Raw genomic sequence first — 72,089 nt, 5'->3', positions numbered from 1 at the left:
TACTGATTAATCTGATTAATTTTAGTCTTAGTCATCTCTGTTGAATGCAATGTACATTACTTGGTACACATGACAATATATAAATGTTACAATGTATTTCACCTGTGATGTTGCGCATGATGTTCTCAATAAGAGAGTTTAGGTCTTTTTAATGAAAAATACCTCCTAAAGAGGAGCATCTGTGATATAGTGCATGTTGGGGTAATGGAGAATGTATGTTTGGGAAGAAAGGCCGACACAACTTTTTTATATTTTCTTGATCTCTAATATCATTGAAGTATCAGCTAAGCACTTGAGCAGTGTGACTCAAAATTCCTAGTGCTCCAAAGCACGTGAGAGATTTGCCACATACTTCTGAGTTCTCAGATATTCCCAGTGGCACTAACCATGTCTTCTGTGATGCTGCTCACCTGGAAACCCACCAATCTCAGCAGGATTTGGGGATGCAACATTATTCAATGAAAGCCATAGCACCTTGCAGTACCAGGTTCAAAGTGTAAACATTTGTGATGGTGCTTATACATGTCAAAGTCATATAAGAGCTTAAGCCACTTTTCAAATCTAATTAAAACTTTTTGGGGGAGGGAGAACTGCCACTATAGCTATTTGTTAAAATGGTGCAGATGTTACACAGGGCTTGTACAAACCTGTGCCTGTGAAGAAATGAAAAGGTTTTAAGATCACAGAGGAGTTTTTGAAGTTAAAAATTAGCCTTGATTACATACATAATAAACTGTCACTTCTTTACACTTCTGTAAAATAAAACGCTGTCAAAAAGAAATGAAGTGTCCTGAAGAAATGCCAGAACATAACTTCACACTTGCATAAAACATGCTTCCAAAGCTGCTAAAAGTTGATTATTAAAGTATCTCTTATATAAAAAGAGCTATTTGTTGTCATTTTGATTGACAATAAATGCTTACGTAAGACACAAAATTACTTGCAGTGCTGTAGGCAAGATGAAATTTTACAACCTATTTTTGTTACTTATGACCACCAAATATACTAAAGCTAATTTTCATGAACATCTAGGAGGGTTAAAATGTATTAAGATAAGTGCATAACAGCATTCATTCAAGTATTCTGCTTTTTAAAGTGTAACTAAGTATTTAATTAGTGGAATGTGCTTTATTCTGATCCTATTTATTTATTTTCCTGGTTGTCCTGGAACAAAGTCAAAGACAGCTCAAAACTTCTTAGCATTGTGAAGAAAAATTTAATTTTGCTGCCTGAAAAGTCAGGAGAAAGGTCACTTGTGTCTCGGGAAAGGGCAAAGGAGGGAAGGGAAAGGAGGAAGAATTTCAGAGAGCCAGGGGAAGAGCTTCAGAGAGCCAGGGTTTCCGTGTCAGGCATTGGCAGTGGTGAACAGGGAACCACACTGCCATTAGTGAACTGTTTCTTTGCCACTTCAGAGCTGCTGTCTCCTATGCTCCAATGCCTGGTTTCAAACTCCCTAACACAGGCAGGGCGCATGCGGTGGCTTTGGCCATCCCCGGCAGCATGTGGCTTTAGGCACATTTGCTGGTATCTTCAGCTGAGCCTGTAGAAGGTCTGCACTGGTGAAGGATGCTGAGGTCTATGAATGGCTGTAAAAGACTGCTGTTGACTTGTAAGGCCTTTGAATCATAAGAGAGAGCTGGTAAAAACAGGGAACAACCAGCATTCCCCTCTGCGTGTTCATGCAAGAGGCATATATGCTAGAAAGAGGATGCTGATCTCTGCGACAGAGGTTATAACTATTTAACTAGATTGAATCCTGTTTGCTGGATAAGTACTGAGCCAGCTGCTGCTTGCTGCAAGAAGCAGACCCGAATGGCGTCATCCCACACCAGCCTGGCTGGGGTTTGCACAGCTCAGTGGAGTAAAAACCAGGACTGGGAAAAAACTCCCCCTGAGGAGAGAATTCCTTACAGACACTCCATTTTAAATGGGTAACTCCTAATATATCTGATTTTTTTTCTGTTTAAAAAAAAAAAAAAAAGAAGATAGCTTTTTCCAACTTATTTATTATTTTGCACTGTAATAAACCACGTGCCAGAAGGCGTCATCTGGTATATATGGTGCATATGCAATCTGATCAGCACAGAAGCTACAAGGGAAAAAATCAAATTCCATTTGAAGAAAAACTACAGAGGATCCAGCTTGTAAACTGTGAATGACTCTAGTGCAGTCTGAATTTTCAGAAGTTTATAATTTGCCAGAATCTGAGAGAATGCAAAGGCCAATCCACTATCATATATACTATATCTGTGCTCCAATAAACTTTCTTGTAGGTGAGCATCATTTGTTCAGCAAATACAAACTATTTGTATAACCTAATTATCAGCAATGGCTACAATGTTTTATCTGAATTTTTTCAAATATAATCAACCCAAAATCTGGTAAAGTTATGAACAATGACAACAGGATCCTGCAGAGTTTGTGTTCTACAATCTCAGTTCTAAGCAATCATAGAAGTCTTACCTACCATAGCTACTTACATGACTGGAAAGTAAGTAAAGAAGTATTTGATAATCTGATACTTTGGAACTTTATACTAACAGATGTTTTAGGAAAAAAAAAAAAAAAAGACATGGCTGGCTGTATTGTTTTCTTAAATGTGTGCTAGCTGGTTCTTTCCCACTTTTTATGAGAGGACATAAAAGCCAGACCTGTCTCTTTTTTTATCTCCACAAACCAAGAAACTGACACAATCTGTCAAGATCAAGACCCTGTAAAGCCGCATACATCAGTCTGACTGACTGCTGAGATTGACCTTCCTCTACTAAGGTGTTACCAAAGCAACAGAGTGGATGTAGGATGTACGATCAAAACACCATGCTAGTGGGAAAATTTAACATTGTTATGGTTTGTGATGTGGAAACAACTTTTTTTTTTTGGTCATTTCTGTCAATGGCATACAGACAAAATTCTCAATAATTTAGGACTGGATCCACAGAGAATATTATCCTTATTACAGTTCTAGACAACAGTTTGTGGAAACAAGACTTTCTAGTGCAATTAAGCTACTCTGGAGAAAAGACAAGGGCACAAGGGCCGAAGTAATTAAATCTCTTTGAGCTCCACAAGGCTGAAACTGAGTGGAGAAACGTTTGGTCCTGAATACAACCTGGAAGAGACTTAGAACTGTTGTGTGTTAGACAAAGTTGTCAGGGCCTGCAAAAGCATCATTTAAGGATGCCAAATCACAGTCCTGCTCTAACCATGCTTCTTTTCCACTCCTAGAAAGTTGGAGCAAAGGTAGTATGGTGCCAAGACATCCATGGAGTGAGAGATACTCGCCCTCTAAGGAAAATCGTAAGGGAAGCACACCCTATGGATGGGCTGGGGCGAAGCAGCCAGAGGAACAAGACTGCTGGCTCTCAATGACAGCTGTAGTTTGGAATCCACTGTATAAAAGATTTAGCATGTTTTATTTTTACCTTATTTGTGTCACTGTTACCCTAAAGTTTTTAATATATTCCCATAGCAGGTGCCCATGTATTTTTAGTTGTCCAAATGTGTGTGTGTGTGTGTGTTGTATTTTCCATCCCCCTAGGTAAGGAGAATATACTTCCTTATGAAATAGATAACTGAATTTGGATCTGAAACTATTTTTAACAAAGCTGCAGTTCATGGTGGCAATTACTACACATGCATACTGGAGCCAAATGCCAAATACTCCTGCTCAATTTCTCTAACAGCTGAAAGAAATAATTTTTTTTAACTATTCTGAAAACAGCTGAATGGCTTTCCTTCATACTTCTGGGTTAAGGTAGATATGTAAGTTTGCAGCCCAAGATAACCAAGAAAAGCCACTGCAAATAAAGACTTTAGATATAAAGAGGTATCGAAACTGTAACCGTAGCATCCCTTGTGAGTAAATAAATTACCCGGTCACAACAGTAATAATACTGCATATTTATATATCAGGTTCCATACAGAGATTTCAAAATGCTTCAGTGATATATTAATCATCACAACCTTCCCGATGAACTGTTGTCGTTATCCTCATTTCAGAGATCAAAACACTGTAACACATCATGATTTAAATGACTTGCTTAGCTTCACTCAAGAAATCCATAGCAGAGCCATGAAACATGTCCAGATATGAGGACTTCACATTTCAAACTGTCAGTCTGAAGTCTTACACTTTAAATGCAATGTGCTTTTGTATTTGATCTTTTTCCAGAACTTCAAACTTAATTTAAACTCTCAGTTTAAAGTCTTACCATTTGTATGCTATGTGGCCCACAAGAAAATGTTGTTAGCATAGTTGGAGACTTTATCTGAACATAAGACAAACATACCTTTCCCACAAATGTCTTTAGCTAGATCATCAACACCTTGTTATTGTATCACTTACCATAGTATGCATGGATCTCAGAAATGGTGTTAAAGTTAAGAGAGAGTGAAGTATGTGGCTTTACATTCTTTAGACAGCTATATTAGTTTGTACTCCCAATCTGAGCGAGACCACTTCCACACCTCTTGTTGAACGGGCCAGAGGTTATGTGAGGCATACGCTATGAGAAAGAATGTGCTTCAGTGAGATCCAAAGCCATTATTTTAATGGTTGTAATTCTGTGCTCTAGTATGATGGGTACAAATTACGTCTTCCACTTCCCTTCCAAATGTGGAAGATAAAAACTGTAGCAAGACAGCTCTTTCAATCCTGAAATATTTCTGTTGAAAAATACCCGACTAGTCTAATTGTCATGGTTGCTAGACACATGGAGGAATCACAGTGTGTTACTTTTTTTCTTTCCTGAATAACAGTGCATTTCTGTTTGCCTAGAAGTAGGCATATGTAAAAGAAGTATTCTTGAGTTATCAGGCACTGTGATGTTGTGCTTCATTTAGTGATTTTCAGAACAACTTTGAGTATCTAGTCCTGGAAGCTCATTGTCTGAATTCTGTTATCAGAGTAACTGCTTCCATAAGGAAAGGGAAAACCTTCAAGACATTCTGAAATGCTGAGGACTGAAATGCAGGAGAATAAAACATTGGGAAAACAGACAAACAAGTGGAACTCTGGTAGAACTTCCACCTTTTTATAACGGCAATGGTAAAAACAAACTTGCCCATAAATACAAAAGATATCTTGCTGCCCACATTGTGGCAGCAGAAAAATAAAATGGAATAGTCAGAGTATATTATATTGAATGTAAGTTAATGATCCCTCTCCAACAGCACTTACAAGACATCTTGTGCTGGCAAGGTTTGCAGCAGGAACCAGTAACAGAAAATAAACTCAGCAAGTTGAGTAACTGATAACATTTACATGTGTTTGATTCGCTCTCAACTTTTATGTAAAAAAACAATTCTGAAAATCGTGTCAGAAGCTGCTAGATAGATTTGCACATCATTCAGTAGACAGACAAAACCATTTCCTAATTTTTCCTACATGCAGGCACTGACCTGATAACCAATGAACAAATCTTCACAGGTGACTATAGGCAATCTGCTTACTATATTCCATTAAAAATATCCCAACTGCAAAAACAGTTTCATGTATGAGTACCAGAGTCAAAGGATGAATATTTAATTCCACTGCAACTCAAAATGAAGGGCTCCAAATTTGTTGATGGACATGGCACACTAATAGGCAGTTGTAATTGTGCCACCATCCACAGAGGAAGATTTTAGGTGAGACCAGTCCAGACCTAAAGAAGTTGGGGAACAATATCCTGTTCCATAGAACTTCCTTACCATGGTTCTGAAGAACTGCTGCTGGGGATTACATAGTAATGTGAACAGAGTTGAGAAAATGAGTGTCAGAGAATTTCTTTAGTTTACATGTATTTCTCCCTAGTCTGGCCTCTGCAGATTGGAGTTTCTTCCAAAAGACAAGCTTTCACAAAGTCAACAGATAGAAAAAATGAAGGGTTACCTAGTAGTACTTCTAAGTAAAAGACAGGTCTAGTTCTGCATATTATTTGTACCAAATGTGAGGTTTCTCTGAGACGTGCTCTTTGGAATTCTTACTCTCCAGGAAGGTGACAAATGGTCCTGAGGAGAAATGACTTCAACACCAACACTGAGCAAGATCCCAAACTGCCTTTGTGATCACTGCACTGTGCAGTGCAGTGGATGCGTGGACGGCTGATGCTGTCAGATGATTACTCACTGGCAGTGACTGACACATCAAGCCTTCGGGAACACAAGTTTTCTGTTAGAAGTTTATAACATAGAAATGTTATATGCTTGTCTGCTACAGCAACCTCTTCAAGTGTACCACAGGCTTAGGAAGAGCCCCGAGAGGTCCCTTGGGGAGGTCTTTTGGCACTGTGTCTTGAGAGCATCTCCCAAGCTGCGCGCATCACTGTTCATAGGCTCAGCACAACAGCCCTGCCAGTTTCTGGGACTCTCCTTGGTTGCACTGGTAACATTAGACAATCACTGAACTTCTTTCTTCCCCCTAAACATGAGCAAGGGGAAACCCCAACATCCTGCAACTGAAAGAAAATAGCAAACTAATTCCGATATGTTCATGCACACCAAAAGACCCCTTGTCTGCCTGACCCACAGTTCTTCTTATCACCCTTTATGCGATGAATCTATGGGCCCTCTGTAGGCCTACTATTTTGAATGAAATTTGTCTACAAGGGCATAACGCTTTACTGTTATGTACAAAAAATACAACTATGGCCGTACAGAACAGCAAACAGTAATGTTGCATGCCCTTTCTGGCTGGCAGTTATTGGCAGAACAAAACTATTTGCAATCTTTTCCACAGCTGCAAAGTAGCCTTTGTGTATTCATTTCTCCAGGATGTAATGCTATTCAAAATGCAGAATTCATGTTTTTATTTAAATAATTGTATCTTCTGGACCATTAATTTGACTGTTGAAATACTCTATCCGTTACCTAAGCAATAAGATGTGGCAGGCATATGCACCTTTTCAGGGTCTGATTTTCAGATTGTTTCCATTTATTCTGCATGTGTACTGCTGTAGAAAGCATGCATGACATTTAAATGATTTCAAATGGCATTAAATTATTTGGCCATAACCTGCAGAATTGTGTGCAAGCCAGAAAGGTTGTGATTTATTGAGAGAAAACCAAGGTCACAAATGTTTCTTGAAGACTGGAACACTTCAGTTTGAGACTGAAATTCCCTGCTTTGCTGTTATCTCAGAACTGTAACATCTGAGAATTCAAAGTGCCTGACATAGTGTACAACACAATGTGGCATACAAATATCCCGTGTGAAAAATCCTGCTAACATCAGCCTCTTTACTGCCATCCAGAGGCACTATAGAACCAATATTAAAAATAGTTACTCGTAATCACCACCCTAGAGACAGAAAAAGCTTGAAGAATAAAACTGGGCAAGGACTGTCAGATGATCAGAAAGCAAACAGAAGTTATGGAAGGTGTTGCACATATAGAATTTGCATTCTGACAGAAAATGGCTAAAAAAGCAATGATAAGTTTCAAATATGATTAAAGGTTATGTGATATTAAAATTTTACCAGCATGAACTTAGGATTTATATTAGCTCACATGACTGAAGAAAAAAAGAGGGATTATAAAAGGTATTTCAATTCAGGCCATACCACATGAATCATCGTATTCCTTTAAGTGTTGTCATCAGTAATATCTGCATACTACCCTACTATATAATGTGTGTTGTTCAGTGTCCCTTCCAAAAGCTTAGCTCAGGGAGAAAAATCCACTGGCTTTAATTCCTGCCAAAACAAAATAAAGTTTTATAAAATAGTAAGAAAGTGAAAATACAGTTATGCCTTGGACACGTACTGGAAGCCCATGCATTTGCAAGGGACTAGGCTACCACAGCTTGATAAATTTCCGCATCAGCTGAGAAACAAGGATGCACTGTTGGTGCTTTCTTGGACCATGGCAGATAAAAAAAAGTTATTCGATCATCTCTTTCACACTGTATTTTTAACCACCTGTTTTGAAAACAAGCACATTTTCAAAACTTTCCTTGATCCTCCACACTACTGTCTTTTCTCACTTACAATGAAAGTTTCATTTGATCATGCTATCCAAGCAGCCAAAAGAACAGCAATGATAGCTTATAATATCTTTGTGGTTCTCTTTGTGAAACTAAACTCAGCATTTGCTATTTTTCACCTGTACAGTACACTTCTGGCCCCTGCTTGTGCAGCCCAGTCAGCTGCAAACTTGCTTTTTAAATCTTTTCACTCTAGAAGACTGACCAGGAATTTTCCCATCCTTCCAGAAGCAGCCCCCACAAAGATCTAATTGAGACTGAAAAGCCTTACACAGGCTTTTTGTACTGATCAATCCAGCAGTTATTGATTTCACTAACCTTTCCACAGAATTTCATAAACTTTGCTTCTCCTTCCTAACCTGCAATATAATATGGCATTAAAGTAGCTTTCTCTGAAGAAGTGGTTCAAATGCACTAAACTGACAATAAAAACAGCCAACGATATCATAAACATAGTTTGGGAGTTAAGTTAAAGCTAAAACATTGCACAGATATTCAAGTAAATAACTTCTGCTATTACCAAGAATGTCAGCATTTTTATTTGGCACTTCTAAGTTACGGGTTAATCATTCGGACAAAAAACATATCTTAAAGTTGAACTTAGGCTCCATTTTGGTATTGATACTTGCCATATCTCAATCCTAGAAGTGCAAAATACAAATCCAACAACTTAGAGTCATCTAAACCTCAATTTAAGCGCTCCAGCTCAAAAGGGGAGTTGTCCACCTTGTGAGCATGAACTGGAGGCATGAGGGTGCCCAGGGAGGGGCAGATGTGGGGGCCTTCACCTATGTCACAGGTTTAGGAGAGCATGCCCATTTCAAGGCAGCACTGAGGAAGAACTGGGGACCAGACTGACACCCTGTGCCAGAGGAGGCTGAAAACCTTGTAAGCAAGACAAATCTGGAAAGGACATGACTGAACATCACGACAGGGAAGCCCACAATGACAGAGCTGTTGCATAGTGCCAGGCTCAGTTTTGGCTATTGAGATGAATCTCAACTAAACCTGAACTGCTAGCAGCACCTAGGACTATAAATTTAGAACTTTTCTGTTCTGTCTAAAGATGTCTCTCCTGTGAGTGCTGTGCAGATATCCCTTATGTTGTGTAAGGGGCTATTTAAATTGCTGAAGTTACATACACAATTATCTGCTTGTGGAATTGTAGTCTATGACAGTATCCCTCTTTTAAATATGTTGGTGTAAAGCATGAGTCAGTTATAAAATAGTTTGCAAGTAAATGGGTGAAGAAAATAATGTGTACAAAATATGTAAGAACCTCTTCAGCGCTTTAAGTTGTTCTCACAGGTTTAAGAAAAGATTATGGGCAAATTGAGAATTCCTAATTTAAATGGTTGACATATGATGTTCAATACATATAATAATGTTTTATTTTAAACTACTGATGGTAAAAGTGTGAGGGAAAGAGTATTTTTGTTTTACCTATTTGCCTTTTCCATATTCCTTGTAGTAACAACATATAGGTATAGGAAATGCATATAGCTATGATAATGATATGGTATAAACCTGTGAAAAGGAACTAATATTACTGAAAACCTCTTTCAGCACACTCTGTTGGGCCTTAATAGTGGCAGCAAAGACTCTCAAACAAGGGTAATCTTTCTTGTCTGATTACTACAATGCTTAGTTATAAGGAGATGAGTTAAGGAGTCTTTTGTAGTGTTAGCCTTCATAATATCTATCTCTCCAGGGTTGAGTAAAACCTTTCAGATTTTCCAAAGAAAGTTTTGATGCCTTAATTGCTATCTTTTTTTTTTTTTTTTTCTCCACTGGGCTAATTAACATTGGTTTGCAAAAATCTCCTGCAAGACATTGTAAAACATCACTTGTTAAAGAGACCGTGGGGCTTGGCTTGCTCTTGACAAATGTGAAGTGACATTCTGCCGGTGTCTTTTGTAAGATCATATAAAAGAGCTGGTTCATCTACCAGAAAAAGAAAAAAATCCCACCAGGAACCAGTGAAAAAGACAATACTCGTCATACAGAGTCACAGGGCTAAGTAAATGGTTCACACGTCTTGCTCGCATAAGATGAAAGGGATTGAATCTGAATTCATTTTACATTTGATCACAGACAAGGAATTCTCCAGATCAAAGTGTACCATAATAATGGACACTAACTAAATGCAACTAGATCCAAAAACATCTGTCAGGGGTTTGATGTCTAAAAATGGAAATCCTTTATATTCATGTATTATTACATAACCACATGAGAACAGAAAGACTCTTGAAGTCTTATTTTGGTTTTGTGTATTGTGGTTGAGAAAAATCAACCAAGATAACCCCCCAAATAAATCTAACACATTGAGAGAAAAGAGTGAAATATAATTATGAGTTTTCAACCTCTGTTCTCTTTGTGTATGATCAGACACTATTTTAAAAAAGGCTAACTGCAGAAGTGCTGGTGACCTGAATAAAATATACCAGCAGCCTAGGAAATGAGTTTGATGGTTGTAATCCAATTTTCAGTGGACAAGGGTGCACATCACAAAAGCCTTCTTTACAATTAGCACTAATTGGCAACTTTTTTGGCAGTCTTTTTACAGAGGCCAAAAATTGAATGGACATGGAGATTAAACTGTCCTTTCTCTCCTAGAAGTAGTCTAAGCAACAGCTGAGATTTATTGGTATGGCAATGTGGAAAAAAAAAAAAGCATCATTTCTGACTGCTTGTACCTGTTCTGGGGATGAGCAGACTTCATTCTTCAGGCTGATCAAAGCAACATTTATATGCTAATTAAGTTACAGCAGAGGAATGAAACCATTTTTTTAACTCTTTAGCTGAAAGTGCTTAAAAGGTAATAAATATTTGAAGGCATAGTGAAAAAAGTGCAGAAACTTAAGCTCTGCAGCAGTGAACAAAAATGGGTTTGTTCCTTGTAATGAGAAAGGCACGTGTGTGCAGAAAGCAGTGTTGCTTCCTTCCCTTTTTCCTCGGGGACCACTCATTCACTGATATAATGTTTTAGTGTAGTAGAGACGCATCTTTTTGAGCAGTCTGGATGCTCAGAAAGACCACTGCCCTTTCCAAACTGTATTTACACTACTGAATTTCAGAGTTCAATCACATAGCTGGAGCCACATTGTTACACGGAGGAGAAGGCATGTTTTGCTGCAGGTAACCTTGCTCTTGAAAAGCTTTTGGAAGCTGTCAGGCTTTAGAGCAGCTCTTGGCTCTACAGTAGCTGAGACTTGTACTGGCATAGAAGTGACCCTCATATTTCTGGGTGAGTGAAGCTACAGTGCAGCAGAGACTTTGATCCATTACACTGTAATGCAGTTTGCAAAGAAAATCAGGGGACAGAGCAGAGTCCCATTTCTGATAGGTTACAAAATCTATCCACTCTTGGCTGTAGCTCTCTTTATTGTTGCCATTTCCAAGAAATTGTCTTTCTTATCCCCAGGCCTCACGGATCTGTGTAGTATCAAAGAAATGCATGCAGCTCAGCTTCTGTTGACATCAGTTTCTGTTCTGCTAGCATTATTTTGATTTCTTCTACAGTCTGGTGTCCATTTATTGCTGACCTAAAGGAACTTAGATTGCTGTTATGTTTGTGTAGTTTACTAATTTCTGCAAACAGCACTTAGTACTTCCTGAGAGATGTTTATTTTCATGGAGACTTCTGAACTTCACAACTTTTGTGTCATTCAGTTTTGCCAGCTCAATCTTTCATCCCTCTGACAGATTAAAATTCTCTTCTGTTCTTGTCTGAAATTACTAAGCTCTAACAGCATATTCAGAGAAGGCCCCAAACACTCCATGCTTCTTCTGCAAGAGTTTATTGTCTTCAGAAGACACTGAACAGGTAAGCCATGAGGATATCACTAGAATTTATGTTTCTTGTCAACTGGCAATGTTACCATTGCATTTCTGTGGAAGAAACAACCCTTCTGGAATGGATTTAAAAGCATGGGAGGTGATGGCTTGGCAGAAGTGATAGGTTGTCTCTTGCAAGTTGGATGCACAGCTCTTCTTTAGGCGTTCACTCTTTTCAGTGATTTGATATTCACTTACATATTGCAAAGAAATAGATGAAAGTATCATTCTAGGCTAGAATCAATGAATATCAAGCTAGCAAATGCTGTTAATAGCAAGAGGCTACATGCTATTAATGTTTGCCTAACAGTATTGTAAGTTTGGTTATGAACCTAAGCCTGCATGAGGGATAAGATAACAGGGGGCTGTAACTTGAAAGACAGCAGCTCTGACTGAGCAGGTTACAGATCTTTCATGTGAAGCAAGTTGTAACAACGTTTGATTTTAACTTTTAACTTTTAACTTTTCTACACACTCAGGTTTATTTTAATTATTCTTTTCCAAGGGCTTGCTATTTTAATGGGAGATAGTCAAGAAAGGATTTTTCTGTATTTTTTATTTGTATTTCTACCAGTATTTCCAAAGAAAACTGAAAAAAGGTTATGCAGCTGACTACAATGAAATGGCAAAATATGCTACATGAAGTAACAAAAATTCCATGCTTTTCGTTGTAGTCTGTTTTCAAATACCAATCCAATTCTGCTGAAGCTGTTCACATTCAGTACTCCCTTGTTTCATGTATACCATAGGTAATGAAAATCAGTGCCAATCAGTTCTTCACCCTAAGCAGGTATGCTAAAGTAAAACAGAGCCAGACTATTAGAAAAAAATAGCATTGCAGATAAAGATGCCTGGAACTGTTTCCAAGCTTTAAACTCCAAGTATGACTGAAATGCCAGTTTCTGGAGATGGTTGGTTGTATTTCTTTGACTGAGTGAGCTATTTTTTATATGCACGCTATTTCAATTTAACAAAAGTTGTTAACTAAATTCTTCATTGTTCTATGAATGAGTATTATATACACTAGTACTCCAGGCAAGTATAAAAAAAATACTTTAGTGAACAAGCTTTGCATGCTAACAACAGTCTCCAGACTTCTGGAGGTTTGGGTCATTCTATTTGACTGTTTGCAGTGTGGTTTTAGTGTCTTCTGATGTGGTGACGCAGGTCGAGGCGGACTGAAAAAACACTGTGTCTGCGTGGCTGGGTTTGGACAAAATGGTCTTTATTGTTTATACAAAATATTTATATATCTTAGACATTACATGTGTCAGACTCTGATAGGTTTTTGTGTTCTTCTTCTTGCTTGCTATTTGCTGTTGCTGTAGGTGCCCGTATGCTGCGGTTCTAAATTCCGGTTCTTCACATCCTGTTTACATACCTGACAATTTGTGGCTGTCTTAAAGGTACACGGCTAAGTCTTTGAAGTCAACTAACTTGTGTGCCGACCTCAACATTCTGAACAGTAAATTGCCCCCATTTATTATTAAAAAATGACATGAGCTGTTATCTAGAACAGGTTATTTTCTTAAATCAAAATAAGTAGGTTGAGTAAATTGGTGGATCAGTTAAAAAAAGAAAGAAAAAAAAATTCCTATCCCTTTTATTTATTGATTTTAATTTGTATCACACAAAGACCTACTCTGACCTGTGTAGCAGTAAATTCTCCTTATATAATGCTTCCATAAGAGAACATGAGGATGAAAATTTCTGGCTCCATGAATTCACCAGGGATTTTGTCATTTCAGCAAGGCCAGGTTTTGACCTAAAATGTCTACTGGTACACATACAATCCTGTTTTGTCATGGAAGTTACACTGGGGGATGATGTGGCTTTGCATATGTTGTGCTCTGGTGCAACTGGTCGCCACAGTCAACAAGTTCTCCCCTCCTAGAAGGGCAATCAGGTCTAACTGTGTGGGGATGGGTGATGGAACCAAAGAAGCCACTCTGACAAGATCACAAACCAAAACACATCTCCTTTTGCCTAGTTCTGTGCCCAACAGTGTCTGACGAAAGGAAACAAACTGAAGCAATTGCTGTTCTCAGCCTGTGTCTTCAAAACCCAAAGGCAGAAATGTCCTGGTGATTTCAAACGGATTAGACTGGATTTTGACAAAAAATTAACCAGAAGGACCCATACTGAAAGCATCACTGTGGAACATACATGTGACAAACAGCTACCTTCCAGGTCAACAGTTGGAGGGAGATTTGGTTTGGCTGGAAATCTCCTGGGCCTACTTCCTGGTGACCTTCAGGAGGCGCTTTATTGGGACCAGCTTGTGGCAGAAGGGCTGAAGAACGATGCTGAGTCTTCCAGCATTTCCTACTATCCTGAGCATCTTCTGACTTTGCTCTGAGAAATTCCTTATCCAGTCCTTCTGTCTCTCCTTCATCTCCTTCATTTCATCCTCAGCTGCTGCTTCTGTCTCTCACAGGCTGTTCCCAAACTTTTGTACTCCAGCACACAAGACTCTAGAATCTTCCTTCTACCATTCAAGTTCAGAAAATCCCCACTTCCAATTAAATCTCTGTGAATTTTCTATAAATGGGTGAGTTTCATAAAAGTGGATCTTTTGCCTTCACATTGGTCTAATTCAGCAGATAGCATTTTAAAACCAGCAGCTTGTTGAACAAGATGCCAGAAAAATCAATCTTGCAATTAGCAGTGAGCATCCTTGGAAACTTTGGTGGTTACTGCCAGCAAAACACAATGCTAGTTCAATAACTTGCTAAAGCATGCCCTTTTCAAAGACATATGAATAGTGAATATTTCAAATACTGAAACTATATCACATAGGGAAATAATTAGGAAGTGTGTTATTACTGTCACATCTCTCACTAATATTCAATTTACATTCTCTGCATTAGCAAGCAAGCAGTTAACCTTTCAAAGGAGCGATACTAACAATAATAATAATAGAATTCAAATAAATCAAGGAAATGACACATGAAGTACTGAACTGGATTTTAATTCAGGGCTCCAAGCTGCCTAAATAGCTCCTACGCTTGTTAAATTCATTCAGGTTTTGCTCTCAATATGTTTCACATTACTGTCTAGGCTTTCTCTGAAAGTAAAAAATGAGAACTAATTCATAGTGAAGTCAAAGAGATACCACACCATATAAACATCAGAATCTACTTTTTTTTTGGCTGACCTTCTGTAGAGTCTGATGGCAAGTCAGATCATTATACAAGGGAATTTCAATTTCCAGAAATTGTTTAGGCTGGTTCTTTATTCTAGGGTCTTTGAAGGGGTTTGATAGATACTTAGATAGGCACTGACATCTCCTATTTATCTGTTACAGTGCACTTCACGGAGCAACCAATTCTATCATTTTGTTGTCCTTTTCCTAACTTTCATAATGCAATACATATAGAGAACAATAAAGTTCTCCATGTTTAACATTTGATCAAGGTGAACTAAAATTTTTCTAAGAGAAACTATGTGATTTTATGAAATTTTTTACAATACGATCTTTGCATGAGTCTTTCAGCTCCAATATTTAACTTATTTATTGAAATCTCAGCAGATTTACTGTGATATCTAGAAATCCTCACTCCATGGATCTCTTTACTGTTGTGCATTGATAGAATAAATTTTCTTCTGAAAACAAAGGGGTTTTTCTTGGTGTTTCATCCTGCCAGTGAATTTAAATAACAAACAAATGTGACTTAGTGAAAATTCAAAAGTCAATGTATTATTCTTTTCATTAGTACTGCTGCAGTGACAGGTATTATGTATCTTAACAGTTACTATAAAACCCAATATAAAATTTTGCTCTTTTTACTCTAAAGGGCTACACATCACGTAATAAAACCAGTCAAATGACTCATTACACTAGTATGCTCACAGCTTCTCTTCTAAGGACAAAGCTGTTTACAACAGACACACTGCGGTGCCAAACATGCTCAAGAAGCAACTTCTGACAAACAAAGAATACAAACTCTTGACTAACAATATTTGGGGTTTGCTGATTTAGAAAGAAACCTGGTCTTGGCATTTTTTACTTTGTTTTTCTAACTCTGAACTTTTTATTTTACTTCTGAAAGCTAAGGATTTTCATGTTTCATTTAATTAATTTGGAAAACATCACTGGTTTCATTTCTCTTTTAAAAATTTCTGTTGTGTGTCTTGAAAATATCTGTAAAGTATGTGGAGCAATACAAGAACATTTCAATTCCTACACTGGTACCTTTCACTTTTAACAAGCCTCCAACCTTCATGTTCTGAACCTGAAGCTGAGTTCAAACTCTAACATTAAAATTGTCTTTAGATCTGTGATGCTGAGACCCTTCAACTGCCTTTCACCTGTACTACAGGCAGTTATCGATGCTCTGAGGATGGCTGTTAAATCTTCCCCTTGGCAGTTTTCTTCTTTGCAAATTCAGTGCTCAAGAATCTGTTCTCAACTCCATCTAATGTAAATTAAAAGGATGTAAACTCCTGTTGTTGGGCTAAAGCCTCAGTATTTAGTGTTTTCCTGGCATAAAACCAGTAGCCTTTGTAATACCTAGCAGATCAAGGGCTGAATCTACATCTTTACCCTATGTCATTGCACCTTAGCTGTTTCAAAGGGTAACTCTGAAATTCAGCATTTATAACAACCTCTGATCCTACTGCTCAGTATCTTCTTACAGCAACAGTGCAAGATCTGATCCTGCAACTATATTCTATGAGGAATAGTCCTGTTTACCCAATAACTTCATGTTTTGCTTGACATTTTGCTTGACATTGACAGTGAGCAGTAACTAGATACACAGTCAACTTTAAAACCGTTTGTAAGAATTCTTATGCTGTAGTAAAAGCTAGTTTACAGCAAAGGAAAAAAGTAATTTTTAGAAGGCCACCAATATTATGGTACCCCATTCTTCCCAAAAGCAAACGTGCCTCTGGCAATGGCTTACATACAGCTTTTGGGGCCTGTCCTGGTTTTGTCTGGGATGGAGTGAACTTTCTTCTTAGTAGCTGGTGTAGTGCTGTGTTTTGGCTATGATGTGAGAACAATGTTGATAACCGCACTGATGTTTTTAGTTGTTGCTGGGTAATGTTTACACCAGGTTGAGGATTTTTTGGTTTCTTGGGCCTTGCCAACCAGAGTGCGGGAACCAACAGGGGTACAGGAAATTGGGAGGGGACACAGCCAGGACAGGTGACCCAAACTAGCCAAAGAAGTATTCCAGACCATATGATGGTATGCTGAATATATAAGGTGGGGGAAGAAGAAGGAAGGGGGGGGACATTTGGCGTTATGGCATTTGGCTTCCCAAGTAACCATTACACGTGATGGAGCCTGGCTTTCCTGGAGATGGCCGAACACCTGCCTGCCCATGGGAAGTAGTGAATTAATTTAGTGAATTAATTCCTTGCTTTGCTTTGCTTGCGTGTGCAGCTTTTGCTTTCCCTATTAAATTGTTCTTATCTCAACCCTTGAGTTTTACATTCCTTTCTGATTCTCCTCCCCATCACTCTGGGTGAGGCGGGGGAGTGAGCAAGCAGCTGCATGGTGCTTGGTTGCGGACCGGGGTTAAACCATGACAGGCCTGTAGATTCCTCCCACAGGACGGTGACCAGACTGTTAACACTGGCTGTGTCCTGCCTGAGAGGCAAGAGGAAGGGCTGCACTGGCTGCTGCCACCCCTGGGGTCGGTGGGGTGCGCAGCACCCAGGAATCCCACACCCCACGGGGCCATGTTCCCCAGCAGGTCAGAGCCACAGGCAGGCAGAGGTCAGCATCGCTCCCCTCAGGGGCCTGCCCTGCGTACACGGTGCGGGCCTCTTCTCCAGCTACAGCCTGTTGATTGAAAAGGAATTTATTCCTTCCTGAAGCTTATTTTTCTCACTCCACCTAAGACAGGGCTGCAGGATCAGGTCTACAGCTGCCATGTCCAGATCTCCCAGCCCCAGTGTGACCCGCAGGCCTTCATCTCCCTTGTCCCTCTCCCTCCGAGCTCCAGAGGGGCTGCGCCACACTCACAGCCGCCTCCCAGCCTTGCCTCCCTGGCACAAGGTTTGTGGCCTAGCTGTCCCACAGGGCCTGAGAAACCCGCTTTAGAGCCCAAACATGCTGGCTTTTGGTGTTAGTCAGGAATCAAACCCTCCCCCAGCCCCACTACCCGGTGGATCTGAAGCAGGTTGTAAACTTTTGGCACGGTGCATCAGGACAGTGAAATTAATTTCATCTGCTGTAATGTCAGCAGGTCTGTGCAGTAGGTTGCTTTCTGCAGAATAATGGGCAGAATATCTCAACTGGCCTCTGTTAGTAGCTGAAAATATAAGTTGTGCTGCTCTGCTGGTGCCTCAGGCTAAGGTCAGTTCAGGTCCTGCACTCATAGTTCTTACTGGTCTCCTTAAGACTCCATCATATTTTAACAGATTACCCTTTTTTTTTTTTTTCTGGCATTATCTGTAATTATCAAATACATTGTACTGTTTTTTTTCTGCCTTACTGGCCTGGACCTCCCTGCCTAAAGGGTGTCTAGGTTAACCACAGGCCTGGGAGCCCTGGAGTGACTTGACATGAGGGAATGAAGTAGCCTGCAGTTTTAGGCTTCGTTTCCTAAAGCAGGAGAAAAATAAAAGATGCTCACTTCCCTTTGGAAAATGCTTCCACATTCCTTCAATGCTTTTTTTTCTTATGGCATTCTGCTGGTTCAGTATTCTGCAGGTGGTACCCTGATGTTTTTCAGCTCTTTGTGAATAGCAATCTGCATTTCTTTCATCGGCTTGGAAGCTACTCTCCAGACCTCTCTAGGGAGAGAAAAGAAAATCCACTTTCATAATTGTATTTGAACCACAAAAACGAGGCACTGCTAGGTGTGAGGAGAAGATGGGTCACATCATCCTTTGAATTTCTGTTCTGATAACTAAGGACAATAAAGATCCATAAGGTTTTCCTTCTTGGGTAAGATTCCCTTCTACTTTGAAAATAAGTGTTTCAGGTCCCACTTCTTCAGGCACATCTTCAGTCACACTTTAGACCCCCATCTATTGCCCAGTCACCTCATATTATAGGAAGGAACACTGGGGCACATTTTGGCTTTGTCTTGATGTCTCTTTACACAACAGACTCTTCTAGCCCTTTCTTAAATGTTTTTAATCCCAGCAGCTACATTTTGTCTTGGCTTCTTCCCTTCTATTGCCTGTGTTATCAACTTCACTCTGGCCTAGCAGCTGCCAACATAAGAGACCATGTTTTCCTTAGTCTGCAGGCCAGATTCTGACCTTATTCATCATGCTGTAAAGGACAATATTAATTTAGTGAAGGTTAAAGTCCACCCTCTAATCTTCTTAGGCTGTCCTTCCAGAGCTTATGTTCAGCTGTTCTGACTCCAGTCCTCCAAAGTGAGACTTCCCACAGCTCCAGAGCTGAAGACTACCAGCACATTGCAGGCATGGGCTCTCAAAAAAAATAGCTATTTAAAGGAAAAAGACGGAAGCATTTACTACTGAAAATTAACCATATTTCAGCTGTGACAGAAGTTAAAAGTTAATATTTTGTAAAAGTTTGTACAGCAGGAAGTTCTGTCTATCCCCAGCGTAAACAAGATTCAGAAAAAATTAGGAAGAAGTAAGCCTGCTCAGAGTTTACCTACCCAGATCTTTTCTTTATGGGACATTTGTAGTGGTACAATTGGGTTCTATGACACAAACATCTCAAAAATAGATCTGATGTACTAATTTCCATTGCAGGAATATTTGCCAGGGTCAAACGCACATGACACTTAAGATTTTGCTGAGTCAAGCTGATTCAATCACTGGGAGAGCTCAGAATATTTTTTTAACATTGTATTATAGTTTTTATTATAGCATTATATTTTAATTTAGGCTTTTCTTCTTAGAATATTACTTTGAACACCTTCAGCCTGTATTCAAGTTTGTAGTCTCTCTTTATGTGGCTGTTTCATCCAGAAAGAGTGAAACTGAGGAGAAAAGCTGAATACAACCACCCAGCTGGTCATCAATAGATTACATGCCTATAGCAAACTGAATTTACTCAGGTACAATGAGAATTACAGTGAAGAAATGCACACAGTAAGGACTAGCAATTCTTTCATTAGTTAAAATCACTTTTCCAAAATCCTCTTTCAGAGTAACAAGGCTGCAAACAAATTTATTTTTAAACTTGAGAAAAAATAAATTCCTAACAGCTATTGAGAGGAAAATAGATGTTTCCAGTTATATATGAAATTACTTCTGATACAAAATATCTTGTTCTCCAGATGATAATAGAAGAAATGAGAATCTATCCATCCCACAGCTGGATTTGTCTACCAACCTCATTTAAAGTACAGATATATTCCTTGTCTTTCAGAAAATAATTTAAACATTCTTCTGCCCTGAACTTTTTAAGTGCATCTATTACTAAATATAAGAACTGGGTGTTACCAGTTTCATAATCCTTTCCTTTATTACTTTGTTGTGTTTTTTTGAAATAGACATAGTGTAAGATGAAAGAACCCTCACCTGAAGATTTCAGAGTTAATGGATGGGATTTGTCACTTTGCTGCAAATAGTTGAGTCATCCTCCATGCAGGGTCTGGAGAGCAGATCTTCTCTTACAATAATAGAATCTGACATATTCTGAATAAAACTCTTAGTAGTCACATTGGAGGTATTAAAGGTGCTTGCAGTTGCAAATTATTACAACTCACTAGTAAGGGAAATCTTCAGCCCCACTTGGACACTCTACTTTGGATAAATGGAAGAAAAATGCCTGCTGTGATTGTTGATTTTTTTTCTTCCTTTCTTTTCAAAATTTTGCCTTGTTGTCCAATAAAGTTGCTCTGGGGCCTGGCCTTCAAACCTATGGTGTTCTTTACAGCTCCAGCTGCAGTTTTGTGGCTATGTTTCAGCATTGTACGGGATAAAAAGAGTCCTCTGATTCAAGCATGTGGAAAGGACATACACAATGTAAACCCACAACATATCTACTGCGCACCAAAGGGGGTTGCCACATGATAGCAGCAGTCTGCCAAATCCTCTGAACTTTTGGCATCTAATAATAGGGACGGTGCAATAAAAGAAAATCAAGGAAGGAAATTATTAGGGAGCTGGGAAAAGGGTAGGACTTATGTCACTTTTTGCAGGGCAAACTCTTTATCCCACTTCATTAATGCAATGATGATTGGATTGATAAAGGCTTAGCTCAGGGTACATCTGTTGGACAATAGCTGCTCTTTATTATCTCTGTTCTGTGTAACAAAAAGTATAAAGAGAAGTTTACACTCTTCCTACACTCCAACCTCTCACCCCAGTCCCAGAGTCTGGAATTTTCTTTCCCACTGTTTTGTTTCAATTAGAAAGAATATGCTCAAGTATCGCCTTTGTTCCCACTTCAGAGAGATGGTCTCTAGGACCTGCAGTAACCTCCAGCAAGAAAGACAAATTGAGCATAGTAACCCTCAGGGCACTATTGATCCCAAAAGAAAAACACAGAAAATGCACACATGAAAATCTTTTATGAGTAGTTTTTTTAAAAAATATGAAGAAAAAATTAGCTTCTATCTTAAAATATGAGTGTACTTAACTAGCTGAGTGATACTTGATTTATATTGTGTGTATATATATATGCATACATAATATATATGTATATATATGTATAATGTATATTATATTGCTTTGCTAACAAAATTAATAAAAATGGTCAGACTTGGGCTTATTTTTTATATTTTTACGAGTTTTTTCAAGAAAATATGCCTCTTAGGATGATGAAAGTAATACCACAAAGAAAAGTTTGTATACTTACTCTGAACAAACCTCACATCTTAATGAGACTAATCCCAAAATAACACAGCACAGAAAATTATTACCACTGGCACAGACTCAACTTACTTTGCTAAATTCTGCTCTCAGTCTACATGGCTGCATATCTTATGAATTCCAGGGGAGTCATCTGACTTTTCTGACTTTTTTTATTTTGAAAATTGTTACATGGAAAGCTAATGATGCCAATGGAATCAGCTCAGATTTATTTAAGTGATGGCAGTGTGTTGTTATAAATAAAAGCTTTCATCATATTGCATGAAACCATGATCTCTATGCACCTCAGTTCACGTGGCTTAATCTCCTTTATTAATTTGCATTTTTATTTTCCATGTCTTCCCTCTGAGAAGTCTCCCAAATATTTACACAGTAATTTTCATGTCCCACTCTCCCTTTAGCTCATTCCCTTAGTTCATTTCCTTTCTATATCACTCCATTCCTGAATATTGCTGTTAATTTTTTCCCCGTCCTCTCTTTCTTCTAGTTCAACCTCTTGGGTTTGTTTTTTGCTTTTTTAAAAGCTTTTGTCACCATACCAGGTGAAAGCCTTTTTCCAAAAGCTCTTCTTTTGTCAAAATGACTGTTGCTACATCAGTTGCAATATCAAGAGTAAGAATTATCATTCCATGGCATTTTATTTTGCAATAGTGAAGTTTTAGGAGAGAAAGGACATCATCTGTTAGTTGAGAGGAAGGCATATTATTTACCAAACCACACTAAGCAACCACCCAGCATGTTCTCACACACTAGTTTTACCAGGACTGGTCTGGACCAGTTCAACTCAGTTCTATAATGGAGGCAAACAGCAGACATGTGAACTTCAGTAATTTCATTCTCTTCATTGTTTAGAAATAATTTGATTTAGCTTTATGCCAGTTATTGCAGTTAGATGAGAGAAAGTCAGATGGAATTCATTTATTTGATTTAACTGTTTATGAATAGTGTCAAAGAAATCTCATTAACTGTAGTATTCTTCTGGTTCTCTGCAAGTGAAAATCTAGATAGCAACTGGCAGTTGTGAACTATTTAGAAACCACCAAAGAGGAAAGAAAATAAAACTATTTTGACAAGAATTTGTGAAAAAATAAATTAATTCCAATGCTGGAGATTGGAAACAAGACTTACACAGTTTAATGGGAAGAATAATTAACTAAAAACTGTACAAAACCACCAGAAAGATTCAATTTATGTGTCATCTTATGGCACAGAAACAAGACCTTAGAAAAGCAAAGTAATTATTTGTAAATATTTTGCCATGAACAAAGCACTGTCAAAGGGAAGACAATGATAGAATAACTTTGTTTACCAAGCAGAGGTGATAGTGCATTTTCAGAAAGCTATACATGGATTTACGTGTGGCAAGAAGTAAGGTCATTCCAGCCAGGTAATTCCCACCTTTTCAGCAATTGCGTACTGGAAATTAAGAATCTAATTTCAGCAACCACTCCCCAGTAATGTAATCGGTGTTAGGTCAAGCTTCTGACCTCAGCAAATCAATTGGATGAAGATCTTACTGATGAACTTTTAAGGGTTCCAAAGGTTCACTACATAGAATTCTTCTCAGCCATCAAGGACGTTTTCTGCAGCATTATGATCTTTTCTGGGACCCTTTACACAATCCTACAAGTACCTTTGAGGTGCATCCTATTTCAGAACATTATTTCCATTAAAGTCTGTGGCCATGGCTTATTATATTTTTTGCAAAGCAAGAGCTTTACCTGAACCTGTGACTCCCTCCACCCTCTATCCATGGCTGGCACCACAAATTCACATGATAAAACATTGGTTTTTTCCCAGAAAACTCCAATTTGAAAAGGCAAACAAAGAATAGAGAGTTACTTGCATAATTTTTACAGATGAAAAACTGAGAGACTTTTAAGCCAGAATCTCTTCACCAAAAGGTTTATTTTCCAAAGTCCAGTGCTAAGTAGGACCGTGTCACCTTGGAGTTCCTCCATGGCTAATGGAGATAAATAAGCACTGTCACAAGGCAATTCATCTGGCCTATTCTAATTGTCTCTGTTAGGAGAAAATGAATCTGTACCTATAAAGAGAACCCCGTTCAGATCAGCAGTCTGTCAGTGACTCACTCAGATGTAAAAGTCTGTCTTTTGATGCCTGTTAGGGCCAATTACTCTTGTCACCGGTCACTTGACAGGCTGTACAGCAAGTCTAAATCAGAGCCACAAACTGAAAACAGATTTCTGTTGTGTCAAGCTAAAGCCTCAGCTGTAAGAGCAATCTCTAAATGGCACTTTATAAAAAAAATTATATTTTCTGGACTAGAGAAAGAAAAAATGAATATCTAAATAGGCAAGGATGAGGAATTGCTTCCTGATTTATACCTTTCCATTTCAGAAAGCTCTTTGCCTTTTGTCAGGCTGGCATGCATGTTGCTTCTTTTGTGCCAAGCAAGAATTTTCAGAGAGTTCAGAACATAAACGAAAGGTCACAGAAGTATAGTTTGCTTACACTAAATCTTCAAAGCAAAGAGGCTGCTAATCACCAAGGATGAAGTCTAGCACAGCAGAAAAGCTTGAAACAGCTTCTTCAGAGAATGTTTTAACAATCAGTCCCTTTTTGGGGAAGGGGGGAAAGTAAGCACACAATTGCAACCTTTATCTAATAATCACTACCAGCGGCTGGAGTACCACCTTTTCCTCAGAGACATGATATATCAACATTTAAAGGCAATATCAGCAGGAAAGAACATTAACATTATTCAAAACCAAGTCTGTTCTTTGATTTCCAGCATTTATCATTTGTTGAAATAATAAATTGTGAATTTTTTTCTGTCTTTAGATAATGCAGTTCTTTGTCATTTTTTTCAATGGTTCATATCTGGAAGATTTACAAAAAAAGAGGTAAACATGGAAATAGTTCCAAAGGCTTTAAGGCCAGCCAACCTCCCCCTTCCCATCCTTTGCTAAGCAGGCTGCAGGAGATACAACAAAGCTTCTGTCCATGAATGTGGTAACTGTTACCCCCTGCACTCTACACGCTAAGAGAGCTAGATCCAAAAATTAACTTGGGCACTGAACTATGTTAAAACTTCTCAGTCGCTAACTTCACCATCAGAAGCTTTCAGCATCTGCTCCCCAGAGTGGAGTCCAGGGCAGTGAGTTAGTCCCTTGGCCCTCTCAGAGGCAGCGCAGAGGAACATCAAAACTCCCAACGTGGTGCCCCAGTCCCACCATTGCCTGGCTCTTTGGCCCTTGGCCCTGGCTGCACGATGGACACTCCTAAGCTAGCACCCTGGTGTTTCTGATGCAGACATTCTATGTGTTCCTGAGATAGGGGTGGGGGGGTTAGTCCTTTTTAAAGGAAAAAAAAATAAAAGCCATAAAGGGGATGTCCGTGGCCGCCTTCTGTGTTGTATCCTGATGCAGAATCTTTAACATTATGGGTTACACCCTTTCAAGAAGGGCATGGGAAAATTTGATTTCATTTCTGCTGAACTACAGGAAAAAATATTAGGCATTTAATATTTTTTAATTTATTGTGTATTGGTTTACTGCATTAATTTTTTATTTTAATGTTGATTACTAAATTTCATTGCAATAAAGTAAAACATATAACTTAAAACACAGTAAAAGTAAATTATGATGTTTTATTACTGGCAACAGCTCACTTCCTCTGGAAGAGATGACTAAGAAGCAGTTGTAAATACCGACTGGAAATTTCTTTATACTGGTTAGAAAGCAACTAATTATTTTTTGTAACAACAACAGCAGCTGAATGCCTTTGTAAAGAGGCAGGAAAAGGGAGTAGAACTCCTTTATTCTTAGATATTTAGATGTGCAGCAAATAATAACAGCTAATTTTCGTTTTCCTGATGAAAGTCAGCAATCAATGACAATTAGCTCTGCTCAGGCTAGACTGAAATGAAAGAGGGTCAGAGAAGAATAACAAGGATCTTCAAAGTTGTTGAACAACTTTCCTATGGGAAACAACTAAACAGACAAAAACTTTCAGACTGGACATGACCAAGAATTGGTATGGAAGCAAACTACAAAACCTTAAGTGGCCTGGATAAGGTGAATAAAGAATGACTGTTTACTCCTTTCTCTAGTACAAAATTGTGGGGCCTCAAATGAGGGAGGAAGGCTCACAGCAAACAAGTAGGTCATTCTTCATACTGCTTATAGCTGTGTGAAGCTGTATGACTTGGTGCCACCAGATGTTGCTGATAAAAGTCTCCAACTGCTCCAGGGAAAGTGAACAAATTAAATACATCTTGATTGAGACAAATGAAGAAAAAAGTATCTTTCACAAGGGATGTCCCTGAGCCACAAGTTGTTGGGGGTCAGGAAAATATTCTGGAGAGTTATTACTGCCGTCTTTGCTTGTTTCTGATCTCCTTGGGCATCTGCTACTGTTAGAGGTAGGCTATTGGGCTAGATGAGTCTGTGGTCTAACTTGGCATGGGTCCTGTTTTTTTTTTTTTGTATGAAAGCTATAAACTCTTCTTGGTGATAAGAACAGAATCCAGAACTGCTTTATTGCCCTATGAATGTCCTAGATGCTAAGTGTGGAGCCTTGGTCACTTCTCCTGTATACTGAGTTACGGCCCTGACCTCCTGAGTAAGCAAAGGTCATAGGTGAGTGATATCTAATGCCACATATGGAAAAGAAGGCAGATTGTTAAAAATTTCTTGTTCATGTTAGATCTTTAAGTGTCTTGCTAAATAGAATTAAAGATAAATGCAACGTTTCTAGATAAAATTATTCCTAAACTGGAAAGAACTTTTAGTGACAGTGAGTCAATGATGTCATCCGCTAGAAAGACACTCCAGGAACTGATTTAATAGAATCAACACATTTTCTAAGGCTTAATACTCCAAAGCAACAATGTGATAAAAAGTGGTTTTGTAAGAACTATATTACTGCTGAAAATATAGCTCCCATAAGATAATTTAATATAATTTCACCATAAGTATTAACTGTTGTTTCAGTCACTAACATAATCGGTCACACTAGGGAAAATATAGACATACTAGTTTTGTTTCATCAAAATGACCAAAAACATTCTTGCACTGATTTTGGCATCTTGACTATGCTAGCCATTTAAGAAATTTTTCGTAATGCTTCTGATACAATTGTGAAATGTTTTTATCAATAAATCTGTATGAGCAGTTTCTGGAATTTTTATTTCTCTTCTGATATTATCTTCTTTCCATATTACTTCAGTAAAAATGAAAATCCAGTGAAAAGTTTTAAAGAGCATTAAATCCTTGACATTTTAGAGAGAGCTGCAGAAAAAAAAATCTATTGTATTGGAAGACTGTTCACATATAAAAGAAAACTGACTCCAGTGAACTCACTCAAAGTCATTCTTCCTAGGAAATAAAGAGGCTTTGTTGGGTTTTATTCCCCCTGAAATAGGAACTGCCACCAGTTTTCAGTTACTGTAGTGGCATTGGTACCTGGGCAGTGTCTGATGCCTTTGCTGCCAGTTGGGTATTTCTCATCTAAACCAGATGGCAGCACATCTTGTGCAACACTCCTGCTGTAGCTTGAAGAACTGGAATAAGACAGAGAACATTCTCAAGTGGTAGGCCTGGAAAAGAAAAGCAATCATAGCCATGATGCAGGCAAATACCCGCAGTGGGAGTTAAGGGCACACTTTGGCATACAAGGCTGATCATCTTCCCAGGAGTTTGCTCTTATCTTCTAAGTTACAGAAAAAGGATTTTCAAATTAGAGATGCTGATTATGGGGACAATCCCATAGCCTCTCAAAAGACATTACACCTATAATCTGAATACCCTATGCTATAGGAATATATAAATATTCTGAAAATTTATTACATTCTTTCATACATTCTGGTGAGGAAGGCAATTTTGTGCTTTTGCATTAGATAATAAAGCTACCTTTCAAAGGCATAAAACTGTCTTCTTTCAGCATTCTTAATCCATTAGCCTTTACAGACCAAGGATACGAGGACAATAAAAGGATATGATAATGGGACAAAAATAGTGTAGTGTTATTGTAAGTAAACAGATAGAGAAGGATCGTTATATTTAATCAGGTTTCTGAAGTTTGTGACAGAGGAAATTCACACAAAGGGAGGATTTTGGAGAGGAAAAAATGGTCGGTCTCTACAGTGACTTCAAGATTTCTGACATTAGACAAAATCAAGGCCTAAGGTAAGAACAATTCTCTCAATTAGAGAGAACGGGCTAGCAGAACTCTCTGCCCCAGTGTAGACATCAGTCTTCGAAACATTCAAACCCAAGATTTTATGGCCTAGCAAAATGGAGTGCCAATTTACCCACTCCTTGTACATCAAGCTGGGCTCCACCTAAACCAATCTGATATATCAAGTGAAAGGAAGCAATGCTTTGCTCTGCTCCAGCATCAGAATGTAGGAAATGCAGTGCAAGAGGCTGAACTCAGAATTAATGACAAGGGTCAAAGGAGATGGGGTTGTAATGGTGGAGTCCATATAGCATATGAGCTACCAAAATGGGTAGTTTTCATAAGGTCTTAAAGATAAAAAAATAAGTTAATCTTTGACAACATGAGGGTAAACCGACTGAAACTGTCTCCAGCTGCCAGCAGAATTTGAATGCATTTTCCTAGTTTCTGATCTAGAAATCCCTTTTCTACACAGCTGCCTGTAATCTTTCCTCGTGATCTCTACCATCTGATAGTTTTAAACTGTCTGAGATTTCCATGGTTCTCTCTAAAAGAGTTCTGGTTTTATTCTATTTTCCATTCTATTTCTGCTGGAGTAGTTTGTATGTGCAAATCTTCCAGCAGTTTTTACAGGCAGTTCTTTTGCATCTGTAATTAAATCCAAAACTGTCACAAGAAATCGCTCCACAAGCAGGTCACTTTCCATATGTACATTGCAGCTCTGTGGATAGCTGTTTGAAGTACGTAGTTGCTTTATCTTCCAATCTAGGTATCTCATTCCATGTCCTCAGCAGCAGTGTAATACTTCTATATGGCTTTATAATTTCTGCAATATCACTCCTCTCCTATGTACTCCTACAATATGTTTTTCCTGGAATTTCTGGTTTCAGTATCTTTTCTAGGAACCTTTGTACTGAAAATTGCACAAGCTCAGATCTAAATGCAGACTTTCAGAACTAAATCCTAGAATTCAAATTCAGACATAAGACGACATACTCATCTTTTCTGTGCCCAAGTTCTGAGACTGCTGGGTTCATACTCATTTTCTTGATGGATACTAGGATGCAAGAACTTTTTATTGTTCCTCTAAGTATTGCTCTGATAATGGATCCAGTGGGCTGAAACCAAAGCCACAGGGTGACTTTAGCTACCAAACAAGACTTTTTATCTGCTACCTACTGCAACATTGGCAGGAAGACAGTGTCAAAAGAGCATTCTATTGTAGCATGTCTTTGGTTTGGGCTTAGCCCAGGCTCAAAGTGTGCTGATGCTTTGGCAGGGTGCCCCAGCAGCTTGGTATTAGCTGACTGCCAGGTACTGGAAGCTCACTGCTTTACTTAAAAATAATAATTACTTCAATAATGCAGCACCATTGTCATTGCTATAAAAGCAAAAAGGTTTTTGAGCTAGTAAAAAATCTTAATATGCTACTCCTATTATCTTGTTTTAAGTTTACATGGGAATAAAGCTTGCAAACATTTAACCCACGCCTACTCCCTCCACATAATAGTGGGTTCACATTAAGTAAATGCCAAAGAAAACTGACTTCTAACATCTTTCTGATGAGATGATGATTTATTTTTTATTCCTAAGTTTACTTCCTAAGTTTTCTTTTGCATTATTTTGTCTCTTTTTAATCCTCTCGGATGACAAAATAGTCTGTTCCCATCATTGCAGTTAACCAAGTCATCAAGCCAGTGACCTGTCCTTATTCTGATAGTTCCCATTCTCTTGCTTTTTTTTCCCACACTAACCATAAGATAATAAATTTTGTTTGTAATTAAATAATCCCTCAGTGAAATATATAAGCAATCTGCTTAGCAGGTATCCCCTCTTCCAGAGGAGTATCTTGTCATTAAACTACAGATCTGCGCTCACTCTTGCCAGCATCTATTACTACAGTGAATCATGATTCCTTTATTAGCAGAGTGGCACTGCTTGACAAAGAGATATAGAGGACAAATCCACCCCAGGACAACAAGAGATAGGAGACCTGGGATTGAATGCTCTCAAATCAAGGAGGATAAATATGCCAGGTCATTCGTTTGTCTTCTGCAATTGCATTTTTAAAGGAAGAAACAGCCGATGCATAAGTTTGGAAGAAACCATATAGGCACTTGACAGCAGAAGTTACATAGAGTATAGACAATAAATTCCAGCCCAGCATGCATCACTTTATAGCCCCAAATCAGGTACTGAAGTACCAAAGGACATGGATCTTCAAAACACCTCTAGCTTTTGCTTTTCATGGACCTCATTTTGAGATGCTTGGTTCTCCTCAGGCAGTGTATAAGGTGCTCCAAGGGTCAGTCAGGCACATGGGCTCCACGCTGAAAGCCACATGTCTTAGCTTTAGATACTCATAGGTGTACATCACATTGACTATGTTAGTTATAAACCCAGGCCTTAATTTTTTAGAGTTGCTCTAGTTTAATCACATAGATGTTTCTTTTATTGAAACACATTCAAATGTAATAATAGTCATGTTGTGCAGTCCAGCACCGCTCACTGTCAACTGTATTACTTTTAATAATTAAAAAATGGAAATTAGTATTAATTTACTCTCAGATGAATGCAAGGCTATCCATCACATAAGAAATGCTTTGCACTAACAAACTAATTTGTCAAGCACCAGCCAAGCCTGTTCCTTGTCTTCTCAGCCACATATATTAAGGTACGCTGCTTACTGTATCATCCACTTCTGAATCAGGGGCTTGCTCAACTGGCCACCATTTCTTTCTCCTTCAAAAAGCTGCTGAGTGTTGTTTGCAGATCTAACTGCATACAAACCAGAGAACTGACTAAAATGATCATTGACTGTCAGGCTGGTATTCAATATTTTGTCTGTCTTTCCTTTCTTTTTTCTTTTCACTGGCAACTACTGTTATTTTGACTTTCCTCTTCAAAATGACCACCTTATGCAAACCAGAGAGTTTGAGCTCTTCTTAATGCTAAAATGGATTGAGGTTTCATGTTGATTCTATAGCCCATCTTTTCCTCAGTGTGAAGAGAACAGGCTTTCTATTACCTACAAAACATGAGAAGGAAACACAGGCACTACAAGTTTAAATGCTGGGCACTCAGAGTTATTTAGTATTAGTGCCAAAGGTCACAGCAGTAATGCCTGGGAACTTGCATCTGCTAGAGTCCCAGTCCAAAGCCTTCACTGTGGTTCATCCTTTCTGTTTCTTGCAGAATAGGATGGGTTTCAAAGGCGGCTACATCAGGGCAACCTGACACCCCGCTGCAGGCTGGGTTGTAACCCGGTGTCAGCCTTCCAGTGGTTCAACCCCTTGAAATGATTCCTTTCTGGATATTTCAGGAAATTCTTTTGAATGAAAGGTACTATAGCTGCCAGAAATGAGATACCAGTGCTATTGCTGATTTGAAAATCATTGTGCTGTCAGTGTGTATAGTTACCCGGTTTATTACTTTGAGTTTTGGCCTTCCCTTTGCATTTGTATGAATATCTTTGATCTCAGTTAATACCTTCATTTGGAGATTTAGACAGCTGTAGCATAAATACAATGGATGGCATTGTTTTCATAATGATGGGGCTTTCTTCACCTGCTGTTTCATTTTATCTCATAATTCAGTTAAATCAGGTGTTCTTATTCTCTTAAATCACCTTCTGCTTGACAAAGCCATAATTTGGATCAAAAGAGCAAGGGCAGAGTATTTTCACCTTTAGAATTTTGCATTTAACTCCAATTGCTCCTGTCAGTCACTTTCATTCAATTATCTTTCACAATTAAAAGCTCATCTAAACAGATACTGCAGGTGGCTACAAAATTACTAACCAATGAAAAAATACAGAAATTTCAGAGTATTTGTTTGAATTTGTGCTCAGATTGGCAGCAAATGAAAGTCGCCATCTTATGACTGCGTGTTTGCGATAATGACCATATACATTCAGACAAATTCAACTGTGAACTGAGGGCCACATCACAGCAGTCAGCCCTATCACCCTTTGTGAACAAATCTGATACTTACCCTGATGTCAGTGACAACTAGGCCAGGTTCCCAAGACTATCTCTGAATAACAAATGTTTGTTCCATCAAAAAAAATTACTCCTTTGGGGCTACTCCTGAAAAGAGATCATATATATGAAAAGTTGTAGTATCCAGTAGCCTCAGGATCTGCTTTGTTTGCTTGCTAAGGCTGTGTGACTATTAGCGCCAGCATACAGCAGTCTTGTACAGAAGCAGCTGCATCAGAAACATTAAGGTCAAGCATTCAGAGTTAGAAAATGCCACTAAATGCCATTGTGACAATGTGTTAAAAAACAACTTTAATAATATTGTTATACTGCAGTCTCACTGGAGGGACAGAATAGCCATAAACACCATACAGGCAGCTATGGGAAGTGCCCTTTGGCATTCAACATTCAGTGCACAGCTCTAGGCTCCATGAAAAAGTTCAAACGTGACCCTGAGGACATGTATTAATTTCCTTATGGGCATTTCATTATATTATAGTACCATCCATGGCTCACAACCAATAAACATTTTTTCTCAAAAACTTCAGGAAATTAAATAATAATTTATCTCCAGATAGAGATGCAGAAATTAAAGGAAACACTCTCCGTTGAAATTATGTGCCAAATCTGATCCTTACAGCTGAATTTTCACAAAAAGGAAAGCTAAAGTATCATTACTTTCAATTTCGGTTCGTGGCTCAGCACTTAGCAGATCAGACCCTACGGTCTCAAAGAAAGCTTCCCTTAAAAGCGAGGACACATTTGTAAAAAGTCTGTGGGTAAATGCCTTGACAAATATTACACAGGAATTCTATGCTGGAGGCAAGAACAGAATATAGTCCCACAACACTAAGCTGCTGCATTTCCACATTTTACAATTCTGTATTCAACTGCCTGAAACAAAAGACCATTTTTCCTTTATAGACCCTTCCATCATAAGTACAGATCACAAGACAAAGCCTCTTTCACTTCACAGTTCTTAGTCTTCCTCAGAACTCTATCCATCCTTCACATTTTCCTGTGGGAAAAATGATTGATAAGGAGCTGTATAATAACAGAGATACAGAAGAAGATTGAATTGAGGTTGCACAGGGAATCTCAGTTTCAGTATTTTTCTTCTTGCTACCATAATATTCTTTTAATGCGCTTTCTAGCCAATAATTTTCTTGGCTTTCAAGAAAAGCATGCACAGACCCCCAAAATTCTTTAATGTGGAATTGCAAATTATGCCTACACATAACCTCCCTACATACACAGCAAGGTTAAGAGCAGGCTCAAGGCTGGCAAAGCCACGCGTGGTCGGCCCACATTATTGACTGCAGTCTCTACTATAGCTTGGCTTAGAATGTTAAAACTGCTTAGAAAAACCCAGCCTGAGGGTATCTGAGTGGATGGGGCTCTAAGCGTGCTTGGCTCAGAATATTCCTGACCTACATGAACTGGGTAAAGAGAGTTTGGTTCCACTCTAAAACATCTAGAACATCCAACCTTCTCCTTTGGGAGGTCCCTGCAGCCAGCTTCATGCAAGGCTTCCAGGCAGGCCTGATTTGCAGAGGCAGTTCTGAAATATCAGGGACACATCAGCTTTTAAAGGAAATTACTCACTATTTTACTTGAATTTCTCTCTATTCCTCCCAGGTTTTTGCCCTGGGAACTTTCCCTTTATCATTTGAATTATATCATATCTGAGGCCCCATTAAATAGTCTTTTGCACATTTCCTGCCAATCTCAATACTAATATGTACCACAATAATCTAGTAAATTCTAGTAAATTCTATTTAATTAATTGTGCATGCTAACTGATACAAAAGAAATATCTACAGAATGAAGTTGTATGATGTACTAATTGTGAACCCCACGAAGCAGCATATTCATGTCAGAGTCCATTAATACAGACTTGGTTTTATTTTTAACTCTATATAACTCTGGTTTTAAATAGGTAATTAAGCCATACAGAGGGAAAAACTGCAGTAAATCGTGCCCGCATTCTGATTCCTACTAGGTGCTGTCATGCAAAGTGTTGTACTGCAGTAGAAGAATAGTATGTATGCAGTTGAGATAAGCAGCTCCACATGAATGTGGTGATCCAATGCAGAGAGCTTGCCAGGAAGAGCCAGCAAAGAACCCTGGAAAAGCCCTTCTGCCTCACATCTTCTGGGGAACCAGAAAAGGGGCAGGGAGATACTCTGAAGTGTGCATGTGTGTCTGTATGTCACTCTACTGGAATCTGATTCATATGAATTGTATCAATCCAATGTTCTAGAAATAAGGAATGCATATCAAATTATTTTATAGCAAGCACGTGTCAATGTGCTATTTAAAATGCAGAACACAAGGGATGTGAAACTTCACTATTTTCTCAGTTTCTGCTCCATATGCATGTCTCTGGAAAGCAGCAATTCTATCAACTGATCACCTTGTGTTCAGTGCACTTTGTGCCTACGTGAGTCTCTCTTGTAACCTTTGAGGTTAGACTCCATGGCATGTAGAATCAAATGTCCTTCCCACACACATACTTTTAGTGAATTTGTCTGTCTGGCTCTGATTTTACCTCAGCATTCCTACACAGCCACATGATGGTCTTTCATCAAGAACCCCAGCACAATATGCTGTTTTATTCTTTACTCGCTCACTAAAAATATGACAGGCTGGAAATCTCCTTTTTAATGCCTAAAAGCAGTTTAAATCCTAGAATCAAATTTCTTGTGATGTTTTCACCTCAGATGGATAATTATGCTGATAATAAACTGAATTATGAATTGTTTCACCTGCACAATTTGTCTGTCTGAAAACAGGAATCTTAGAAGACACGGCAAATTGCTTGTATATTACAATGGAGAACATAAAAGGGCTAGTAAATACCACTGTTTCAGAAGACAGCTGAAGTTCTGACAGTACAAATGTCAATCGGTTCTTTTCATGTATCCTTTCTCAGTGTTATAACATTAGAAGAAAATTATGTTAAAAAGTAAAGATTGCATGTGACAAAAGAAATATCTCTAATATTTTTACAATTATTTCCTGATGTTTGCTTAAGAGACCACAGCATAAAACATAGTTGTCCCACACAGTAAGGGATTTACCATCCACATCTGCATTGCTTTAATATACGGGGCAGGAAGGAGAAGTTTTCAAGGATGAAAAGTTTTCACATTCACCTGATTCTCATTTTTCAATTCATTAGAATATTTTATATTCTTAACAGAGTGCCACTTTTTACTGCATTTTAGGAATACCACTTCATGTTTGCTCAACTAAGCCTTAAAAGCACTAAAGGCAAACCTGTCCTTTGAAGATGACAAATCACTTCACAGTTCCTGAAAGGAATCGGCATCAAAAAGGTCCTCGGAGAAAAAGTATCAGCTGTAGGCCAGCTGCTTTGCCAAAGCCAATATACCAGCCTTCTGCAAGCTTATTTTTCTAACGTTTGTTAAGGTCTTTGTTGTGTAAATTCAAGTAAGGCAAGCTCCGGGTGCTGCTGGGTCTTCCCTTGCTCGCTCTGACACCCTCAAAAGCCTGTACTGGAGAGCTCTCAAGGGCTGAGGGCTGAGCTCAGTAAGAAAAAACAAGGCAGTGACTTTCCGAACCTGTGCCCCTACTGTGAAACCGAACCTCTGTCCTGCAGTTTTACTTTACACGGCTCTTTCCATACCAGTGAGATGGGAGAGAAATCCCAGCACAGTTACGCACAACTGAATGGCAGTCGCTGGGGCAGGGCTAGGCAGGGACCGACAGGTTCTCTGGAAGGGTTAACATTAAAAGGTCACATTTTTGGCTTGGTAGGGCATGAGGTATTTGCTGCTTCTATGATGAAGATGCTTCTCAGCATGTAAAAGAGGGGAAAGGCTTTATGTGGAAGGTGAAATGAGGAAGTCAGGATTAAATAAAAGCATAAAATGCCACAAAAATGCATGATGTGGGGAGAAGGGGGAAGACTGTGATACAATGTTTCTCTCCTATTTACTGATCAAAAAGTACTGAAAAGCAGCTGTAAGTTAACAGCAGGACGCAACCTTTGGCTCCTTTTGAAAACAAGTAGAATAAAATAAAACCTTTGAGTCCATTTGAAGCTGGGAATACTATAATGACACTGGGGCTGCACTTGCAGTGAGAGAGAGCAAAATCATGCTTTTTCTCCATTAGATTGTCTTTTATTTTTAACTGCCCTTTAATCAGCATGTTCCTTGACAGCCCACAGCCCAGTGTACTATATATTCCCTGCAGTATCTCAACTGGCTTCTGTCAGTCAAGCTGACAAGGATCTGACCCCAGGTCCTGGTTGCAGCCAGTCGCTCCCGTGCCCACCAGGGCGTAATTCTGGACTTGCACAGTTGCTCACCCTTCAGTGCCACAGTTGCAAAACTATCTCCGATCTTGTCTGTTTTGGTAAAGGGCTAAATGCTTCCCTAAATTGCAAGGAAGCATCAGATCAAGCCAATAAGTATATTTTTCTAAGTACTGTTGATTTTATTACTCCAGTCTACCCCAGCTTTTAACAGAACTGCTATTTGAGAATCTGGTTTCCTTCTTTCAAGGAAAGGCAATAGAGGGTCAGTACAAGCCACACTATGAACTGATATACTGAACATATTCTGAGAAATATTGAGTTAAATGGGGCTATGCCAGTTTATACAAGCAGATCTAATTGTTTATCTCTTACTGTCTTACCGACTTTCTCCGCTCATATGATTCAATCCCAACAGCATTCTTTTACAGGCGCTGCTTCCTTAGACCATCTCTCCCTCTCCATTCCTGCCTTTCCCAATGCCACTCCACAGGACATCAATCTTATCAATAAGTCCTTTTCATATAGCAGTCACCCCAGCCTCCAAAATCACTTCTTCTTCACACTTCTCTTAAAGCAGTTGTTGAAAGCATCCACACCAAAAGTTTCTTTTTCATGTAGAAAATGATCTTATGCTGGTTTAGACACCCCGAGATGTACTTCCCCACCTTGGCTGTGAGAGGCTGTCTTGAGTAAAAGAGAGGTGGAGGACTCAGTCTTTAAGAGAGCTTTTTCATTTGATGGAGTATATTGGGTTTTTTCCTCCTGGGGAAAATAAATAAATGAGAGTTCATTTACAGTAACATTGTAACATACATCATACCCTATTCTGAGAAAATAAGTAACTGACGGGCTGCTTGAGTCATGGCTAAAACTCCTGAGTGTGTGTTCATGTGAAAATGTTGTGAAACAGAAAAATACTCTTTGCCTTGGGCATGCTGGTGGAAGATAAGCACTATCTGTATCAGATGTCTAGCCAAGAATTCGGGCTTATGGGCAGTGTGAGATTGCAGACTCTGCCCTGTAGTTTTCCAGGATTTTTTTGAGTAAGAGTTTAATAATCTGTCATCCATTTAGCTAACAAGCATTATTTGCAAGGTGAAAAAAAAAAAAAAAAGTGGCTTTACAAAGGAAGTGTTGGGATTAATTATATGGTCTGGTCGCAGCATGTATCATATAAACGATGCATGTTGCAACCAGAATTTTATGAAGGAGAAGATTTTTTTGAGTGAGAGGTTCTGTCGGGCAGCCATGCCATGGCCAGAGCCCAGAGCCCGCTCCACCACCCCAGCCAGGAGCAGGGCAGCCAGGGGCACTGGGGCAGCCCCAGCCCCAGGCATCCAGCAATTCCTTGGAGATGGCCATGGGCAGCAGGGTAGGGGGGAGTCCTGGCATAGGGAGGGTCAGGGCCAGTCAGGGCTGTGGATGCCCTCAGGGCCTGGAGAGATACAGCACTGAATCTGAAGCACCTTCTGATTCCTAGTAGAAGGTCTCCATGCCTCCTTCCTGAAACTCCTTGCACTTGGGAAAAAATCGTACCTTTTTAGCTGCCTTCATGGGATGGTTGTTAGCTGCGCTATGTATCCCAGGGAAGATGCTAGATGAGTTGACCAGAAATGCCTGGCTTTATGCAGCATCTGATGTATCCACTGGCAGATTAGGAGGAGGTAGGTATCCCCTTCCCCAGCCATTTTAACCTGCACTAAGGAAGGCAGGCTCTGTGCATTGCTCCAGAGGGCAATTCCACATGTTTTGTGTTGTATCAGATCTTTAGGTATAAAGTTAGGATTTAAAAAAAATGCATCCTTAAGTGATATAGTTAAGATGAAACTTATAACCCAAACTTTGAAAACTGACATGTTTATTTGGGTGCTTAACTTGATTTTCTATGAGATGTTGCCTCTGAGGCTTAGGTTCTCAGCTGTGGTTAGGTATTAATGACATTCCCAAATGTTCTACTTAACATATGCAAATCCTTGAGGAGCCTGAATTCCTTCCCTAGCTCATTTCTGCTTTTGGGCACATATGAAGTGAACTAAGTATTTCCTTGTTTTCCCATCCCAAACCTCTGATGCTCAGAAGAGGAGGTTCTCATTAGGGACAATCTTTCCCATATCACACCAGCAGGATCTGAAACACAGAGCATGGGCACGCAGCTGCATCGGTCTCTTGTTGCAGAATAATCTGCTGACTACAAAGTCTTTTCTACCTGAATTAGAACTTGACATTTTGCCTCCCATATTCAAATTTCAAGAAAGTCTTTCTCTTGCTTTCAGTTGACAATGTCATACTTTGACACTACCTTCATTAACAGCTACTTCTATAGGCTTTAACTGTGGTTAACAGACTACAGTGAAATATAGATTCAAATTTTCGCTTTGAACTGAGCAGACTACAGTTCCAAACCAAGATCTTTCAAAACCCATAAGCATTTTAACAAAGCTAAAGAGATCTCTAAGCTGGCATGCCTTCTTCAGTGTATTTCTCACACCTCCAACTCAATTTCAGATTACTGCTAAAAACAGTATGCATTTTTTGCCATCATTCTATGATACAGTAGATATCTAAGCTATTTAATTATATAGCCGTAAATTATTTACTGTATAAAGGGGATATAAAATGAGAGGAGGTCCAAGCCTATAAGCCAGAGAACTGTAATGGGCAAACCTTTTACAGGATAGAAGTAGTAGGCACTTGAAAAATTATGATCTACTGGGGAACAGCTGACATGGCTTCTGTAAAGCATTGCCTTACAGCCTCCTCGGAGTTCTGTGGACAAGTTGAGCTGCATGGAAATGCCTGCTGCAGTTGAGATGGTACACTTGAGCACCCAGAAGGTACTTGACAAAGTCTGTCACCAAGCACCTTTAAACAGTCTGCATAAGCTGGAGGGCCCTGGAATGCAGTTCAGTGTGTGCATTAAGGGGTGGAGCACAGAGGTGATTGAGACTGGCGATGATACTGAGTTACTCAGGGTAACAAAGATAAGGAAGAGTAGAGTGTGAAGAACTGCAGAAAATCCTTATGATGCTAATGAAAGGGGAATGCAATGGCAGATGAAATTTGGAGTGCAGACACATGCAAAGTGACTCACAGACAAAAGAAATCCCAGCTCCACACATAAAATAATGAGCTTTCACCTGATTTTGGAGTGAAATCATCACTCTGGGGTAGAAACTTCGGCCTACAATACTGTTCCAAGAATACATTGCTTCAATGCTTCGGGAAGAAGGGTGTGTCAAAAATGAAATCACATATTAGGAGAGGTACAGGACAAAACAAACATCACTGTGTCAGTGGAGAAATCCATGGTGTAAATGTGGGGCTATGTGCAGTTCTAGATCCCTCATCTCCAAAAGGGTATGTTAAAAACCAGGAAAAGCTCACTGAAGGACATGCATGATAAGTATGGAAGAGCTTCTATAGGAGCAGAGACTGCATAGCTGCTCAGCTGTGGTAAGCAACTGATTTAGGAGATACATATGGGAAGCGTACAAACGGCCAGGTACCAAAAGCATGGATAGGGATTAAGTCTTTACTATCCCTTGTATTGAAATACAAGAGCCAAGGATCATCAAATGAAGTCAAAAGGAGGCAGTTTAAAAAGAAAAAAAACAAACAAAAGGTGGATCTTCATACAACAAATAGCAAACATAGAACTCTAGGAAGAGGTTGTGCAGATTCAAAGGAACATGAAAGATACTTGGGAAAGAAATCCATTGAGAGTTATTAAATACTATGACCACTGAGGCTCAGGATATCACCTGAACTGAAAATAGTTGGAGGACAAATACTATATATGCTTCCCTTACTTTCTTTCCTACATGTCCACTTATAGAAGTGTTGCAGGCGAAGTACAAGACTGAGTCTTGATCCAAACCATTGCGGCTGTACAGCACTAAATCCAAATCCAGCTTAATTGTATGTATTTTATATGTAATATCAATAAAAAATTCCTAAAGGATTTTTGTGCTTTCACAAGTGAATGGTTTGCCCATGTATTATTACAGTTCTTTTTATGCAGAGTTCTGAAATTTGGCTTATGAGCTCAACACAGATATTAATGATTTTAATAGAGACATGAATAGAGATGTGAAGGTAAAAAGACAAAGTGCCTTTTGCATGGGAGCGGGTGTAGTGGGTGTCCTGTGTTTTTAGATGCAGGAAAGTTCTGGAAGACACACAGAATCAGTTTTTTAAATCAGAAATTTCTAAAGCTAATTAAAAACCTTACTGTTCCAAGCAGGTAGGAGCATCTGTGTATAAGCTGAAAACCCATTTAAAGTGCTATAATATAAGATTCTGACTTCTGCTAAGCAGAATGATGTACCTTCAGATGGTACAAACATCTGAAAATGTCTACATGAGCAAGCTTTTTGGTGTGACAGAAACAGATGAACATACTGGAGCACTGAAGTGCCTGTACTTACACGATGTGTAGTTCAGTGGTTTTACTTTGGGCTGAACGTTGTCTAAGGCTACACAACACAACACACCCATGCATAGGGCTTGAAGCAGTCCTAATAACCAGCCTCTCTCGTTTGGATCCCTGTTCCTCCATTTGGATGCAGAGTATGATGGCATGCAGCTGGAGCTCACTTTCTGGTTTGATTTTCTCTAAAAGGAATCTAGGCCTGAACCAGTGGGCTGCAAGGCATGATTGTGGACTGAAAGAAAGGAAAGTGTTAATAGTTTCTAGGCTTGTTCCCTTGAGCTTTTACTATGGGCAGAAGTTCTGCAAGAGAAAGGAAAGGTTTGTGCTCATCAGCTGGGCTTAAGAGGTCATATCACCAGCTGACAGGCACTGGCACTAAGAGAGGAGTTAATGGAGTTTTAATGAATGAGCTAGGCCAATAATCACACATCTATCTGGCTTCTGAACTGCCTTTATGATAGGAATGTAATTTTAAGCCACCTCATTCTGTAAGATCTGAAAATTTGTACATTCCCATTGAGGATGACAGTATTTGTCAAATCTGTAATGAATTAAAAGTAACAGGATTTCACAGATTAAGCACATTTGCATTTTTCCCATTCAAATGCCCAATTTCGTATCATCTCTGCTGAAAAAATCAGCTGGCCATTGAATTTAAAACCCCTTTTGTTAGAAATAGAATCAGAGACCTGTCTTCATTAGTATTAGCAAAGCGTTTTAAGGCTTATCAGAAAAGGATGGTAGCAATAGAAGTGCTTAATAAGATGAAGATAACTAACACATCAATCTTTTCCTTAAACTCAGATCAGTGCACAGTGATAATCTTCTCTAAATGCAGGGCCACAGATGTTTTGCTTACATAGATTATACTTAGGGAGCTGAGTATTGCACTCATACAAAACTCTCTGAATTCAACTGTTCATGTACACAATCCTGCAAAAAAGCTGCTAGGATTAAGAGAATGAATTACACATAAATGCCCACTGAAATAAAAAGGATGTTTGCCAGACAAACACTCTAATAGCTAGCCTGACTTTTCCATAGTAGAACATTTCTACTATAGAAATTTAACCCATGGACACACATAATTAGCTCTTTCACCTTAACGTTGCTGAAAGAATGATTTGCTTAAGAAGATTAGTCCATTTAGTGTTCAATAGAAATACTGACAAATGAGCCTAAAATGCTTATAAAGGAACTCTTTTTAAGACCATCTTCTTATGTTTTATTTTAAAATAGTGTGCCTTTCAGCCAAAAACCTTTTAATCTGACCTTTTGTGTTTTCCAAATGAAAGCTCAATTTTTAATAGTTTCTGTATTCAAATCTTGCATGTGATGAGATGGTTTTCAAGGCTGTTTCGAGCCATATCGAAGACAACCACAATAGTCTCTTTAAATAGAACTTCAGTGCTATTTCTTCTGGTCTTTGTAACTGCATGCAGCTTCCTGTCTGCACTGGAGCACATTACCGTGTCAGTGGTGACAGGACAACTCTTTTTTGAGCTGCGCTGTACCAAAACAACTTGAGTTAAAAATAATTTTGCAGAAGAGGGGTTTTTTCTAAGGGCAGGTGGAAGACAGAGGAGGTGATACTGAAAAGCAAAGACAGGAACAAAGCTGTCTCAGATGAATCATGGCAGGGAAATGGATTTTTCAATCAGTTTGGCTGTATACCATAAACTCAAGGTGCAGAGCAAGCATTGTAATAGAGCAAACATTCTGTTGCCCACAGTGGCTCTGTAGCTATTGTTTGTTTTAGTCTGTTTTCCCATATAAAAAGCTAAGGGTCAGATTTTGAATTACTTATACAGACATACAGCATAATCCTCTTATTTAAGACAATGAGTTATCTGGGTCCTTCATGGCTACGCAGTTTATATGTGTTAAAATAATGTGATTTATATTTCTATATTTCTATTTTTCCTGTTCCTATAGTTCTAGGTCTGTTTATCAGCCTTGGGAGATTTATTTTACTCAGCTGTTAGCAACAACTGAAAGACTGATGCCATAAACATAATTTAATTTATATTACTAATTCTTGCTCAGTAACAACTAGACTTTTCCATTTTAGTTTTAAGTCATACTGCCACCTACAGAGTAAATAAACATTTGCAATACTCTGCTGAGGGTAACAAGGTAATCCAGGTTGGAAGAGGCGTCTGGTCTCTAGTCCAGAGAGACCTCCACAAAACAGGGTTGCCTGGGTTCAGACCAGGCTACTCAGAGCTTTATCCCTCTGCATCTTGGAAACCTCCTTAGATGGAGAATGCACAGCCTCTGGGCAGCCTGTTCTGCTGCCTGACTGTCTTCATGGGGGAAAAGTATTTCCTTTTAACCAGTCTGAATTTCTCATTTCAGTTTATGCTCATTGTCTCCGCCTGCCATGCACCACTATGAAAAGCCCCGCTCCATCCTCTTGCTAACCCCCTCACAGGTACCAGTAAGCTCCTGTTGGTTTCCCCCCAAGCCATCTCTTCTCCATGTTGAAGAACCCAGTTCCTTCAGCCTCTCCTCAAATGGCAAACGCCCCAATCCCCGGACAGCTTGGAAGCCCTTTGCTGAACTTGCTCCGGTTTTTGACATGTCTTGTGCTGGGGATCAAAACTGAATATAAAAGTTAAACGTGGTCCAACAAGTGCTGAAAAATGAGACCTAATCCTTTCCCTTGATCTACTGGTTGTGTCCCTGCTAACACATCCCAGGAGGCTGCTGGCCATCCTCGCTGCCAAGGCACACAGCGGGCCCATGTGCAGCTGCCCACTGGGCCCCCAGGGCAACTCCCCCAGAGCTGCTCCCCAGCCTGTCCCTCCCCAGCCCGGGCTGCTGCAGGGGTGCTTCCTTCCCAGAGGCAGCACTTTGCATTTGTCCTTGCTGACTGCACGTGGTTCCTGTTGGCCTGTTCTTCCAGCACGTCTAGGTTGCCCTGAATGGCATCCTGCTCCTCCAGAGTATCCATTTGTTCCCTTAATTTGGTGTCATCTGCAAATTTGACGAGGATGAACTCCACTCCCTCCTCCAGGTCACTGACAAAGGCATTAACAGGATGGGGCCCAGAAGAGATCCCGGCGGTACTCACTTCAGGTAGGGTATGACCCATTAACCACCACTCCGAGCCTCATCATCCAATCACTTGTTTACTCATCTGGCTGTCCACCTACCCAGACCATGTCCTAACTTGGTTTCAAAAATATTGTGGGACAGTGTCAAACACCTTCCTAAAGTCAAGGTAAATGACATTTTCTGCTCTCCTTTCTTCCACAAATCCACTCATTTTATGAAAGTTAACTGCTTTATTTAATTAAGAAAAAAATATAAAAGTCTTTTTCCAGGGACAATTCCATTAACATTTTTTTCCTACTGTAAGGATTCACAGTAACAGGAACAGTCCGTATCCTGTAAACAATAAAACAGGGGTTTGGTATTATTATACATGGTTTTGCAGTTATGTTAATTACCTTGTCCTGATAAGCTTATTTGAATAGACAGTAACAGCTACGCACTACTTAATCCTGAAATGTTCAGCTTTAACTTCAGTTGGAGGATTCATCAGATGTCTGATGAAGTATCAGATGACTGGTTATGTTGACTCAGCACTTTTACCTTTTAACATCTGGTGCCTGAACGCAATGAAAACAACATACTTCGCAAAACTCAGTACAAACCTCTTTCCAGTTAGATACCTGTAGGCTGCAAAGTTTTAACATTGTTTGAACAGCATTTAGTATAAGCCATTTTTTAAAAAATGACTATGAAATAAAAGATACATTTGTTTGCTGCAAATATTTTTTCCAGGATTTAACTTTGCAAGTCAGATGTCTATGCAAATATGAAATTCATGCTTGCAGCCCGTGGCTTCTTTAAGTTCAGTTAGATCTGCCTGGCATAACACATAGTTTTAGCCCACTGAATCCAAGCGTTTGCATTTAGGCTTTGGAATGTTTTTGGAACATTCCAAAGGATTTTGGTAGGTTTTTTTCCTAATGAGTATGAACCGAAATCTACCAATTTTTCCTGTTACTGCCTCGAACCTGTTATTCTCCCTTATTTTCTTGGCATGATGCATAAACTATCACCATTGTATAATAATCCTGCAATCTTTCATTAACTGGAATCTTAAAAGTTACATTTCATTATTTCTCTCAGACAGACTGTTGCATAACATGAAGGATCAAGGTCAAATGATATATGAAGAGAGGCTTTTGATTCATGCAGATGGCTGCCTTCAATTTTGATTCCTTTTTCACCACCTTCCAGAAAATATGACAGATTCTGAACGGTTTTCAAAATGGGTCTGTAGCATCCAGGTATATTCAGTTGTAATGGAGCCACTCTGAATTTGCACATCTGCAGCTCATCCTTAGAAAGCCTTTCATGGTACCATTGCCCAACTTTATTGCTGGGATACTTGATACTATGTCCCACCATTGGAAGAACCACCTTCAAAGAAAAAACAAAACAACAAACATATTTGAAATAAAGGCCACAAATTCCCCTTTAAATAAACATGATTACAATTCTAAATGTGTCTAAATCTTGTGGTTTGGAGCCTCAAATAGTAAAAGAGCAGCTTCTCTTGTGAAATAAAGCATGCAAGGCAGGTTTCTTGGATGTAATTAAGGCAGAAAAAATAATCAATGTATCAGGATTCCTAAAACAAAGTAGAAATATACTAACATGAATTTCCTTGCTTGTTGGAAAGATACAGCAATAAAGACATTAAGTTGCCTGTGTAAGACTTCACAGCTATGCACTCTGAACCTTCAGAAATTAGAACGTCAATGGCTCTTGAATGTTTTTCCAGTAGACTGAAAAATTTTTCAAAGTGTTTACATGCAGTTTAAAGACAAATATTGCCATATTGCAAATGACACTGTACTTAGTTTTCTATTACAAAGTAAATATTTTCTCCTCTTGTTTGTTGTGAGAGTGGAGGTTAGTTCACATGTGTTTTCTTTAATGTGCATTCTGGTAAGGAAGAAGACTGCGCCAGTCAGCTTGATGACATCATTTTTAAAACAAAACATTTTAATCAAATAAAGAGATCAATAGCTCTGAATGTTTCATAAAGACTTACTTGGTTTATAGAGTATTTGCTAGCTGACTCTTCTGCAGCAGTGACTACATGAACCTAACAAGACATTTAAGAAGAAAAAATAACTTTTTTAAAAATAAAGCACACACTTTATTTTAGGAATTATGCACTGCACTTCCAAACTGGTAAAGGATTCTAAGGTTATTTGACTGCTATAAGGACAATTACCTATTTCAGGTGTGAAAAATAGTAGAGGTGCTTACTATAAAGTAATCTATTTACTGGTAAATGACATTGCAATATTTACTGATGCTAGCTACCACTAATTAGCAAACTATCACTCCAAACTCACATTCTTTGAAGTGCTGAAGTTAAACAGTTAACTTTGAGTTTGAAGTTAACTGTGCCAATGCAATTTTGTGCAACATCAGCAAAGGCAAAAATACTAAGAAAAATGTTTTATATTAAGAATATATCTGTATTAAACTCAATAACCTAATACTGAAGTTGATACCTCTGCTCTTCATTTCATTTGATCTACTTATTTTATTAACATTCACTCTCAGAAATATTGTTGAAAAAAAAATCACAATGGAAACAGAAGCTACTCTACAGGGACTGGAAGTTATTCAGTAACTTTTCAAGTACTCTTGCTTTCAAATTTGTAAGATGTTCACCCAAAAGAAATGAGATACACTCTGCCTATGCACACACCTATTTATTCTTCAGTAAAACACTACAAAATGCTATGCTTTATCTGATGATCAGGAGAAAGACAGAATCATAGAATCGTTTAAGTTGTAAAAGACTCTTAAGATCATTGAGTCCAACCGTTAATCTAGCACTGCCAAGTCCACCACTAAACCATGTCCCCAAGCACCACACGTACACAGCTTTTAAATACCTCCAGGGATGGTGACTCCCAGGCAGCCTCTGCCAATGCTTGTCAACCTTTACAGTGAAGAAATTTTTCCTAATATCCAGTCTAAACCTCCCTGGCACAACTTAAGGCCACTTCCTCTTGTCCTATCACTTGCTACTTGGGAGAAGAGACCCAGCTGCTTCCACAATAAGAAAAAGGTATGCTAACCCTGAAAGAAGAGATGGCTTCAGAATGAACTTCAGCATGCCAAGACCTGGGACCAGACACTCCACTGTTGGCTTTTGCTCATTGGCTTGCCCATGGCTCCACATGGAGCACCCAGGTGGTGCTGTGGGCAAGCAGAAGCACACCCTTGCCCTTTACTACATTCCCAAGAATACTGCTGCATTTTTTGATCAGTTGCTAACAGTTTAGACCCACTGTCAATCTATTTTAATTGTCTGAGTAAGTGAAATTGTGCTAAACATGCTTTGACTGTGTAGTTGCAACAAGATTACCAATTCAGTCTGAGGCCACCTTTCACCATGGGCCTACATTCATTAATATATATAATGGGAAGGTCTGACCTGGAGAGCAAAACTCTGATCTGGCCTGACTGATAATACCAGCACACCTGGAATCCACTGTGAAGGTTTTCCCCAGTCAGATCCTAAGAAGAGTATTATATACCATGCAGGCTAAATTCTTGCATATATAAATTCTGACATTCTGTTCCTTCTTCTCACTTGAATAAAATGGTCAGAACAGATAAAAGCTGCTAATATACATCTAGCTTATATGCTTATTTACAGTAAATCAAAACCGTTTTTTTCACCTTTGTCAATATTAAATATTTTAATGAATGAACCAAAATGAAAGTATTAGAATACTTCTGAGTATGTATTTAAATGCATTAAGGTGGTGTGTTTTTTTTTTAATAAGAAAAGTTTTGTGAAGACTCACCTTGTCATTCAGGGAAACGCTTTCATCTTTTTCTTCTGAGAAGACAAGATCACCCTCAACAACTTTTGAACCATAAATCTTCAGCCTATATGATGCTGCTTCATTCCAAATTTTACTGCAATAAGCATGGACATAGAATATGCGCATGGAATGGGGAATATTGAGCCATCCTTTGGTACAACCTTCATGATTTACACCATAGCGATTTAAAGCTCGTAGCAACATCTTCTCTCTCACTTTAAATTCTGGCAGCATCACGAGTGTGCCTTTTGCATCTTCTGATATAAACAAAAATAACCATGTAAGTAATCCCTGATTTTTCAAATATTACCTGTCAAAAAAAAATACACTTAAGAAGATTAAATCATCAGGTACAAAAAAATAGTGTCAGTCTAACTTCTTTATGCTGACTTCTAGGTTATTATTTCCATTCCTTCAATGTGTCATGTTAGACAAACTTCATCTTACATGCATATCAACACAGTCCCATGAATTCTACTCTATTTCATGAAGTATAAACTAAACTAGCTGTCATTCAGTTATTCAGAATAGTTTGCATTAGTTATTTCTTATCGAGACTTACTTCATCACTCCAATGTTTTTTTTAGATTAGGTGACTGAAAGTAAAAACCAAGGTATAAAAGAACATTAAAGCTCTACTTCACATCATTTGAGAACATGTATTTCATAGGGGGCAAACCCCACATCTTTATCTTAAAGCTGCAAATTGCATTGGCCACTGGGAAGTCTGAGCCTCAAACAAGATGAAAATACATTTAATCAGATTTGTACTACATTATACAAATGTTGTATACTTAATTTTTAAATTAATTAATTTAATTTAATAAGTTTATGTAAACTTAATTTTTTACATATTTTATCATTACAATTGATTATGTGATGAAGCCTTCTGTAGTAGCCTTTTACCTTTTGCTTTCAGGAAAAGGCAAGCAGCTGTTTTCAGGGTCCACATCAATGTCTTTCCATGCATCATACAGCAACATATACCACAGAATGATTCATCTTACATTTTTTATAAAATGAAACATATCTGTGCCTCTTGAAACTATACATCATAGTTGTCCTGTCAATCTACAGTGATAGAAAGGCTAATAGATGTGGAATATTTGAAAAGAAAAAACATATGAAGTTGAGAGCAACTTCAAATTTTTAGTTTTGGAGAGAAAGTTAAGTTGAATGATAAAAACAATAGATATGGCAGAGCATTTTATTCAGCACACTTCTGCCTTTGACATATTTTGTTCATTTTAGTTCAAGACACAAAGAAGGTAGAGCACAGGAGAGCCATGGAAGAGATACCTAATTAAAGAGATGTAAAAGCAAAGCCCAAAGGTGCAAAAAACAAGAGCTAAGATGGTTACAGAAATCTCAGAAAATTATATGACCACACGTGTTAAATGTTGAGTATGAGCTGGGACCCTCAATCCTGTATACTTCCTTTATTAGTGAAAAGAATTTTACATTTCAAAAGCAGACAGATGGAAGAAGGCTAAAATTGTTTTGATAAAATTATCTTAGTCTTGGTCTTTTCCAGCATATGCCACGCAGTGGTTGTTTCTATACTGTCTTGCAGCTTAAGTACATTAGTTTTCCACTATTTTGCAAATTTAGAGCCTCATCCTCATCTCATTTTTAACTCTGCTGAGAGTTTAACTCTGCAACTCTGCTGAGATCCAAGGAATAAGCTATAAGTGGTATAAAGCAGCAACAAAATAAAAAGTATCTCTCTGGGCAGCAACACCTTATTCCCTCACAATACGGACCCTGAATAAATACATAGACAGTTTACCTGGACATACCAGTTTGAAGAAAGTATCTTTTTGCATTGTTTACAGGGTCATCAGTATCTTCAGGTGTGAAGAATAACTTCACAGCTTTCACCTTTAAAGTATAATATTAATAACTTCATAGGGTTTGCATTTACATATAATTATTTGTAAAATAAACAATCACACATCCAACTCTGTGTTAACATATTCCGCAAGCTCTCAAAAATCTATCCCTTCTTTAAGGTCAAACTCAAGTTCTCCCTTTCACAGTAGAAGCCATAAAGAGCAAACCAATGTGGTTGAGTACCGTCTCAGATTAAAGCAAGGTATTAGTCACACAGAAGACACAAGAAAGCTTTCAATGCTCTAGGAGAAATTAGTCTTCTCGAACATCCAGTTACAACTCCTCTACTTTGCAATGTCATCAGTCCATCCTGCACAGAAAGGGTCCTTCTTTCCCTCTTGCATGTTTCATGCAAAATTTAAACTGAACACTTTCCAGTCTTACACAGAAGGACAAAAAACTTTTTTTTTTTTTTATTCCGATCTGTATCGGGTTAGATGACACTGTGACAGGGAGAAAGCTACACTAACCTCTGCTACTTGCAAAACCAGTAGAGCCACACAACTCTCTAGCACTTATACTGCAACATCTGGTTCTTGCCCTCCCCTGTATTGGACTGTGCACGCATATACTGGCACATTTGAAAAATACATAGTAGCTGCTACATGTTTTAAATTAAAAAATAACTGAGTTAAGACTAGAGATTTAAATCATTACTCTTCAGGGACTGGCACCTGGTACCAACTGCTAGCATACCAGAATTCAAAAAGTCAGATACACCAAGAGTAACTTCTATGGGCTGCCCTCAAATCTTGATTCTTCTTATATTTGGACTTCTGACTTTTCTCAGAATAAAAACATATTAGAAGACAAGGATACTTAAGTATTCATTTGACTTTCTAGTGTCCAGTTCTGTTTTAGACCTGTGCCAAGTACTATACCATATACATTGAAAAGTATATGACTTATCTTATGAATTATTGCTTAGGAAACATGCTCTCCTTAGCTTACATGGGAGCAATCGCTCAGAACTAAGAGTTTGGGAAAGTAGCCAAGGAATAATGGAAAGCAGAAATCTCTTCTATAAAGCAGATAAATTACTATTGAAAAAGCAAATCTTTTCACATGATCCTACATAGTATCTTGTGACACTTAAGAATATATAGACCCCCAGCAGGATAAAGAGGCTATAGGTTAGGGGGCAATCAGGACCATGAATAAACATTGTATAGATTGCTTCATTTTATTGTTCAAACATTGTACGGAATGCAGCCACTTTCCTGCCAAGTGGCATGTTGACAGTCACAATCACATACCAAACACAGACAGAAAAATCACTTCCTGAACTATTTAAACCTGCATCTGCCATTTAAAAAAGATTTTGTTCCTGTATGAAGACCTTCATAGTTATGTTGTTGTCAAAACTGATCTAGCAATTACTTACAGCACACATATGGGTTTATCTCAGAAATGGTATTGTTCACTGGGAAGATCAACTCCAGCACTAGCAACAGTGATGTGAAATTAACTTGACAGTAACTACTTAAATTACAAAATGAAACTACCATTTTTTCATTCAGTAACGCCAATCCTATTTGATCTGTCTGAACATTCTGTCCTTGTCCAAATCGCTGAGGTCCATAGTAATTTACAAAACCTTTTGTCTAGAATGATAAAGAATAAATATGTTAAAAGCGTGAAAGTGTCAGGCCCATTTAATAAGACTAAGCATACAACACACATACATCTACATTTACATTCAAAATGCATACAATTTTTTTTAATCAGAAGTAATATGTAACAAAACTGTAACTCATTACAATATTTTAGCACCTAAATTGGAAATATCTAAAAAGACAACCAAGTTCTATCATTGTTTTTACCTTCATTAAAAATATAGGTAAATGAAACAAAATTGTTTTATATAGTTATTATAAATGCAACTACAGGCCAAGTCACAGTAATTAAGCTTTTTATATGCATCAAAATCTGAAATCTCTACTGAAGTAAATGCACCATAGCACAGGTAATAAACAGTAAACACTCTCAGACAATTTTTCTTAAAAAAAATAATCTTTTTTCACATGTGATCATTTCTATTATTACGATAGTAAAGACCAAGAGTGAGCACTTTTGCTAACTGGGATTTTAAGCCTCTTGAGGAATTCTAGGTCACATATAGGCAGTAAAATCACACCCATGTGATACAATGAGAACATCTTTTTTTAGGAAGTAATAAGTATATACGGAGCAGCAGACAAGTAAAAAACATACGGTATTTGTTTTGGAAATGGTTATTCAGTTCAAGTTATATAACCTGTGGACATCCGTAAGTCCCATATGTGATTTTTGTTTTCATGGAAGATGACAAATCTGTATTTTGGGTTAACACACATGCTGGTTTTGTCATTCATCATCTGACCAGTAAGATATATCTAATAAAGCTAGACACATAATCACAGGAATTTGAGTTCATCTTCTGAACGGCAAAATAACAAAAAAGTCAGATGGAGCACAGAGAGAGAAAAAAGCATTAAAGTCTCATCTGAATGCTTCAATAATAAAACTAATTTCCAAAATACATGTAATATACTTTTATTTTGCACACTGGTTAGTTTTTATTCAAGTCTTTATTCCTGGACTAATCTTCTTAAAGTAATTTGTATTATGGTTATTACTCAGAAAGATAGGGCACGAAAATTACTGCTGTACAAAACACCATAAGGTTAGGGGGTTTTTTTCTTTCCATTATTTGCTTTTACCTTTCTCAGTGGTTTAAGAATGTCTGATGACGGGGTTTTATTCAGGCACTAAGGATAACAGCAATCAAAACCCACTCAGTTTCAGGGGATCTTCTTTCTCTGCTACGAACATTTCACATGTATTTATGCCATGAAAGTCTTTCACCTGAGCCGACCATGCACATCCTCACGTGACCAAAAAAGGCGACCAGTTGACATGTGTAACTACATTCTTTCACCCTGTCAACCACCATAGTGAAACACATCACTTTGGTTGGCCTTAGGTCTGTGCAGCAACAGCTCATGTGCCCATACCCATTTGCTACCAAACTTCCCATCTGTCTTGCTGCACCACTCTGGAACACAGAATGAATTCACTTATGGTCCCTCCTTGGAAGACAGCTTTACTCTTGATTCCTTAAGTAATGCAGAAAAGATGTAAACCAGCAAAAAGCATCAGAACTGGGAAATATTACCATTATTGTGCAAGTATTACAAGTATTTTCTTTAAATTTAGTGGGTTTTACAGCACAGAATTAAAACTCTGTTCATTATTGGCAACCATAAGGCCTTTTTACCTCAACATTTTCCATTGCTTCAGCTATTCGCTCTTTCAAATCTGCAGAAGAGTCATGACTGTGGTGTTTGAGATCTCTCACAACTATATCAAAGTGATTGCCCTTCAGCTGACCAAGTCTAAGGTGCTGGCATGCTGAATGTATGTTGTGTATTCTCATGCCCTTTTTTTCCATTTTACTTCCGATTTCTTTCAACCTGCATAAATAATTGGAAGAAATTATGAACAATCCTTTACTAGAGCTATCAACCTTCTAATAAATGTCGTCTTCACTTTTGCTAGAATTAAACCCGTTTTTTTAAAAAAAGTGATTTAAAGAGATTATTATGAGAAAACCAAATCAAATGCATAGATAGAAGTCTGAAAATTTAGTTAAGAGTCCTGAAATATGTCTTACATGTTTGCTTCATTTGCAGTTATATTCTGTAGCTTCACAGATACTGGAACAAAGCAATTAATTAACTTTCTCAAAGCAGCTGCACCGAATTTTGCCTTTTTTATTGAAAACCAAGTAATTTACTCTTCAGTCCTAAAAATCTGCTTTTCATTAAAAAAAAAAAAAAAAGTAATGTGTTCTAGTAGACTTCAAAACACAATTGCTCTTTCTTGGTCAGCCTTAACAAAAACAATCTCAGTGCACTGATTCTCTGGGTATGCTTGCACATGCTTGTAATTGGAAACACAGCTGACATTCAAGTATTTGCTCTTTAAAGTATCCACTCAACCTTTTTGTTCTTATGTGTAAGTAATATTCAAATCAAAGGAAACTTTCAGCACAAGAGCTTACATTTTAACCAGTATTTTAATAACTTTATAAACTACTTGTTTATAAAATGTATTTATTTTCCCTGTTATGCTAGTGGATTGGGAGCATTTAACTATTTTACTTAATCTTTTAAACATTAATGCAAAGTTTTGCTAATTATCTCCTGAACAACTGGCCCTGCAGCCCAGTTTGCAGTGGAATTTCACTATTGATATATATTTATGTTGGTAAAAATCCTAAACCCATAAATTCTTCTTTCCTTTATTTGTAAAGTGTGCTTTGTTGCTAAGGCCAAGACCTGCTAGAAAGCTAAAGGTGAGGAAGAAATAAGTTACAGTTTTGACTCCAGCTATTTTTTTACTGTTACTATGGCAGAACTTAATAGATATATTTTTCACCCACTGAATTGGCTAGAGAGAGTAATAAAAACGAAAAATGGAAAGGCACCTCCTGTATTATTGACACATTACTCAGAATGTATTTCCTGCCCTCAGGTTTGGTGATATCTTCTTTAGTCTCATGTTTCTAAACTGGAAAATACAATAGAAGTTGATACTTAACACTCAAAGACAGCACCTGTCTAAAGCATATTTGTAATTATTTACTTCAATTTTGTAGCTGTAAAGCTTTTAAGTTGTTGTCTGTGGACCACAAGACAATACTTCGATAATATGTGGAAACCTGTTGCATCATGTAGTAAATACATCTCAGTTTTAGCTAGTGGATGGCATTTAAGAAATTGGCAAGTGGATCTGTGAGCATGAATTGGAAGGATATCATGCCAGACAATACAGCGGTTTTGTATTATTAAAAATACAGAGATAAGCAAGACTTTTCTTTAAATTCCAACACTGACGGATTTCAGCACTAAGCTGTATATTCCCTAAAGCCACAAAATATTAAAGCCAATTCCACTGTGCCCTAATACAGGAGAAGGGAAGATATATCAATAAGAACATTTTCAAAGACCGTACCATGTTGATACTTATAAACATATTAAAATACGCGCTAAACTGAAAGCACCCAGATTTCATGTACCTCTCAGGAGTCACCTTCTTCACAACCATGGGTTGATAAGTAATAGCCTTCTTATCTTTGATGCCAGTGTAACTGAAGTCTGAAGGAAGAACACCAAGTTCGGCAGCCAACAAGCCAATTGCTTCTAGTGTTTCTAGATTTTCTTTCTGAAGGGTGAAAGCTGAAACAATCATCTCAGAATTATTAGGAATTTGTACTTCTAAATCATACATATGTTCTGCCATGACAGATGAGCAGGTTCTTCCCTTCAAACTAGAACAGGATGGAAACAGCAAAGAAACAGTCCTCCCACCCCACAAAACTAAAGGAAATGGGACTTTCTCAGTATTGAAAGAAAAAAAACAAAGGCACAGCACATAAAAGTCTTAGAACAACCAGAAACCTCTGATGCCTTTATAGTACCGGCTAAAATGCAACACAATTCAACAAACGTATTGACTTATTGCTAGAAACATTCTCTGTATCAGAAGCAACCTACTTTAAAGAATGAGATCATAAATCAAATCTGACCTTACTAACTCGTCCAACATCTTGGCATCTTCTAAAATCCCCCAATTACTTCCAAGGGAAAACTAGCACACAGTGAGTAACACAGTGCTACGACCAAAAATTGTAACCATTATCACTGAACAGTTTATGCAAAATCACTGCAGTAACTTGATTCATCCGTTTCATTCTCCAGTGATGTAAGTACACTGCATGTACTTACATGATTCATTTCAGCATAAACAATGGATCAACCAGGCCTATATATCATATAAAAATGATTCCCACGTTTCAGTCATACTACAGAATGCCATAATGCCTTACACTGTCACTAAATACGTAATATTTACCTGTATAAAGATCTTGTTTTTCATGGAAACCACCAGCAGACCTTTTTCCGGACCAACTTTTTTCTCGAAATCGTACCATTATTGACATATTTGGCTTATCATCGACATCTGTCACAGTAAAAGACTTTGTTTCTACAAGCCTTCCAAATTTTCTATTGATAAAGTGGTGAACTACTTTTCTGTGCTCTTTGTTTCCATCGGGCTCAAAAGAAAATGTAGAATTTTCCAGCTTTGCATCTAAAAATTTAAAGAAATCACTTGTTTCCTTTTCAGTCACTAACTGACAGAGGTCTCTGTAATCAGCATTTCCTTTTACAATCATTTCGTTCTCTTTTGTAACAGTGACCAGAAAGGGGAATGCCTGCCTGACAGCACTGTGTAACTCGGCTCGAGTTTTCTTGTCCAGCACAGGTCCCAGCGAGAGCTCCCTACTGCCAGCCTCCGCATCATCTCCCAAGTCCCACGAATTCTTCAGATCACAAGCAAATCTATGAAGCAGCTCACTCACGGGTTTGCCTAGTAAGGAATCCAATACGCCGGCTCCCCGGAGGCCAGCTCTGGGTTCAGCTTCGCCCATCTGCCGGTTTTTGCCAGGGGACGCAGCGCAGCCACCCCCCGCCCGGCCTGTGCCGGGACCCGGAGGCCCGAGCACCCCGTCCGGCCCGGGCACCCCGCCAGGCCCGGGCACCCCGTCCGGCCCGCCCGCGGCAGGCCCCGCTCTCGGCCTCTTGGGCTGGGGCGGGCACGGGCTGCTTCGCTCCAGCCGCGCTTCGCTGGTTTTCTGAAGCCATTCAGCCTGGGTGTCCCTAGGGGAGTGTTCAGACGCCTCGATCTCTGTCACTATGAAGTCACTCGGTGAGTTTTTGATCGTACCGCAGAAGCCAGCGTGACCAGTCAGGTAACTGAGGGAGGGGAGCATGGCCCCCCCGCGCGCCCTGCTCCCGGCCAGGGGCCGCTACGCCTGCAGAGGAGGAACCAAAACAACGGTCAGCTACTACGGGAAAGGCTGCTGAGAGGGAGGCAAGGGGCAGGGAGGCGGGGCGGGGGAGGCAAGGAGCAAGGCAGGGCAAGGCAGGGCAAGGCAGGGCAAGGCAGGGCGGGCCGCCGGCACCCCTCCCATCCCGGATGGCCGTTACGGGCTGGGTCCACGCCACGGCCACGCGGGGCGGGACCCGCGCGCGCGCCCCCAGTCCCCGCGATGCGCCGCCAGGGGGCGCCACGACCCCCCTTCCCAACGCCCTCCGCACCGGAGAAGGGGCCCCGGGACGGTACCAACTCCTGCGGCCACGCGGGGAAACCGAGAAAGCCGGCCCCCCCCGCCAACTTCCCGTCCAGCCATGGGGCGCGCCGGAGGGGGCGGGGCATCTCTCGGGCGGCCTATGGGAAGGCCGCGTGGGAGGAGAGCACTTCCGCCGCCTCCCTCCCGGCAGCTGCCCCGTCCCGGTGGGGCCGGCGCCGTCAGAGCTCGAGTCGCCCCCTCTGAAAGGGGCGGGGCTGCAGGCGGGGCGGCAGACGTGGCGTAAGGCGCGCGGCGCGGCGCGGCGCGGGGTGGGGTGTGGGCGCCGCCGGCCGGAGGCGACAGGGGTGGGCGGTGAGGTGGGGTGGGGTGAGGTGACCGATTCCCGCCGCCGGGTGAGGCGGCGCTCGCCAGCCGGGGACGGTGTGCGGGAGCTGCGTGGTGGGGGGCGGCTCCGGCCGGGCCTCGCTGGGCGGCCGGGAAGCGGCTGGCGGGTCCGTGAGGAGGGGGGCGGGGGCGGCCGCCGTCGGGTGGGGAGCGGAGCGGAGCGGCGCGGCTGCGGTGCCGGGCCTGAAGCCGTGGTGGGTTGCCGCGGCCCCGGCGAGCCCCGTCGGTAAGGGCGCCGTTTGTGTGCCGTAGGGAGTGAAGATGAACAAGCCCGTAACGACTTCGACGTACGTCCGCTGCATTAGCTATGGGCTCATGAGGCGGCTGGCAGATTTCATCGATCCGCAAGAAGGATGGAAGAAATTAGCAGTCGACATCACCGACCCGTCCGGTGAAAGCAGATACAACCAAATGCATATAAGGTCCTATACGGAAGTCATGTGACATAACCTTGTTTGATAGTCGTTTAACGTAAATACCCTTGTCCATCCCATTACTGTAACGTGTTGCGGTTTATGTGCCAGCAGGTGCTTACATCCTGCAGTACTGTTTCTTTAGGGAACTGAAAGTGATTACTCCTCATTGTCCAGTAGTTCAGTTTTCAGACAAGGTGTAGCCAAAGAAAACAGAGTAAGGAAACTGGAATTAATTACAGCTACAGGCACAGGTATTTTTAGTGATACAGCATTGGCTGTGTAACTTCGTGTACTCTAGACACATGTAAACATTGACTTCGTTGTGCCTGTTCACGCAAGAACAGCACAAGAGAACTGCACTGTAACTCCTCATTTGCAGTTCCCAAGAAAATGCTCAACAAATGTTGGAGCCCGAGGCCTCAAACTTACAAGTTTGAGAGGTAACATCAGTGGTATTTTTATGAGCACCTTGTTGCTTCAAGGGCTTGTTGAATCCCTAAGCTATTTCAAAGATTATGGGATTTTAAATACCCTACATATCATCTGGGGTTTGCAGTCTTTCTAGTGATTTTAGCTTTAAATCTTTGCCTTTCTATGACAACAATAAATCAGGAAGAATACTGGATCTCAATTTCTGCTTAATGCCTATCTCAAAACATTCAAAATGAAGTGTGAATGCCAAATGGATGGAAAACACTTGAATTTTTTTCCATTTGATCTGGCTCTGACTTGCCCTGCGTCTGTCTGATATTTTGTTCTCTGTTAGTCCCATGTGCCATTATATTATGGGTCCTGGACAAAATGTTGAAGCCATCTATGCATATTTTTCCCTTAGTTTTTACCATATTTACCATATTTTTCACCTGAATTTTCTTTAGAGTTTTGTTTAGTTGCATTTTCAGAAGATTTGTAATTGTACAGTGCAGATGAGTACATTCAGAATATTTTTTTTTTGTAATTTAATGTTTTTCCCTTCTTTATAGCTCTTGAGGTGTGTGTCCCCCTTTGCACACACCAACCCCCGCCCCCCTTTTTTTTCTTTTAAATGTTCTTAATTTGTCTTTTAAGGAGATTTGAGGCATTTGTACAAATGGGAAAGAGCCCCACATGTGAATTGCTTTATGACTGGGGAACAACAAACTGTACAGTTGCTGATCTTGTGGATCTGCTGATTAGGAATCAATTCTTAGCACCAGCAAGCCTTTTGCTTCCAGGTAACTGTTATTGTTGTACATGTTGTACTGTGTTCTCAGTTTTCTAAGATGCTACAGAGCTTCACAGCAACTTGAAAATCAGAAAGGATTAGGTCAAAATAACCAAAAGTGGATATATTTTCCACTTTCCTTTATTTGTAATAATGGTTTAAATAAGAGTTTCAAGTTGAAACAGAGAGTCCTGCAGTTTACACATGGTGGCAGAATATAACCTTCTCATGATGCTTTTGTGTCCCTTAGTCTTAGTAGATGCTAGCATTAACGTTGCTTGTGTTTTCTGATTCCTAATGTAGTTTTTCTAAATTCCATTTTCAGAAGCTGTAAGGACGGCACAAGAAGTTACATTACCTCTTTCTTCACAGGAAACCTTGTCTATACATGAAAAACAACTGCCTATACAGGAAAAACAAGTGGCATCTGTAAAGCCAGAGTACTTGGCCCAGAGTACTGAGAAGCCGCATTCAGTTCCTTTCTGCTTAAGTGAAGAAAATAGTAGCTTACAGTCCAATAACACAGGTAGGCACTTAGTTTGGTAGCTAAAGTACAATCCTTTTTGCTGGTCTGTCCTTCACCCCACATGAAATAAATCATAGCAATGCATTAGAGTAATGACTATATTCTTATCATCGTGCCTCTAGCGGCAGCGGCATCTTGCTTTTGATCTTGGTCTGTGTGGCTGAATTTGGCTTGGATAATAAGATGTCTGGATATGAGATGCACCTTGCCAGTTAGGTGGCTGCTGTAATGGAAAACTTGACTTAGTAACATTGCAATTTATTTTGTGCTACACATAACTCTGTTGTTCTTTTTTGGTACTGTTTAGCATCTTGTGTTGTAAAGCTGGATTTTACATTTCAGAAATTATTAAGAATATTGGAGAAAAGATGACTAAAGCAAGCATTCTAGGCAAGTATATGGCTGGCCTGTTCCTTCCTAAAGGTTCACTTTTGAGCTGCTGCCAGAAACATGGTGTGGTCTAGAGACTTTTTTACATCTGATGCAGTGTGGCTTTCTCTGTGATCTGCTGCACATTTAATTTCTATTACCAGTATTATGAGTATAAAAAAAAAATAGAAAACTGCTACAGTGCTAGTTGTGAAGAACATGATGCATTTCATTTTTTTCCTGGTATCTTCAACACAAAACTGGAAGTAGAGCTCTACTATGTCAGGATTTGTGTGGTAGAAAGCTTTTTGTTTAATAGAACTGAAGCAGAAAGTCACTTCAATATACTTGTTCCTTAAGTGAAAAAGTAGCTTTGTGCTAAATGGCAAATATGTCTTTCAGATTTCCATAATTTTTGGTTTCGTGACTTGGAAAGTGTTACAAATAATTTTGATGCGCGACCAGAATCAGCTGGAGGCAATAAACTGGGAGAAGGTGGCTTTGGCGTTGTGTTCAAAGGCTTTATCAATGGCAGAAACGTGGCTGTCAAGAAGCTCGTTGCTGTGAGTTGTTCTAGGCATTTTTCTTTTTAATGACTGTGTACTTCACGGTAAAGACTTGTTTATCTGTGGAAAGTGTAGAATAATACACTTCAAAAAGTGTCACATAACTAATGTTAAACATTAGTTGGGCTGAGAACCTTATCCTGTAGTCCCATGAGTGCTGTGATTTGGCACAGTCACCAGAGATGAAGTCTTGCCGTTTCTGTAGCTCTCCTTTGAGTCGCTCAGTCAAGTTGTCTGGAAAAGCAGAGTGTTCCCCCAGTTCCCCTCCCTCCCCTGCACATGGGAAGTGGCAGAACGGAAGGGATGCTAGAGAGATTTCCCTTTCAGAATACATGAGTAGTTTACAAGCTAAATAGGTGTTATCACAGAATTTTAGTCTTTGTAACCAATGGTTTGTGTGAATAATTTTGTAATGCGTAAGTCCTATTAGTGGGTAACTGTAGTGAAGTAAGATAAGTTGGTGACTGTGCTGAAACTGTTATCTATTTGTCCAATAATATTGTGTTAAGGAATTAAGAATCGTTTTCTGATACTTTATTTTTGAGTTGAGTAAAAAAAATAGATAATATAAAAAGTTAAGTAGTTGTTATGTATAACTAATCTAAAGAAAGGCTTACAATTCTGTTGTTTGGGGGTTTTTTTAATGAACATCTATGCATTTTATTATGGCCAGCGATATTAATGTCAAATACTTCCTTTTGTAGATGGTTGATGTTAGTGTTCAGGACTTGAAACAGCAATTTGATCAAGAAATAAAAATGATGGCAAAGTGAGTAGTGTTACACGATGTTGTTATAGTCTTTCATGGGCATCTGAGTTGGCAGATAACATGTTAGCTAGTGTGATCACTTCTTTTTGTCTTTCTAGCATAACTCAAGGATTTTCATGTTCAGTAAGAATGCTTTATATACAATATGACTATTTTGTTTTAAAGCACCACTGCAGAAACCTGACTGTGTGCAGTAGGGAACAAGTAACTGGGGATCCAGTTCCTTCTGCATTGTATTTTCCTCAAATGTTGGGAGTCTTTCAGAGCATATACAAATATAATTTTTTTTGCTATAGGTGTCAGCATGAAAATCTAGTAGAATTACTTGGTTTCTCAAGTGATGGTGCTCAGCCATGTCTGGTGTATGAATACATGCCCAATGGTTCATTGCTCGACAGACTTGCTTGTCTGGTTAGTAAAAACTTTTCTAGCTTCCTATTGTCTTACTTTGCTAAAGCATAGATACCTATGAAATGTCTTTGAAACAGTACTGAACTATAATGGCCAAACAATGTTTTAGTACTAAATTCTGTTCTAGAAGACAAACATGATAACATGTATTCTTCCAATAACATTTTATACAAATGTTTTAGACACATTAAAGCAAGCTTACAATACAATGTCACGTACCAGTACCTGAAGTGGCACAGGAGCTTGGACTTGCTATGCCCACATGGAGCAGAGCAGAGGGTGCTGTAGTATTGTTCTTTGTTTTGACATTGGCATGTTGTCTACTAGTTCTTGAGATTCTGCATTGTGAAATTGCCCTTTATTCATTGACCTTGTGATAGTGGTTATAACACAATTTTTGTAGTCTGCCTATCTCTTTCTGAAGGGCCTAAATAAATGGGAAATATTTTTTTTAAAATTAGTGTTCTGTGTAAATGTAATGCTTTTTTTCTCATTTAATCAAATGACGTATCTTCTAGCCTTGGCCTTTGATAAATAATAAGTTGCTTTGGTTTTGGTGAGGCAGCTCTGTGTTTGAAGGACAGAGTGATACCAGTAAACTTAACTTAGTAGATAAGTGTCCATGTTAGTTTGTTGAAGTAGTTAAAAAATCTGTTTTATACTAAGGAAGTACAGCTTCTGAGGTTGTAATATGGTGAACACTTTAAACTGGTGCTACTTCAACCCCCTATGCTTCCAGATCTAATAAGAACTGTTGTTTTTCTTTTTTTCTGCCCTGATCTTCCTGTTGTACTGCTCAAGCATTGTCTCATCTGGAGAAAGAGCTGGGTTAGGGAACTGATCAGGCTTAAAAAACGCTTGGTGTAAAAAAAAATCTTTGTCACCTGGAGACATTTCCTCTGCAGGACTGCACAAATACTTCTGCCCCAATGGGAAAGAAGTGGTGTTATGATAAGAATGAGTAGCAGTGGTTGGGGAAAGGACTAGATATGTTTGGTAGCACTGCTGTCTCAGGTTGGTTTTGTTGATTTGCTTGCACACGCTTACACATGTGCAAATTAATTATATTTTTATAACTGAATCAGTGCAGAAGAGAGAATACGTTAAACTTGCACTGCCTTAAGCAAATCTGTAAAAATGAGCAGTGCTTGTCAAGGATGTATGTGAAAATGCTCATCCATGTAACTTTGGCTGTTACCATCAAGTGAGCCTAAAAGATTGGTGGTATTTGAAAGTTAAAGTAGAAATAACTGAGCCCTTTACAAGGAAGAGACAAACTTAAGTTATAAATCAGGAGTCCTCAAACTTTTTAACCAGGGGGCCGGCGCGCGGATGCAGTGGCAGGCAGTCATCTTGGTTTCCCCCCCCCCAGCCCCCAGTGGGGGAGGCGGGGGGGGGTCTGTAAATACCGGGGGCCGGATTGAGGACCCTGGGGGGCCGTATCTGGCCCATGGGCCGTAGTTTGAGGACCCCTGATATAAATCATAATCTAAATCAGAATCTTTAAATCAGAAAGAGTCTTCTTCTGATAAAGTCAAACAGGTGAGGAATGTGCATTCTTGCTGATAAATTAATTTTGTGACTTCACTGGACGTGTTTGAGGCATGAAGGTCTTGCTTGTGTCATCTTCTTGTCTGGATTTGAGGAATAGGCACGGGAGGTGGTAGAATGGTGAGATACTCCAATCTTCTTTCCTTGGCCACTGACAAGATTAAGAAGTGGTTTTGAAATGTAAGGTTTTGAAATTACTTCTAAGGTCTAGTTAATAACATGAATTGAGCTAAACTCTTGAAACGTGATAAATCCAAAACCACTGGAAGATCAACTTCTCATTGTTAATAAAAATATTGATTGCTTTGAATTATTTGCTTTGGGTTAAAAGGCTCTGGTATATGTGCCAGTACAAGGTGGAAGATGCAGTAGATACAGATAGTTCTTTGCAGTGCAGCTGGCCTTGTAAAGTCATAGTCAAATATTATCAAGACTACTTTTTGCAATGGGCATATTTATCTAATGCAACATGCATGGGGAGGAACTGAATGTGACACATGCATGTGTTTCTGTCCAAGTAAATTAGGAAGTGTACACTATTAGTCTTTTAAATTATTTACTTGAAAATCACAAAATATAGCAAGGAGTTGGTTTTGGATTGTGGGGTTTTTTGCGTGTTTTGTTTTGTTCTATGTCAGTATATATATATATAAATAAAAGATTTTCACTTTTATACTTGCCTTTCTCCCTTCTTATTCAAGGACAATACTCCACCAATTTCTTGGAATACAAGATGTAAAATTGTTCAAGGTACAGCAAATGGCCTGAACTTTTTGCATGAAAATAATCATATTCACAGAGATATTAAAAGGTAAAAGCTGCTGAGTATCGCTGGCTGAATTTTCCCTGTTTCCTTTTTTTCTTCCCCCCCCCCCCCCTTTTTCTTTTTCTTCTTCCCCCTGTTAAATTTGTTTTAGAGACAACAAATGCAAGAAGCATTGCTTCAAAGAGGTGATCTTTTCTGCAAGTGACATCCATCACCATAATCTTGTCTGTGCCACAAGGACATGACCAGTACAGACTTAAAATCATAGAACTGTTTAGGTTGGAAAAGACCTTTAAGATCATCAAGTCCAACTGTTAACCCAGCACTGTCAAGTCCACCACTAAACCATGTCCCCAAGCACCACACCTACATGTCTTTTAAATACCTCCAGGGATGGTGACTCTCATGGCTTCCCTGGGCAGCCTGTGCCAATGCTTGACAACCCTTTTGGTGAAGACATTTCTCCTATCATCCAATCTGAACCTCCCCTGGTGCAACTTGAGGCCGTTTACTCTTGTCCTATTGCTTGTTATCTGGGAGAAGAGACCGACCCCCGCCTCACTGCAGCCTCCTGTCAGGCAGCTGTAGAGAATGATAAAATCTCCCCTGAGCCTCCTTTTCTCCAAGCTAAACAACCCCAGTTCCCTCAGCTGCTCCTCATGAGACTTGTGCTCCAGACCCTTCAGCAGCCTCATTGCCCTTCTCTGGACACGCTCCAGCACCTCAATGTCTTTCTTTTAGTGAGGGGCCCCAAACTAAACACAATATTCAAGGTGCAGCCTCACCAGTGCCGAGTAAAGGGGGACCATCACTGCCCTTGTCCTGCTGGCCACACTGTTTCTGATACAAGCCAGGGTGCTATTGGCCTTCTTGGCCACCTGGGCACCCTGCTGGCTCATGTTCAGCTGGCTGTTAACCAACACCCCCTGGTCCTTTTCCACTGTGAAGATTTCCATCCACAAAATTTTGTATTGTAATTCTAATTTTTATTGTAAATGTAATTTGTAAAATGTAATGTAAATTTTAATTTGTATCGTAATCTGTTACTATCAGGTAGTTAGTTGAGTGCTGTGAGAACACCCAGAAGTTCTGTTCTTTCATAGCTGCTGCTAATGAAAAAGCTGCTGTTAGAGAATATAACTTCTTACATGGGGAGTTTTTCAGATGAAAACCCACCTTTTTTTGGTTTGGGGTTTATTTTTTTTTTTTCCTGGAACATTTCCTCAGTGTTTAATTTGATTTACTACTTTTTATTATGAAGACAGTAAAATTACTTCAGTCAGGTTTATGAAGTTCGTGGTTCTTAAAGATAATCTGTGTTTACTTGTTTGTTATACCAGAATGTTTTTTAGGGCTATCAGAGCTCGAAAGAAGTGAGGACTTTGTTACAGGGTTTGGTCGTTGTTTTCTGGTTTTGTTTTTGGGTTTTTTATTTATTCATTTACTTCTCCTTCCTTGCTACAGTTTGTTACATTGTTGGGGTTTTGTTTAATACAAAGCAGTCCAAGTCTTTGAAGAAAAGCCCCGGATGCCTTACTCTTTCTGTGAGTTAAGAAGGAGCAACTGACTGATTGGGTGTCATGGATAAATGTTTCAATAGCTTTCTGGCTTCTGGCAGTTCTGCTAGATGTAGGCCACTTTGGTTTTGTGACCTTCCAGCTTGCAAAGAACAAGTTTTTGCTTCGGCTTACTCATAGAATGTACTTGCTGCTGTGACAATTTATGTTTCTTCTTTCTTTCCTGCTTAAGCCTCTGGACAAGTTGACTGGAAGAGATGCATTTTTTCACCTCATGCTACTCTGCCCTTCTAACTGCTGTGATCATATTACAGGATTAGGTTTGGTTTGGTTTTGTTTTTGCTTTTGTTTGGATTCCATTTTGCAACTTCTTGCACTTGCAGTGTGCCTATTTCAATAAATTTGGTTGGTGTTGTTAATAGTGCTGCCACTGCTAGCTAAAACTTCAATGAAGAAATATCTAAGATTAACTTCAGTCTTCATAACCACATAGGTACTAGAACAGCTTCTCTATAGAGTAGAAGGGACATGACTGAATGGGTATTTGAGTTGTCCATAGTTTTTTGGCTTGGTTATGCCCAGGAAATAGTTTACTTGGGTCTTGGAGCTTGATAGTTGCAGTAAAACTTGCTTCTGTTCTGCTTTTTGTGTTGTGTCAGAAAAGTGACCACTCTTTGGGCTTGACTCATATTGATAAGCAGCTTAGATTTATGAAGTTGTGATCATGATCGTGTTCTTCCTTCTTTTAGAGTTGAGCTTTAAATACGAAACCAGTTGGCAGATGATGCCTTGACTAGTGTTTGGCCTTTTGCAGTGGTCTTATATTTAACAGTATTTGCACCAGTTCTAGCACAAAGTGATCTGTTGTAACGTGTTAATTTTGTTGATAAAGTCTGGTGAACAAGAAGGGGAAGTTAGAAATACAAGTTTCTGGTTTTGCATGTTTTATCTGGCTATGTGGTTTTCTTACAGTTCCCTTAAGGGGGTCAGAAAAGGAGGATTACACAAATGTTAAATCAAATGCTTTTTAAAATGGCTCCAAGTGCTACAAGTTTAAAAAAAACACTAAAAGATTTATGCTTTAATTCATCCCACTGAGTATTTTATGAAAGTGTTAAGGTCTTTTAGATGAGTCTCATTCTTCAGCGTTTTTTTTTAAGGGAAGTAAAAGCTGGAGATCAGTTGGAAACAGCACATACATTATTCCAGCATTAACAAGTTTTCTGTTTCTCTTCCAGGAGAATAAGAGTATTAGTATTCATTTGGCATGGGAATTTGTAGTGATTGACATAGTATTAGATAATAGATATAAAAACCTGCTTTTGTTAGTTCTGAGTAGAGATTTAGACAGTTAAGAATTATACTGTGATCCAGTACCAGTTGATCAGAGCTAAGTATTCTTTATTATTCTTTTCAGAGAAAGAGTATTCAGATCCAAAACATGGGTATAACATAATTGGTCTCTTATAAGAAATATCTGTATTTGTAGGATTTGGGGGGGGTGTTTGTTTTTTTCTCTTGGGTTTTTTTTCCCTTTTTTTTTTTAATGCATGCATGCATGCTCAAGGAAAACATGGATGGATCTGGCCAGCCAGTTCTAGATTTATTTCGAGCAATTTTTTTTTTTTTCTTTTCCCCCTTCCCTGTCCTCCAGTGCAAATATCTTATTAACTGATACATATATGCCAAAAATTTCTGACTTTGGACTTGCAAGAGCATCTGTAACATTCACACGAACAATCATGACTGAAAGAATTGTTGGAACAGCAGCCTATATGGCGCCTGAAGCTCTGCGAGGAGAGATAACACCTAAATCTGATATCTTCAGTTTTGGAGTAGTAAGTAGAACATGGGAAGCAGTATATAAATATTTTTGTAAATGATAAAAGTATATGAAATAAAGAATATCTGAAATTAAATAATCTACTCTGATGTATCATTTTTATTTTTTCCCAATAGATGTGCTCTTAATATAGTGTTTCTAAACTTTGATTGGTTTAATATAGTAAAATAACATTCCAAGTTCTAGCTAAATGTAATTTGAAGTATTGTGGAACATCATTTCTTCTTGCATAGTAAGTCGGGCTGGGAAAAAAAATTAAAATGTTCCAAAATTAAGTGTGGTTTACTATATGTCAGCACCAAAAGTATGCTGTCCATGTGCAATTTGCCTTAAAGCTGAGCAAAAAAGACATGATCTCAGTATTTGGGAGAATAACGTCCATTCTGAATAGATCCAAGATTCTAATTGTCATTGACCACTTTCTTCATGGCATTTAGTTTCACAGGGAAGTAGGCCAGGCACTGTGTCTGAGCACTTTGGAAATCTTCCAGCCTTCTTTGAAGCAACACAGTGTAGAGTGAGAAAAAATTGCTCTGAAATTCATAGGCCACACTGCTAATAACAGTTAATGAAAATAAAGGCAGGAATGACAGCAACAACAATCAATTGTACTGAGAGCTATCTTTGGACAAATACAGATCCTGTGAGCATTGGTTTGAAAGACAGGGGGTCACATTCATTTTTCCAAATGGTATATATGCAGAGGATTACTCTGTGCTTCATTTTCTCATCCGATTTATTTTTCTTCTAGGTCTTACTAGAAATAATAACAGGTCTTCCTCCAGTAGAAGAAAACCGGGAACCACAGTTACTGGTATGTTCTTTTTGCTTTCTCCTCCCCTCCCCTTGCTCTAGGATCACTTTATATGAAATCATAGTCAGTTAACAGATTCTGAGACAATCAAATTAGTCATCAAAATGTGTAGTTACGGAGACAGCTTTTTGTCAGACATTGACTTAGACATGAGACTGAAACAATTCTCTTGATTAAAGATTGTTCAGTTCCCAAGGTCATCTCCTTCCGATCCGATACTGTAATTCTCTTTGGTTTGGTACTGGTTCTTATTATAATACCATTGTGCTTTATTAACATACTCTTGTTATACCCAGATACCATGAGAGTTCCTCATTCAGCAGAACATTTTAAACTACTCATCTCAAGTTGTTTCTTTATGGTTCTTTGTACTTTTTACTATTCCCGTATCAGTTTTCATCATCTTCAACTTTACGAATAATTTGCAAATACCTTGTGTTTTTAACCTTGGGGAAGTTTGGAATGTATGGTCTGGTTTGTAGGGTGCGGGAGGAGTGGGTTGAATTTTGTTTTCTTTATTACCATTCAATTAGTAATTCTGTCTACTAATTAGGAAACAAATGTCTCGGAGGTCGTTCTTTTGAATTACAAATCTTACAAGGCTATTCTTAATTTAGCTTAAAATTAATTTCTGAACTATTTAATCCAAGGTTTTTGTAGAATATGTTTTACATAAACATTTATTTACTAAGTATGAAATAGCATTGAGGTTTGGATTGGTTTTGTTCCATACTGTTTAACAGCAGATCACTTTCTTTCACAGCTTTAGGAATACCTGCGTACTATTAATAGAATACCTGTGTACTATTAATAGAATTTTTTTCCCTCTAAGCTGTATCTTCTGGGGTGGCATAATACTTATTCTGTTGAGCTCTGTAAAGACCTTGGAGAGCTGAGTTCCTGTCAAATTGAGTCTTGATGTTTGGGGGTTTTTATAAGACAGCTTTTTCAGAGACAGGATCTAAAAAGGAATATAAAGTATGATTTGACTGGTACAGTTTATCTTTGTAAGGTGCTTTTGGAAGCATAAAGAGAATGGTCAGTACAAGATAATGTGGCATCCTTAGCTTTGAAAATTTTGGGGTAGTTGAATGTGAGTCAGCAATTTCAGACTGACCTGTAGAGGAAGGCAGAAGACCTGTCTACTTACTGACTTTTATTTCTTACTGCATTTACCATACTGACTTGTCTGAGAGATTCCTCAGGGTTTGTGATTACAGATAACACATTTCAAGTGTGTTTGAGCTGGAGACCTTTGGACTAAAACAGATGTAAAAATTAATTTCAGTGTAGAAGTTTCCCCTAGAATATGGAAAGCCACTGGGACTGGTGACAGAAGGCATTAGTTTACAGAAAGAGGCTGTGGGTTATTTGTGGGTTATTAAGTAAACATAGATAATTTATGTTGATTGTACTTCTTTTAAAAAAGAGACAATACTAGGAAACTGAGCCTTGAACTGCAAGAAAGTTAAAGCTGCATGATGCGGCTTAAAGAAAATTGCTTTACAATTTTGTGATAACTCAATTAGAAATAATGCGTAATAAAAACGTATAGTTAATTTATAGTGTTATAGGCTGTTTTTGCAGATATTGATAAATAATTATGCTGCTGAGCCATTATATTGTCTAGAAAAGTGGTTGAGAAAAGAAATGAACACTCAAAAGCAAGTGTTCAAAGTGTTAGTGTGGAATACGTAATGTTCAGATGCTTAAAATTTTATCTGCTCATCGGTTCAAACTGTCTTATAGTTAAGTATCAAAGATGAAATTGAGGATGAGGAAGCAACTATTGAGGATTATGTTGATGAAAAGATGAGTGACTGGGATGCACCTTCGGTTCATAAAATGTATTCGATTGCTAATCAATGTCTGAATGAGAAAAAAAACAGAAGGCCAGACATTAAGATGGTACGTATGTAGTCTTTCAGATAAAAAACTTAATTTGAGTCTGTGTAGTGTGTGTGGTTACAGTATCACTTATTTATATTTCTGTCTGTTCTCTTGCAGGTCCAACACCATCTACAAGAGATAAAAACTTGATGTGTGTTTCTTCTGATACATAAATGTTTTTGTAATGGAGTAAATACCAGTAGCAAATACTTTATTAGTATTTAGTGTGACATTATCAGCTTTTCTGCTTTCCAGAACTTTCTGGTCTGCATGTAAGGTGTGCTGTTAGCCTGTCACCATTGTGCTGTTTTTGTTAACTGAGCAGCCTTTTCACATATCCACTGGGCCCTTAAAATGAGAAAATTTCTTTTGTATTAACAGATTGCGGTGCTGGTACATCTCCACAGCTTTTTAAAATGCATTTCTATATTAGAATCTATTTAATTCTTTTCATTTACAAGTGCCAAGTATGTCTGCTGCAAAGGCATATGTTAGTATCAGGGTGGAATGTTTTTTCTGCAAATTGCTATCTTGATCAGGTATACTAGACCTTTTTCTGTTGAAGATACAAACATTTAATAGATATAAATGGCACTTATGTTGCCTTTTAGGGAAAGATTGAAAACTTTATTTGGCGTTTTAACTTGAGAGTTTACATTATTGCCAGTGGACTGGTAGCATTTGTGAATGTGACTTTTTCAAAAAGTCTTCTCAGGATTAGTTTTAGTCAAAGGCTGCAAGATATTCTAGGCTGGTTTTTGGTTTCAAGGATTCTCAGGCAAAATTATCTCACAGTGTTCATAGGAAAGCTTAGCTACTTTGAGTATTTTACGCTTTAGGAGAAGATTCCATATGGATTATAAATACAGATGGCTTATTATGTTGAAGGGGCCAGAATAATAATAATAAAGACCAGTTCTGCATTTTCCTTAGTCAACTAATTAAGCTCTTTTTTTTTTTAAAAAAAAAAAGTATATGTATTAATAACTAAAAATTAAAATACACTTTTTTAAAAAGCAACATGGAAAGCTTTCTAAAATAGAGACATTGACAGATCAAAGCAGACTATAAATGGAATGAAGGTGAATAGTAAGATTCCAGATACTTTGGATTTAAGTAGGTATGAAAATGCTACTATTTGAAATGACAGAGGTTATTTTCATATAAACCTTTTTTTTGCACTTCATGAACTTTTTCTTGACAGCTTAGAGGTAGGAAAATAGTCTGGCTTACAGCTAAATTTTGAATTCCATGATTGTCAGAAAAAAAAAAAAGGAAACATTGAGAAATGATCAGACTGCATTCAGGGATATATATAGAGAGAGATATATATATATATTTGTAGAAAGCATGTGATTTCTAACACTTCCATTTATATCATTAGATCTCTGGCTATTAACTCAGTCTGTATTGCCTTTTCAAACTAATGGTTTAATTTAGAAAAAGGTATCCACCTAAACAGCTTCTAGTTTTATTGAGCATAAATTGTTAAAATCCATTAACATAAATAAAAACTTTGCATTATCATTGCAGATGATTATTTCTGCTATTAAAACTCTGAGTTTTGGGAACAATAGTCATTTTATGTTGCTTGCGTTTCTGGTAATATGCTAATGTCATTATATGGAATGTACAGCTCTGGACCTGGTCTCGTGCAGAAAAAAACCTGCTGTAAAGCTAAATCAGAATAAAATCTGCTGCAGCCATTCTTCAGTTCCAAGTATCTCCAGGTGTTACGTGAAGGCTTCTTATTAGATCACGTCTGCTTGTTACTATTACCTGGAGCCAGAATACATCCATAGTGTTCTCCTCAAGTGTTTGCTGTAGTAACTCTGCAGTCACCATGGTTCACCCTGGTGCAGTAGAACAATTTTGTTTATGCACCTGCTGTGGTGTTCGAACTGTTAGGAGAAACTTAGCAACAAGTGTTTGAGTTCCTGTTCTTCTGTTGTATTAGACCAGACTATTGGCAATGCTGCTGTCAGTACCTAAGTTTTGGCAGTAGTTTTCCCTCATGCACTAAAAATTAAGCATGTTGGCTAACATTTCATAGAAGAAAACAAGTTTTGAACTTTTCTAGTAGCTGACTATTGTTTCCTTTATTGCCTGCAAAAACATGAAACTATACTATGGTCCATACCACTTTGTATTAATTACTATAGTGAAGCTTTCCAGGACACAAATCAGTAACTTGAGTCAGTCAAGTTCTTTGAGAGTAAAGGTATGATCTTGTTCCAAAGAACTGGAGGTCAGAAAAAATTTGGTATGGTTCCTGGTGGATGAAGAGAGCTCTGCCTGGGAGATTTTCTTGGGATAGAATAGGGCTAATATGGCTGGCGTACACCCAGCTGCAGTGGGGAAGGTACTGTTGAGGGCATCTGAGGATCACTATCCTTGGTGAAAAAGCCAACCTTTTGCGTGTTAAAGATCTAGAAAACTGTAACAAAGCAATTTAGTCACCCCCAGAAGGAAGTGTGAATGAAAAATATGAAAAATGAATGGATGAAGCCCTCTATAGACAAATAGGGGCAGCCTCATATTCACAAGCCTTGGTCCTTGTGGGGGGCTTTAATCATACAAATACCTGTTGGAGGGACCACACAGCAGGGCACAAGCAATCCAGGATGTTCCTGGAATTCATTGATGGTAACTTCCTTCCCCAAGTAAGAGAGGAGCTGGACCTTGTTCTCACCAAGAAGGGTGGGTTGGGGGGGAATGTGAAGCTAAAGGGCAGCACTGGCTGTAGTG

At 38.8% G+C, this 72,089-nt stretch overlaps 2 protein-coding genes and 1 long non-coding RNA gene across 11 annotated transcripts; 2 read left to right on the top strand and 1 right to left on the bottom strand.

Annotated features, from left to right (window-relative positions):
* Positions 1-43,676: 43,676 nt before the first annotated feature.
* Positions 43,677-56,415, bottom strand: PUS7L (pseudouridine synthase 7 like). 2 transcript variants are annotated; one of them, XM_037388058.1, is made up of 9 exons: positions 56,348-56,415; positions 55,076-56,036; positions 54,240-54,399; positions 52,437-52,632; positions 50,683-50,781; positions 49,084-49,165; positions 47,264-47,541; positions 45,481-45,534; positions 43,677-44,843 (listed from the first exon to the last, which is right to left on the bottom strand). In XM_037388058.1, the coding sequence occupies exons 2-9, from the start codon at positions 55,992-55,994 to the stop codon at positions 44,520-44,522; spliced, it is 2,112 nt and encodes a 703-aa protein (XP_037243955.1). In that variant the 5' UTR covers positions 55,995-56,036; positions 56,348-56,415; the 3' UTR covers positions 43,677-44,519. The 2 variants fall into 2 exon arrangements, with proteins under 2 accessions (XP_037243955.1, XP_037243956.1); XM_037388059.1 differs by lacking the exon at positions 56,348-56,415 and having other exon boundaries at positions 54,240-54,385; positions 55,076-55,207.
* LOC119148210 lies at positions 45,541-49,071 on the top strand. The gene is made up of 3 exons (XR_005104331.1): positions 45,541-46,651; positions 47,792-47,793; positions 48,380-49,071. It is a non-coding gene; the product is annotated as an uncharacterized LOC119148210 (long non-coding RNA).
* Positions 55,823-71,064, top strand: IRAK4 (interleukin 1 receptor associated kinase 4). Of its 8 annotated transcripts, none has more exons than XM_037388064.1 (12): positions 55,823-55,930; positions 56,952-57,121; positions 58,184-58,329; positions 58,645-58,845; positions 59,617-59,777; positions 60,485-60,549; positions 60,846-60,960; positions 63,213-63,322; positions 66,449-66,632; positions 67,389-67,451; positions 69,201-69,359; positions 69,459-71,064. In XM_037388064.1, the coding sequence occupies exons 2-12, from the start codon at positions 56,961-56,963 to the stop codon at positions 69,489-69,491; spliced, it is 1,398 nt and encodes a 465-aa protein (XP_037243961.1). In that variant the 5' UTR covers positions 55,823-55,930; positions 56,952-56,960; the 3' UTR covers positions 69,492-71,064. The 8 variants fall into 8 exon arrangements, with proteins under 8 accessions (XP_037243961.1, XP_037243962.1, XP_037243958.1 ...); XM_037388065.1 differs by lacking the exon at positions 55,823-55,930 and adding an exon at positions 56,487-56,594 and having other exon boundaries at positions 69,459-71,049; XM_037388061.1 differs by lacking the exon at positions 55,823-55,930 and adding an exon at positions 56,573-56,671 and having other exon boundaries at positions 69,459-71,049.
* The last annotated feature ends 1,025 nt before the right edge of the window (positions 71,065-72,089 follow it).

The sequence above is a fragment of the Falco rusticolus genome, chromosome 5 (assembly GCF_015220075.1).
Source record: "Falco rusticolus isolate bFalRus1 chromosome 5, bFalRus1.pri, whole genome shotgun sequence".
Lineage (NCBI taxonomy): Eukaryota > Metazoa > Chordata > Aves > Falconiformes > Falconidae > Falco > Falco rusticolus.
Note: the sequence above shows the minus strand (reverse complement) of the source record. Positions and strands in the feature narration are given on the sequence as shown.

Bases quoted from the DNA above. Each gene is read 5' to 3' on its own strand.
- PUS7L (XM_037388058.1), bottom strand. From the start codon at position 55,994: ATGCTCCCCTCCCTCAGTTACCTGACTGGTCACGCTGGCTTCTGCGGT. The intron at 50,782-52,436 runs GTAAAAAGGCCT...TTATCATTCTAG, and splicing joins AAGCAATGGAAAATGTTGAG to ACAAAAGGTTTTGTAAATTA. The intron at 49,166-50,682 runs GTAGTTTCATTT...TATACTTTAAAG, and splicing joins CGTTACTGAATGAAAAAATG to GTGAAAGCTGTGAAGTTATT.
- IRAK4 (XM_037388064.1), top strand. From the start codon at position 56,961: ATGAACAAGCCCGTAACGACTTCGACGTACGTCCGCTGCATTAGCTAT. The intron at 59,778-60,484 runs GTGAGTTGTTCT...TTCCTTTTGTAG, and splicing joins CTGTCAAGAAGCTCGTTGCT to ATGGTTGATGTTAGTGTTCA. The intron at 60,550-60,845 runs GTGAGTAGTGTT...TTTTTGCTATAG, and splicing joins GAAATAAAAATGATGGCAAA to GTGTCAGCATGAAAATCTAG.